This window comes from Dermacentor albipictus, chromosome 3 (assembly GCF_038994185.2).
Source record: "Dermacentor albipictus isolate Rhodes 1998 colony chromosome 3, USDA_Dalb.pri_finalv2, whole genome shotgun sequence".
Taxonomy (NCBI): domain Eukaryota; kingdom Metazoa; phylum Arthropoda; class Arachnida; order Ixodida; family Ixodidae; genus Dermacentor; species Dermacentor albipictus.
In genome coordinates, this window is record NC_091823.1 from 54,567,885 (window position 1) to 54,638,358 (window position 70,474).

The window sequence follows — 70,474 nt, forward strand, 5'->3', positions numbered from 1 at the left end:
GCAATCGCAGTGCCAGAGTTCACTTTCCGTTCAGTATGGATTACCAACTAGTAAAATCAGCCACCTTGCTAGAGCTCAACCTGTAGCAATTTTCTGTAGGACATACTACGTATCCTGTCCCCGAACAATAATCGCGTTTGTCTTTCGGGGCACTTTATTATGCGCTCCGTTTCCGATACTTTCAGGTCACCAACGGCACGAGCTTCTCAGCATGACACAGCGTTCTTGACAGGAATGTATCGGGCGTACAGCGTTCAAGAAAGAAAGTGCGTGCAAGGCAGATAACGATTGCTGTTTGGAAACGACGTAAGTTCCGAAAGGTGTAAATGAAAGGCGTAAATGTTTAGAATGACACATTTTTTTCTTTAAAGATTGCGAGGAAAAATGAGTATTGCGATTACTGCTGCCTTGTTAGTGCTTAAAATTTCGCATCAATATTTCATTTCCTGGTCCTGATTAATCAGCATAACAGCTGGCACAGTTACTTGGCACTGTCGCAAGAAAAAATATCACAAAAGGAACGAAAAAGAAACATTCTAAATTCCGTTGTCTGCGGCCCTGACCATAACTTGTGTGTAAAATATGGCCACTATGACGTAATCTGGCTGCTTCCAGCGTCCGCGGTATGGCAGAATTTGACCTTCATGATTGGCTTCCTTTACATGCTGGGGCGCGCAGTGTGGACTTTAAGAGGACGTCAGCGAAAGGAAAATTCCATTTTGTTTTTACAAACTAAGCAAATCACAGAGGAAACTGCATATATCGAACGTTCAGGACCAGAAAATGCAATTTTTCTGCGAAATATCGGCAGAATTAAAGTAGCGCGAAGCGCCAACTCTTCTTTTAATGTTTACAACATAAAGCGCAGGTCACCTCAGTATATGTCATAATTTTGTTCCTGCAGTGATTGACAAAAGTACTAATAAAGCGGTGCTTGAGATTACGGGAAAGTAAATCCAAATATGCTCTAAACATATCTTTTCTCAGCAAACGACGTCCTTGAACTAAGGAATCATTGGCGATGACCCAAGTCTTCCGGGTCCCGCTTCATTGTTAAGAGCAAGACATCGAAAAACAACGGAACCGGAGAACCGGCTTAGAAATAACACCTTTATGACGCTCACTACCCCAGCGGCAGCCATTCAAACCGTACAATTTGCACAGGTTGTCACGGCACGTGTGCCAACTTACGTACTGGCTTATTGTGGTGATTCACTCCGGTCACATGGCAAGTGGCATTACAAGAAGTGCTCGTACGTGGGGTCAGCGTATTCGGCTAAACGTCGCCTATACGAGCTACTACATGCACAAACTGCGGTTTACGTGCTCTTCACAGTGTAATGTGTGCGAGGACTTAAGTCAAATCACGTTTTATATGTCTACACGCGCTATGCAGTCTCATGAGCTATATACTATCAAATCTTCATAAATTTACGCGGGAGCTCTATAGCGTCGAACCGTGTACTTGGACCTTCGAGAAGTTACTGGTACGCGCCTTGGACGCAACGGAACCATTCTTAGAATATAACTTGAAGCAGCGCTAAGGAACGAGTACAAGAACAAGAAAACAACCACGACAGGGCGGGCGCTAAAACCTGCTGAAATGTAGCAATAGTGTGGAATTAGAAAACAAAACCTTGTTTTTTTTCTTAATTTCATTTTGCCTGTTGCCCTATCGAGAAGTCCGAATACAACTGGAGTATGTTCCTTATTTTGTTATTTTGTCGCATCTACGTACAATGTATTCTTGCGCGCTGGCTTGCACGTAAGTAAATAGGGAATTTTCCAATGACATGGCGGCACAGCCACCGCCGATCCAAAGTGGCAGCCTGGTACGCAGCACAGCAGCCGTTTCAGCCTTCAGGAACCTACTGTCGGAGTGCACGAAGTACGCAGACATGTAAAGAAACGACCACGTAGGAATGAGCATGTTTTTACATGTCTTACATGCGTCTCTTTAGCCGCAAGAAAGTATGATCCAGCTATAATGACCCTGTTGACATTTGCTTACCCAACCCCATTGCATCTATAGTAGGCCAGTTAGGCACCGACATTTCAATAAAGCTTTACCAGGATCATTCGCTTGAACCAGAACCAAAGAATGGGAAATAATTATTTAGTGCCGCGATAAATAAATGCAAAAATAAGCCACTCACGCGTCTCCTTCTTTTCTGGCGAACGGCGCCCTTGACTATAGAACTAGCTGGGGCGACTCATGAGTTTAAGTTTTTCTTTTTTTAGCGTTTAAAAATAACCCGTTCCAGCGGCCAAACATCGCAGCCGGGGAAGCGCTGAGTGTGCTAGCGCCATCCTGGCAAGAGTCGTTTGCGGGCTACTCGCTCGTCCCTGGGAAAACAAGAGAAAGCCGCTGACAGCAACACTGGGTGTGTCGTTTCACGCGCAATCCTCTCGGTAGCAAACCACGTTACATGCAGAACAGTTGCAATTTGGTGCGTATTATTAGAGGACGTTTCCAGTATCGCTTATACGATGTGTCTATGGTTTTGTTTCACGTAGACACTTCGTTTTGAGGAGGACATTATAGTCACCTGTAATCTTAGCTATAAGTTAGCTAAAGCTAGCCGTAACTATTGCTATACAATTATGGTTAAGGACATAATGGCAGGACGAGCGCAGTCCCGTCAATGTGTCCTTGTGCGGTTGTTTTTTTTTTCTCACGCAAACAATCACGCTAACACAAATGCGCCAACTAGCCAGGCAAGCTGTTCTTGTCGACATTGAAAAGTGTACTGCTTTACTAGCCGGTACAGGTGAATATGAAAGTGAGCCTCGGTTGAGTAGCTGGCAGAGGGTGAGACATACCTGCTCTTCCTTTCTCTCTCACAGTTGTATATCTTTCAGTGGCAATTGTTTTTGTTTAAGCGCTATGCTTCTGCGTGTACAAGATTGACGGTTTACGCAGAAGCGATCGTTTGCTGTGAAGAATCTAGAAACTTACGGTTATTTCATATACCATGTTTCCCCACGTAGCTTGTGCCAAAATTTAGAAATATGAAAGTGCCACGTAGATGAACAGAAACCAGTTAACGTTGTTTGCCGTCGCATGGAGATAGTGAGAATATTTATTTTGTATTTCACCTAATTACATAACTAGTTATTATTAATTAATCAACTTCTCAAATATTACAATCGGAGCAAAAGTGTCAATGTGAAAATTGTACACCATACTGAAGAATTTACAATCCAGCTTTCTGTTCCTAAACACGTGCGACAGGAAAGTTTTTGTTTCCAAGCCTGGAAGAAAGCCCTCGAAACATGATATGTCGCCTGGTACTTTTCGCGGACATTATTTTGGTTTTGTTCAGCTTGGCTCCTATCCCCTATGACCCCAATCTTTCTCTCTTACGATTTCTCCCTCTCCCTCACCCGTACAGCGCTGTGGAGGTGCCCTCGCAAGACAGGCAGTAACGGCGCAGTACTTTTCTATTCCCATTTTTCACTAAAGCAACTCACACAGACAGCTACGTGGCACTTGCATATTTTGTAATTTTGGCTTAAGTTACGTGGAATACATGGCATAGAAAGACCTCGTGGTCATTCAGTACGTCTCAAGCCAAAAGGCGGCCAGCGATGAATGGGCGCCATTCTTCGAGAAAGTGACGTGGGCAACAGAGGCCACCGTTGTGTGGCTGTTGCGAAAGTGTTTATTTGCTTTCTCTGAAGCAGGCGCGAAGGTGTTTATGTGCAGAGAGCAAAAGGGCCACTGACCCGCGGAAAACTCTGAGAGGATGAGAAACGCCCGAGTCAAAAGCTGCTGTCAACCAGGTTGCGCAACGAACGCTATAGCGACGACTGAGACGTGAGAGACCAGCACTCTTTTTTTAAAAAGACAAGCAACTTTGGCCTGGATTTCTCGGTGGGTTTTTGGAGAGGTCTATGAAGATACGCCCCCACTGGTGGACAATTGAATCAAAAAAGAATATTTACGCAGCCGAAACCTACGTAGGGCTCCTACTCGGCTGTGTAGCAAGCAACTGAAGCGCATCAGTTGTCGTACACCTAAACAAAACTCGGGGGAAAAACGGGCAATGCTGGTCTCTTTATTGTTTTATTTTCTATTGGCGATCCTCTCGCTTACATTTTGTAACCTCTGTCTTTTCAGCTTTTCTTCGCAAATGTACGAATTTCTCGGCACTATTAATACCTGCAATGCTGAAGCACTTTCGCTTGCATCTCACTCCAGGCTTTTGTCAGAATCGGCAAATGAGAATCTGTTAATGCACGCTCTGAAATCCTTCTAAATTCAAATAGCTCTACTTTCTTTATTTGTCTCTTAGGATTACTATTACTATATTATTACTATTTATTATTATGCGCTCGATGGGAGAAATTCTGCACAGTATGACTGCAACTGTGCAAGATGTGAGCGGTACTTGAGCTGCACGAATTGGAATATCCTTGGTTTTTCAGCAGCTTTTAGATTAATATCCTAAAGCATTCACAGTTCCTAATGTCCTGAAGCAGTCAGTGCCTGCTCTTTCTTTTTGATGTGGAAATGCTTTTTCGCGCTTAAACACTTTCAGACGCATTTCAAGAGGCATGCGAATCAAGGATTGTTCGCAAGTGTAAAAATACTCCTAACCCCGTATAGATTTTTGTTCGCAGCTATAACGGGCTTCTAGTCATGGGTTTCACATTGAATCTTAAACACAGTGAAACACCGGCGGTTCTTCCTAGCAGGTCGCTCATCGGTATTGGCGTGAGGGAGGCAGCGATTTTCTACAGCAAAAGGAGTAATAAATACAATTATTCAACATTTCCGCGATTTAGCTTGATAAAGTCGACATCGCTGTAAACGAGTCAAAATATACTTGTAATGTCGTCTTCCTGAACTGCCACAAAAAAGAGACGTAGCGAGATAAAAGCAATGGTATTAGAGAGAGAGAGAGAGAGAGAGAGAGAGAGAGAGAGAGAGAGAGAGAGGGAGAGAGAGGAGAGGGAAAAGAAAAAAGAAAGAAAAGAAAAGACGAGCTTTGGGTATAAGCGCTGTTGGGCGAATTCAAATCGAGAAGCTTTAATGCCATGTATAAGAGAGTGCACTTAAAGCTTAACTTTTGACGGCTTATTTTCTTCAAAACATCAGCGCCGACGTTTTAGGTTCAGACGCTTCAGCTCGTGCTTACTGTATTTAAGTGGAAAGATGGGCGGGTTGGTACACGGGGTGAAAGCACATGGGACGAGCGCTCGTCCTATGTTTTTTCACCCCGTGCTGTTAATACCATCATGCTTACTGTTGAAGCTACGTCACAAACCGCGACTGTTGGGAAAATACGTTGCAAAGCTTCACGGAAACGCGTTTCGAGAGAGACATGAGCCCACGCGTTAGGTTGGTTGAAGCTCAGCGCATCTTCCTTTTACGGCGTTGTTTTGACGAATAGATACCATCGCGTGGGTCCCGTAACAGCGGGATTTGCTTGTACAGTTTAGCTTTGCAGTCGACCGACTCCCTATAGTCGAGTGAGAGAATGCATTGCACTGACAGAGCGCGCGACAGCGAGTGACGCACGCGAGTGCCGCGCCATGGCGCAACCGTCGCTTCCACTTTGGCCGGCAACCTCTGAACGGATGTGGATGCGTCCGCATCCACAGCGCAGCCGGTGTTCGCATCTAAATATACACGCGTCTGGCACACTCACCGTCTGCGACTGAACGCCAAAGTCGGTCACTCGCTGAAAAAAAAAAAAGAAAGCTGCCGGTAGTTCTCACGACAACAAGAGTGTCGGCAAGTCATACACGGTATTGAGGTGGCATTTACGGGCATAAGGTATATCAAAACATTCCTTACTAAGCCTGACTGTATGTGCGGGCGCGCATGCTCGCACGGGCACGAGCTGAGAAACTGAACTGGGATACAGGAGCCAAATCAACGAGGAAGCTCGAGAGCCGCGTGCCAGGTGTGAGTTTCAGCGTGGTTCAGATAAGCTGAACATACGTGGAGGTGAACAGCGCAGTATCATCTGAGCCTGTGTAAACAATTGCGCCCGGGTGGTCTTCTTTTTAGGTAACGAAGAAGATAGAAAACGAAGCAATGGTAAATGGAAGAAGTTCCATTGAGGAACAGCGCGGGCATCGAAGAAATCCGCTAGAATAACGACGAAGCGGCTGCTTTCATTCTGGCTGTGGGCGAAGAGTCAACAAACCTGAATTCCACCGAGGCAAGTCGCGAAGCTCAATGGAAGACAGTGAAGCCTTGAGTCAATAAACCCGAACCCATCTCTTACTATTGCCGTTTTCTTTCTTTCTTTCTTTGGTTGCAGTCGCGCCACGCTCACTAAAAAAGTACACACCAGACTTTGTTTGTAAGCCCTGTATTCTGTTTGTGTTTCCTAGTTTTATTGCGATAGCAACATATGTGAACCTCTTACACTTTGTAGGTAAACCCCGACGAAAAATGTGGGACGTTCCCGAAGTCGTGCAGTCTAAAGTTTTGAGCCGATGCTGAATGCAATGCAGCCCGACACAGCGTCCTAAAGCGCTACCTGTCACGAAGGAATGATGTCAGAGGCTGACACGTGACGCATGGACCAGATGTCTGTCTCAAAGATCGGCCTGGCACGAAAAAAGCAAGCGTGCGATCTTGGCCTAATGGTTATAGTACTCGGTAACTGTGCTGGAAGACAGAGATTCGATCCCACCATCAGTCACGCGTCTATTTGTAGCGACCCGGCGCGGTGGCTTAACGGCTTTGGTGTTGGGCTGCCAAGCGTGAGGTCGCGAGATGCAATCCCTGCCGCGGCGGCCGCGTTTCGATGGGGGCGATATGCGAGAACGACCGTGTCCCGTGCATTGGCGTCACGTTAAAGATCCCAGGGTGGTCAAAATTGATCCCGAGTGTACCACTATACGGCGTACCTCGTAATCAAAATTGTGGTTTTAGGACGTAAGACCTCAGAATTAAATTTGAGTACGTAGCATTGCAGACAGACTTCACCCACGTTGGAGGTATCTAACAAAAATCTCGAGGTGTGTTGATAGTACGTGATGGCGTCACAGTGTGCACGAAGTTGTAAAATAGATATGAAATGCATAGACGTCACTTAGATAAATGAGAATGCATGTGCAACACCCCCTTGACGCAGGCGCGTGCAATTGTTGAGACGTCACAATAATGACATTCTAAATATGCTATCGCGTACTTAGAGAGCAGCTGGTGCTAAATTCTATGCGAGCCTTTTTTGTTACTGTATTCGAGGATTCAATGCTAGTTAAGGATATGAGGATTCAGCGTACTGTACTTATTTGTCGTAGAAGATGACGTAACGTTCGTAAGATCATAGAAAGGCCTCAAATTATATTGTTTAGGAAAGAAAAACTCGTCAGAGTTTCCATGTATGATGATTGCCTTAAAGAGAAGCTAATAGCTTTCTATAAGCGTTTGGCTGCCCGCTTACATTGACAATAATCGTCGATAAAAAGACATTTCTAACAGTTGGGCTGGCCCATTGTAGTGCGCAATTTATGCGCCAATTCTTGTCCAATTCGCCAGAATGAGTACGTGCCACTCTAACAAAAGGGACGTACAATGCTTAAGTGTATTTAGATATATGTATACCCATCTCATAACCATTCTTCCCTCGACAATTAAGCATCATACATCGCCTTCATACCCGTCACATCGCGGTGTCGACCTCTCACACTATGCATCCGCCTAATATGGTGTTCGCTTTTCTGCCTAGCCGTGCGAGCAGGGCACTGCGTAAACATAAACATCCTTCGAGAATAAAGTAGTGCCCTATAAGGCGCAACACGAACACGTTTGTTCGCCACGGAGTAAAACAAAACAGTCGTCGCGCAATTGCCGCCACACTTTATCGTTGTCACCGTCGTTGTGGGCCCCGCTGTAAGATTCGCGGAAATCCAAACAATCTTTAATAACCGGCTACCCACAAAGATGCTTCCCCTAACATTCATTCCCACAATGTGCGGGACACGCAGCATTTTTCTTTTCAGAACTGTACTGCGCCGAAAACTCGTTCGGTTTACTTAACTTGCAATGGGTCAGCAGTTCCAGCGAAACACTGCAGTCGTACTGTTATAAGTGTATAACTGGTTAGCTTTGACGTGGAAGGCATCAGGTGGCGCATCGGCCGACTAACGTTTGAGTGTACGGATTCCCCTGGGCGGCTCCTTGAGGTGCCGTCACGATCGCTCGTGCCTTCAGCCGTTCATCGTGTGCGTCACGCCTACCGACCAGGGAGAACCGTGCCGTTCAAACACGCAGGGCGCCGGTCGTGCTCGAACAAGACGTCCTTCGGCGCTTCGGGCGGCAAATGCCTCCATTGCGTTGCGAACCGTAATGAAGTGAGGCCAGTCTGCACTCACTGGAGCAGCGCCTCCTATAGATGGCAGAGGGCGCGGCCCCGCTCATTGTGACGGCCATGTAAATACACCCGTACTACCATGCACAATCCTTCCTTATGGGATAAAAAACAAGGAAGGAAAAAGATAGCAACAACTCTGAGCAGATGTACACGACTTTGTGGAATCGATAAAAGACCTGCAGTGATGCCGTCTGTCCTACGTTTTCTTCCCAATGACGTTACAAAATTCCGAAGAGGGCCACGCCACTGCGCACCTTCTCTGGATACTATTTTGCTTGCGCGGCACGCGCTGTTCACGTGGTCTGCCAGTGAGCCGCTGCAGGGGGACGCTGAATGCACCCCCAGTGCAACAGCTTGACGAATTAGTAAATCCCACCTGTATTCTTTTTTTTTGTAAATTCAAGCACATATTCTTTAGGTTACCTGTGACAGCTAGACAACGTTGTTCCACCTTTTGAGTTACGTTTGTGCATGAGGTGGGAATTACCTGCTTGACAAGTCGCAATCTCCGGGTAACTAGCTAAAATGATTCCGCAGTTAGCTTTTGGTGCAAATAATTCTTTCGGTAACCCAGGCACTCCCGCGGTTAACAGGTGCGATGTCCGATGTGTAGGCGGATCCACTGCTGCTGCAAGAATGGTTCATAGACTGAAATAGATTATATAATCCCATGTGACCTTCGTGATCGGCGTGACTTGTGATGCGTACCGCACTGGTGGGGAATACTTTATCTGGCGTAGCCCAGGATAGAGAGTCGACCAAAAAAACTTGGTTTGAAACTTTTCCACAGCATATGGCACAGTCGGCATACCAAAGGGAGATATCTATTATGCAACCCCATTACCGGTCACTACGTTTTGACCACTCGCTAAGCGTCCGAGAACCTGCCAGCAGGTCAGATTTGCTCAAGATGTCTTCCAAAAAACTATTCGTGATTGGAATAGATTGCCTTCCGGTATCGTCAGTGTTCTGTATAGTGTTGTTTTCTTTGTGCCATTGGAGTGAGTGTAGTTCTTTCTCTTATTCGACTACCTTGGAGCCCATGTTTCACTCAGTGTTGTTTTTGCAGCACATAACTGATTCTGACTTTTGGACATTGTTTATATGTAATCTAACAGAAGTTTTGCTAATATTATTAAGTCGAAACCCTCAAGTGGTTCGTTGTACCCCCGATAGCGTGGAAAACGTGGAGTGTGGCACTGCTCGCGCGTTTGACGTCGTCGTCTTCCACACCACAGCTGGCTCCACGCGCGAGCAGTGGCACGAGCGCATCTCTGCTCGAGGCGAGCTCATATGACTTTCTGTACCGCAGGCCACGTTATATATATAGTTAATTAAGGTGTAGGTAATTAAAGTAGCGTAAGTTAACGTACTCGTACTCACGACCTTTGGTGGGAGAAAACAAGTAATAAGAAAGAGGGACGCATTCGAGGAAGAATGTCAAGTAATTTAGTGAATGTCTCTTGAGCATGCCGGATTTCGCCTTCATCTTTGTTACCGTAGGCTAAAGTGACTTTAAATTTTTTATCATTATTGTTCTCCTTATTGCTTTCGTAGCCCATGATATTTTATTTATGTTGCTAAACCTTGTTTATATGTATCGGGAAAGAAGCTCCGCTGGTATTATCAAAGTTTTACGAACGAATGAACGCACATTACAAAAATGTACGCTGTTACGTCTCAACATGGCCAGAGGCGTTAACAGACGTTTGCCACGAGGCAACCACCACCCATCCATCAGCACCTGCCGAGAAGTCAACGCAGCGTTGACACCGACTGCTGACAGGTCCACAAAACGCACCCACGTCAACCACCACCTGACAGTCTGAACTAATGATGCAGAGAGCCAACGTCAAATGCTACCGAAGAACGGCGCCGACCTTGGATTCCCAGGTTGCTATCCTATCTCATATTCCATACAATCGGCGGTAGGAGTACTGCTACGGCAGGAGTGCATCGGAGTTGGGAGTGCTGCGGAACGATACAATATCATGAGCGTGGTATCGTCACCGATTCGAAGGTTGTGATTGGCCGCGATGCACTTCTCACATTCCCAAGTCGACTCGCCTTGGGAAGACCACGGCATTAAAAGCGGAGACTTTTCGTGCAGTAGGGCCGACGCTCCTGTTGTGAAGTCGGACGTTTGACTTGCTCCTGCATGGAGTGGGCTTCCATAACTGGAGCCGTGTAACTACCGTCAAATGAAGCCTTTTCCCAACAACTGGACCTATTCGTCGATGGGCTTAGTGGGTTCCTTGCCCTAACACTACCAAGAGCCGCAACAACGCTGTGCTAAAGGATCAAATGAAAATGTAAAAAATCAAACGAACACAAGCGACAAGCGGGAGTCCTTCATTAACGCGATAAAAAGTTTCGACTACACTTCTCTGGCGGAAAAGACAACTACCTCGTTACGTGCAAATTTCTCCAATTTTTTCCTCTTGAGAGCTAGCGCTTTGAGACGCTGTGGTAGACTGCACCTCCGTCTCCGGGATCGGCCCCCACCCCCGAGTAGCTTCCTCGCAGCAGCTAACGCTACGTAGAAGATGCATGCCATCGTACCACCTTCGTAATCGGCCCATGTCGAACAGGTTTGAAAGGTTCTTCTCCGGCGTACAAATTCCATCGTCGTTTTAACATAAGCCCCATGACAGAGAAATATGCACAAATTATTGTGTATGCCACAGTGGCAGGTGACTTCAGAGTCCGTGTTCCCATGATACGGACGTTCAGTAGCACCTCTGTAGCATACAACAATCGGCATGTCGTAAAGAGTCGTCACCGTCATCGTCGTCTTTCTGTTGTAGTCACACATAAGCTGGCGTTACACACACAAGCTGGCGTTATACAACTGTTTGCCTTACACGAACACGTTGGTCCACCTGCTAACGGTTTGTGGAGTCCCAAGCAGTGCTGGAAAGCAAATGGCTCGAATGCGATCCTAAAGTTAAAGAACACCAAGTGGTCAAAATTAATCCGTACCTAAGCCACTGTACGGAGCACACTCGTCGCTCGTCGAAATCTGAACCTAACTGTCATATGTATTATCGTAAGTCCCACAGTAATCGCGGGGGCTCGTGTTCTTTAGACAATGCATACGCGTGATCAAATGTATGTGGACCACACGCCCACCGAGAAAGTAACAACTACAAAACTTAATTTATTCGTAATTTATAGAAGCACGAGCTGAAATTGACGATGCACTGGGAAGTTCGTAATTTCAATTTCGGACTGCAATGCGCGATTTCAAATTACATTCATGGACGAAGAAGATAAACGGCTTGATCGCGGAATCGCTGGTCCGTATACCTATTGCTCAGGGGAATTCACACTGTTAACTTATGTGCGCAATCTGATTACGCAAGACTTTTTAGCTGCAGAATCGGCGACAACAGTTAAGAATTTTACTGGTCGAGTCTTGGCCGTGGCAACCGCATTTCGGTTGCGGCGAAAAGCATGAACGCTGGTGGGCCGTGCATTGGATGTACAGTCGCGAGCAAAAGCTTGCGGACCAAAGGTGCCGCGATGTTTTTTTTTTTTCACAGCATGCGTATTCCAGCTGAAATAAAGAACGCACGCCTACGTGTGCTTGACTGAACAATATTATGTGTTAAGCCAATTTCAGGCCGCGGAGCTGTGCTTGAAGATACAGTAAAAGCTCGTTAATTCGAACCGCAAGGGGAAGCCGCTTCAGTTCGAATTAACGAAAGTTCGAACTAACGAAAGTGAAGGAGAGCAACAGTATACTGCGATTTGGAAGCAGTAGAGCATGTCAGAAATTTGGTGTGTCAGAAAGTGATGGCGTGTGCCGCGGGCACACGCCATCCTCAAGTCGAAGCTCTGGGTCCGACTGTGCCACACCACCGATGTCCACCGAAACGAACTTTAGCCGAAGCTTAACACTATCACAATGATTCGCGACGGCCGATACCTCCTAAGCTGAAAACAGAAGTACAGAACAGAAAACAACCGATGAAAACTGCCGAGACAAAGACGCTGAACATGTGAAGGTGGCGAATGCCCTGATTCGTTGGTTCTTGATTGCAAGCGCAGCTGCGACGTACTTGATTCGCTGTGTTTTGGCGCTTGCCGTGCCCTCTCCGCACAACATTAGCAGCTGTACAAGATTTGCAAAGCCTCCGAGATTCGCAACGGGCAAGAAGTCTTGGAGGTTACGTAGAACGGAGAGGCGGCAGCCGCCACTGCCTTATGGCTGACCCCGCGTAGGTTAGATTTTTTTCCGATTTTGCCTTCTCTCGCCGTTCTCTCCGTTTCGGAGGCAATACAGCCTTGTGTGTAGGCAGTAGGCGCTTTTCTCTGGCCGTGTGCCAGGTGAGCGTAGTTCGAATTATCCGTGAGGGAACCTTCTCGCGTTCGAATTAACGGACTTTTTTATACATAGACTTCTGTAGAGCTTGGCCGGACCAAATCGTACAGTTCGAATTATCCATAAATTCGAATTATTGAAGTTCGAATTAACGAGCTTTCACTGTATTTCAATTTTTGGCTGATGCTGTGGTCTCCAAACTTTTGCTCGCCACTGTACGTTAAAGGAACCCTGAAACGATTTTGACGATTTTCTACAAACGTACTGAGTCGTTAGAGTAGTTCCTTCTGATCATTAATTGACGCATCTAAGCTCTCTGCGTAAAGCGTGTAATTTATTATAAGGTTTTAAAGATGCACATCGCTGCCGATTGCAGCACACTGCGCGGCGGAATTTTACGCCGCCCCTACACATATGACGCAAATCGTCGATATGATGTCAGGGGGCGAGCTATCCGATTGGCTGACCAGGGCGCGTGATCGATAATTTTTCCAGCTTTATGGTAAACAAATGATGTTCGTAATAGTTGGAATGTTAATTAATTTGTTTTTATAAAAAGGAAGTAACATAAAGGGAATGCAAAAGAACAATTTTTCAATACACTTAGGCACTTCCGGCACACAGCAAGTGTCGTCTGCTTCTGTTACAACGAGCTGCGTCTTTGACGATTGCTCTGCCGTCAGTGTCGGTCTGTCTTTTCGCGAGCGCTATGATTTGATTTTGTTGCGTTGTGGACTGCAAACGTAGCGACTGGAAATATGTCAAGCTGCGATATCGCGTCCCTCTGCAAGCCAGTAAATGAGCTGACTGGCTGCAGCGCATCGGACTGATGCTATCCGATAGGCGCCAGGATTTTCGCAATTGCGACCGTAACTTTACACCGGAAGATTACTAACGCAATAGCGTTTCGCGAGTCCGGTTTAGGGTAAACGCAAGCGCAAGGGGACAGGGCCTGGCCGTGTCCCCATGCGTATCGTCTCATGGGATAAACAGAAGCGAAAATTTGAATGGTCTGCACGGTGCAGCCACCTGGTGGCATAGAGCTCAACCAGACACAGTAGCAGTAACAAAATGTATTCTTCTTTGCTGCTGGTGTAAATTTTTCGCAGGAGTGTAATCGTTAACACGTTGTTCGTTAACGTTTAAAATATATTACACTTGGTTAGAGCAATATTGGCTCTTTCTTTGGCTGGTTAACCTCTGCGCCAACGGGTGGCTGGACCGTGGAGACCGGTCAGGCAGCTCACGTACGTCTACGCTTAAGTTCCTATTATCAGCTTGAGCTTATGAATCCACCGTTCCGTCGAAGCGTTCAGCTAGTGTGTGGTTACCGGAATACCAGACACGTTCGGCGCTGCGACAGAAAGCTCGCAACGCACGCTGCTTTGATAGCTCTCGATTGGGGTCGAAGGCCAAGCGGCTAGCGGAGAGGTTTCGCGCGGGTGGGGGCTGGCTCCAAAACAACCGGAAGTGGACGATGTGACATCGCATCACGAAGCAGAACCAGCGAAGGCGGAGCTTAGCCCCGATCGCTCGGCGAACGAGTTGAGGAGGAAAAGTACGCCTAGGGAGGAGAGTAACTTGTAATCGCTAGTGGCTCCATTAATACGTAACGCTTCACTTAAATTGTGGTGCGAATGTTCTACTTAAACTGTACCCTACGCGTCTACAAAATTTGTCCGAACCGTTTCAGGGGCCCTTTAAGACGACGCCAGGGGGTCAAAATTAACAAGAACGAAATCCACTACGGCATGCCGCGTAATCATATTTTGGTTTCGGCACGTAAAAGCTTAGAATTTTCATTTAAACAGAGTCGGGCACAGTATAAGCGTGTCTCGCGCCGAGCGATGACTGGATAGCGGTGACAATCCGATGAAAAGCGGTCACAGAAAAATTAAGTGTACGCGTGACAATTTAACATGGTGAGCAGTGTGCCCCATATTTTTGCAAAGCTTGATTGAGAAGCGAGTATTATGTTTTTTTTTTCATACGGCTATCTTTTCAGTCTACTTCTGATGTCCACGGCGAGCTCATTAGCGCGGTTAATGATTGTGTGGGACTCGTCGGTTTGCTCTACATCTTTGTCGCTTCTCCTGTCTCCCATGAAATCAGCGACATTTTTTATTTCTTATGGCTCCCACAATAACAACATCTGTTTTTACTTTCGCCCAGAAATCATGTAAACGATGTCTTGGCCCTTCTGTGTCACCTCCCTCCCCCCCTCTGCGCACACACACACACACACACACACACACACACACACACACACGCACACGCACACGCACACGCACACACACACACACACACACACACACACACACACACACACACACACACACACACACAGGCACCTAAAATCTCATCACCCGAGTTTTGCCACCCACATCATTTGAGGTTTCTTTTGACTAGCCTCGACCTTTTCACTTACAACTTTATTGGGGCTAATGATTTGGGAATTTACAGCAAGGAACACACGAGACGAAGAAAGAGACATCAGGAAGCGGTGGCTAATAGCTTAGTACATCATTGTTGGCTCGAACGTGCACATACTTTAATTGCTACTTTCGCTTTATTTATGCAAATTCTGACAATAGGAGGACAAGCTCATTAGGAGCACTAGCGGCGGCTGCCTCATCCGCCTTATCTCAGTTTAACATTGTTTTAAATTTACAGTGTAAACACCATGCACATACACACTATATTTAAATCTACACACACGACAAAGTGTATTATATTTTTTTATAGAGAAGGAGGTAGCCGATGAAATATTATGTTTAAAGGTATCGATAGCCTATGCCAAGAGAATGAATATATTGCTGTATGTTCACCTCTCTTCAAACTGCTTTGCCTGCTTTTTTCGACCCTGAAAGAAACCTGCACACTTCAGTGACTCCTTCGGCAGAGTCTTTTATCAACGGCGTGTGAAATGCACATGAATGATATGTGTCCCAGTAATCTTTCTCTTTTCCGTGAGCAATGCTAACGACTCATGAAATAAACGGAACTTTTATAATAAATTACAACATTTATTAGAGACGGAAACATGGTCACTTGCACGCACAGATCATAAATATATGCAGGGGGTCCCAATTAAGTATAATGCACCCAGATTAAAATGAAAAGAGCAATCGCGTTAGTCGAAGAACACCTAGTGCATATTTTTTCCGGTACAGTAAAGTATCTTCCAGTAATTTTTTCATTACTGAGATTTAATTAGTTAATTGGGATTAATTATTCAGCTCGAGACGTACTACTGTAATTATCAAAGTGTCGATGAGGCATTTGTAGGCAAAGCCAAGGAACATCTAACTGCGGTATTTTCAGTGACGTACTAATTGCGTACTATTCATTTTCCGACTGATGAATAAACCCCGCGAAATATGAAAAATACCACGTGACTGCGCTCCCACCCGCATCACAAAGTAGCGCCCTTAAACAGTCTCCCTTTGAGTTAGCGAGAACGAACTCAAGGAAATAAAGAAAAACATCGTGATGGAGCTAGTGTTTATCTGCCGCGCCCCGGCCGAAGTAACACGCCGCGTTTGCTGTTAGTTGGAAACGAGCTATGATAGCTGTTGTCTTAGCGTAGACGAAGTGCACGGATGGTTATGTTCTTTTTTTTTTGCCGCAACACCTATCACCGCAAAAGCGAATCGACAACATCAGTGCAAAGGTTTAAAGATGGGTTTTGTTTCGTCCCAGTTGCCATGTCTTTCTCTAGTGAGCAGAAGGAAAACATGATCCTTGCCTTGGGATCTGCAAATGGCAGCAAGAGGAAGGCCGCAAATATATGTTAGTCATGGAAGTGTGGCGGTAGACCAAACGCATCGACTATCATCAGAAATTATGAAAACCTGAGACAAACCGGCAGCTTCCAAAAACAGTGGTGGAGGGCTCCGTCTTTTGGGTCCTAGCCTACGCAGAGATGTTGTAGCATTTATGGCCTGAAACCCTCATGCTAGCGTGCGGGACGTGGCCGCACAGGTACCAATTTTCAAGTCATCAGTTGGGAGGTTTCTAGGCGACTCTGCCTTTCACTTGTACCACCTTAACCTGCACTAATGCTTGGAAGATAGGGACCTGCAGAATCGTCTAGATTTCTCGAATTGGGTCCTCACAAAAGCCGATGAGTCACCGGACTTTTTGAGCAACATCATGTGCACAGATGCAGCCAATCTTTGTAGAAATGGCTAGGTAAGTTTGCATAATGCACACTATTGGAGGAACTCCAGCCCGCACTGGATAAAACGCACTCGGCACCAGTACCAGTGGTAGTTGAATGTTGAAATCCCATCTTCTTCGATCACACACTGACACTGGACAGCGCTACGTGGACGAAATCCTGGAAGGAGTGGTGGATGAGTTTTTCAGCGAAGTCCCACTGTCACGTCTTTCACTTTTGTGGTATCAGCTAGATGGGGCGCGAGCACACAGCAGCACCCGAGCACAAAAGTGGCTGGATGCGACTTTTCATGCGCAATAGATTGGATGGGACGGGCCTGTAAGTTGGCCGACTAGGTCACCTGACCTCCCTCCACTCGATTTCTTTAGGATTATGTGAAAGATCGTGCTTACATAATTGAGACGGACGTCAAAGGAGCTCAAGGCGAGGATAACAGATGTATATGACGTAGAATTCCATCGTCGGTCACCAGGAAAGCCAAAGAAGATGTGATCACGCGAACTGAGTACTGCGTAGTGGCAGAGGGACACTAATTCGAACACTTCCTCTAGGCAGCAGCTGCTGTTCAAGGGCGCTTACAAATTCATAGACAATAAGGGTGCACTGAAACCGGATGGCTTGAAATGCGTAAGCATTCACATTCTTAGCCAACGGAAAAATCATCACTATAGGTCCGTACCGTAAGACGATCGCTTTCAACATAGCGCCCGCAGCAGCGAGCGAATTCACTTTACGTGCTGTCTCACCCTTCAACGCAAACTAAGCGGCCAGAACACGGCGCCCACGGAGCTCTCAGCATATGCCTAACTCTGCCGCTTTCGCAGATAGCCTCCAAGATTCGGGCCGCGCCAGACGTAGCCGCCGCCGGAGCACGGTTGATCACAGTTCGTAATGGTCCGGTGTACCTAATAAATGTTGCATCCATTTCCTTAATTTGCAACATCTTCCTGCTCATTTCATCCCACATCCACATCGGCTGCGGCCATCTATAACACCAGTGAACGTTGCTTCTACTCGCCCCTTCTACGTCGTCTCGTGCAGCTGGCCTCACTTAAAAGTTAGGTGTCGCAACCGCGCTCCTCCGTTTCAAGGTTCTTTCGCGGTCGTTCCTCTTTATTCTATGGTCGTTCTCGCAATTGTACGAAACGCACCAGCTTACACACTACCAAGAAACACCAGGCCAGTACTAGGAAATGCTTACGCATCATTCAGGTAAATCCCAGAGAAGATTCTGCGCGAATTAATTTTTTTTCCGGACGTCCCAATTGCGAATTCCGCTCGTTTATAAGTGGTACATTTTACTTCCTTGAACGAATCGGTTTTGGCCTTTCTCTACAAGTGAGTCACTTACCGGTCTGGTTTTATCGCTCTTATTTTTTGTCACAGACCTCCTTTTACAGCACGTGCACACTCTAACGCAAAATAAAACCTTCACTTTTATTTTTGTTCGGTTCGAAGCAAGTTTCTGGCACGAAATATAGCTTCGTGCGCAATCTCGATGCGGTATGAGCAGAGCCAAGATGTCGAAACATTCTATGCCTGTTCCACTGTTTTTCGCGTTTCGTGCGAGGTCACAGCGGCGCTTCGGCCGCGTTATCAACGGGCTTCCTTTATCAATGTGATAAGTCGGCCTTGAGATATGGAAAATGAGTGTGACGCAGAAGGGAGAGGAAGGAATAGCTGTGAAGCCGAGAAACATGCTGTTGGTGCTTCTTTAGCGTTACCTAGGTGATGCGCTGTCTCTTCGTATTTGCGACAGGTGAAACCATTGCATTCAATCAGCCTATTTGAGGGTGTGGCTTTATGATGCGGGTGGGAGCGCAGTCACGGGGTATTTTCCATTTTTTTTGTGGGGTTTCTTTACCAGTCGGAAAAAATTGTGCGCAATGAATATGTCGCTGAAAAACACCGCATGCAGTTCGATGTCATTTCCAACAAATGCCTCACTGACAGTTTGATAATTACGACAGTACTTTTCGAGTTAGATAATCACTTACAATAACCTAATGAAATGTCATTAACGAAAAATTTACTGGCGGCTTCTCCACTGCACTGGAATCAATATGCACTCGTTTTCTTCGAGTAACGCGATTGCTTTTTATGCGAAGCATATTACGAGAGCTCAACCCAGCTCCTCAGGCGCGGCGGTGTCGCCATGAAATCACGTGACACCGTGACGTCACGACAGAGGAGAAGTGGCTTTGGCTCAACTCTTGCAAGACGGGCTGGGTGGGAATCGAACCAGGGTCTCCGGAGTGTGGGACGGAGACGCTACCACTGAGCCACGAGTACGATGCTTCAAAGCGGTACAAAAGCGCCTCTAGTGAATGCGGTGTTGCCTTAGAAACGAGCTGTTTCTAAGGCGTGCGTCTCTTGCTCAGGCGCACATTTCGTTGCCGCGCCGAACGCTGCTTTGCTCGACGCTCACCGCGTCCAATGCGGGGCGCGTAGTCGCTGCCCTGTAGCCCATTGTCTTACACCCCTTGGCGGGTCGACGGGAACGCTGTCGCATTCCACTCTTGAAGGCGAAGCAGTAATGCATGAGTTGTTTCTTCGTCTAGCCGAACCAAATATAGCCAAGCAACAGCAGTTCACCAGGCTAAACAGTGGTTCAACAACTAAAATAAAGGCTAGTATGCTTCGCATCCTGGGCTTAACCTTACCTAAGCCACAGCCATTTTTTTATATTTCCCTCAGTAACCGAAACGAGGCCAAGTCGGATTCACTCTGAATCAGAATCAACCGCAGTTATGCGCACCAGCGCTTATACTCGGACTCTCAGAAGAAAGAGATGCTGCAGTTTTTCCGGAAAGGTGAAGCAGTATGAGTGATAACAAAGTATAAAACAAACAATTTCACGAAGGAAATTTGCCCCGCCGAGAGGACTCGGGCTGTGAAATTGAACTGCCTCCTGCCTCCTACTATGAAGTTTTTTTACATGCCCCTATAAGGCCATCACTATAAGGCCATCACTATAAGGCCATCACAATCCGACAATTGTTCGAGGTCACACCAAGTTTCTTCAAGTACAACTGCTATTCAAGGTCTCTCTCTCTCTCCCCCTCTCACACACACACACACACACACACACACACACACACACACACACACACACACGCACGCACGCACGCACGCACGCACGCACGCACGCGCGCACACACACACACACACACACACACACACACACACACACACACACACACACACACACACACACACACACACACACACACAATTTTTGTTATTTCTCAAGGGACCTAAACGTTACCTTAATCTGAGATATTTCCCTCAATTTGACAGCCATGCATGGATGGGTGAACGGATATTTAGAACGTCCCCTTTGGAACGAGGTGATGGGTTACGCCACCAAGCTCTTGCTATTATACTGCTTCATGTTCTACATAGGTTAAAAAAGAAAAAGAAAAGAAACCCCAAGATGTATTCCCATAACTAAATTTTCTGGTCCCCTGTTGTGAACTTTGTTTTTGTACGTCTCCGTTTTTTGTCGTTTCTTCGCTTCTGATCGTTTGTCGTGTCCCTACTATAAGAGGTGTACTAGCGCCATCTGCAGAGATGGATGAGATTTCACAAAACGAAGTTAGCGTCACCTGACAAGCGTCACACCAACTATATCACGGGTGTCTGGACTCTGAGATCTGCAGCTATTTCGCCCATCGAAAGCCGTCAGCCTGTGCAGCTCAAAAGACCGGATGGGACGTATTTGTGGACTATGTGAAAGCCTCACCTTACATCGGGGTCAACGATCGCGATGTTTCAGCGTAATCAAATGAAAGTATTGATGCTTGAACGCAGCGGCGGTGCAGGTCCAGAGTACTATGATTGACGAGAGATGGCGACGCTTTCCAAAAGCTCGCCGAGTGCGGGATTTTCGAAAGCGTTCCGACGTTGTGCAGCAGTTCTGGGGAATCTGCTGAGCCGCCGCACGGACGCTGCGAATGAACCTTGCGTAAAAACTGTAATGTTGCTTTGTCTGCTGTAGGCAGATGTACCATTTCAACATGGCTGGATATGCCAGGCGTTAGCGGCTCTGATATAAACAGAGAATACTGTGTCTTCATTCCACAGGCTGCAGGATACTATAGGGCAAAACAACAACAACAACAACAACAACAACAACAACAACAACAACAACAACAACAACAACAACAACAACAACAACAACAACAACAACAACAACAACAACAACAACAACAACAACAACAACCACTACTCCTCCTCCTTTGGTGCCCTGCCAACGAGTTAATAAAAAATAGGACGCCTTGAGCCACAGACAGCTTTAAAACCAATAAGCGGTTATATTAAGCGCTATTCACGCTACAAAGGTGACTCCTGGGTCGAGATGTACCATAAACAAGGAAACGTCTAGGACGGACAAATCTAGCCAAGAGGGATCCATGAAATGACAGGTTCCCTTAGCGACCCAGCAGTAAACTCGCCATACGGATCGCAAACCGATGGAGCGGCCGGCGCGAGGGAGCCGTCATCACGGCTCCAGCCTAGACCTGTCGAGCATAAAAGTTCATGAACGAGGCACACCATTGCTTGTGCCAGTAGCGTTCCACGCGGCTGCCGTTGCTGCTGAGTATGACGACCTCCGAGTTTAAGACGGATCGCAATGGCCACTCGCCCACGCCCTTCACGGGACCGGGCTTCCTGCAACGAAACAGCGGCGTGCAGAGTTACCATTCACGTTCAAGACAGGCTAAAGAAGCGTGATGGGCTGGAGCGCGTTTGTCTTGTTTCTTTCTTATTTTTTTATTCTGTGTGGGACAGCGTCACCGTTTGATACCATGCGCACAAGCTGGCGTCTTTTTAGTAACGCACTGCGCCGCTGTTTGGTAACGTACCTATCCTTCGATGTTGCTAGTTCCGGCCTTACCCTCCAGGAATCAGTGCATGGAAGTTTTTCACCAAGGTGGCGGTAGCACGCGCGCTCTTCGTGTTCAAGATTTTATTGGTGCGAAATCATTATATGGCTCATGACATCATAAACCACGAACATTGCCTGGAGGTAAATTACATGTATCAGTTGGAGGTTCAACACCTCCAATAGAGGTTGAGATTGCTCTAGTTTACGTGAAAATATCCTTGATGGTACTGTCAAAAGTCCTTTTTTTACGTTGAAAATATGTTATATAAATAAATGTCTCTGCTGGATATTCGATACATTGGTTTAACGCAGAGTTCCCTCAGGATACTGGAAAACACAGGATAAAATGGTCATATAACGCTTTTGAGCAGTTACTAATTTCTTTTTTACAGAGGCTGTATTTGATCCACACCCATTGAACTTCGCAAAAAAATTCGGCATAATGTTTCTCTCATGTTAATTAAATTTGTGATCTCGGTGGCATTTGTACTTATGCCCGGGGCAGCGGGCTAAATTTTAAGGCTTTCGTGAAACGCCTTCATAACGTTACGGAGCACTTCCATACGGAAAATATTGCAAAGGTTATAATTAACCCACACACTTTGAACTTTGTCTACATGTTACCCATAACGTGCCCCTCATTGTCGCCAAATATAAACAAGATGCCTTGCATGATTCACCAAGGACACCTGAAAAACCAAGTACGAACCTAGTATAACGCATGAGAATAATAAAAAAAAGATTCTTCGGTAATTATTTACAACGCTTCTATGTAAGGAGTGTGGAAGCGTCGTCATACATTACACTTATGGTTCGCCTTATTTTTGATGAATTTGAAGTTCGTGTCTTGTACAGCTGTCTTAGGATTTTGGGAAACACTGCGGATAAATGAAGTATGACACTCTGGAAGCTGCAAATAAGTGACTTTCTTCAAAGACAGTAAGTAACGTACACAGATTGAAGATTTCCAGATCGTCGCTCACGACATGCTTCCTACTTAAACGATATATAAACGAGCCTTGCAAAGTTCCTCGAGGAGACCAGTAAAAAGCAACTACATATCTCGTATAACGCATAAATATTGAGGGAAGACGAGTAATCAGGTATTATATCAAAACACATAACTAATCTACAGACTTAAAACTTTCGGTACTTATCACCCATGGAGTGCCCGCTATTTGCTCTAAATATGAAATATCTTCCGGTTTTTTTTTTGGTTATACCGAGGTAAGCGGGGAATCTTTGTAGGGGTTCCATATGACGCCTCTAAACGGGCCGAAAACGATGATTTATCAATTTAACTTCTAATTGACGTGCACACTTCAAAGTTTGCCTACACATTGCCCCAACATTCAGCACATTTTTTAAAGTGTAAAATACGAGCGGGATCTAGATCTTTCAAAAAACAGTAATGACTGGCCTATAACGTTTTGGGCGCTTCTACTCGCATTAACAGCTTTGCTGTAAGACGTTCGCATGCATACTTACATTAGGTCGCACGTTAAACAGCGTTAGACAATCGAAATTAATTCTCCCCTCATAACCTGATTGTTGCTTCGGGGCATTAAACCCCATGATTCGACTTGGATTATTTTAATGACTTGTTTGCTTGACTGACTCACTCATTCAGTCGTTGAATTATGGAGTTTAATGCCCCAAAGCCGCAGCTGCGAAGTCCGAGACGCCGCGATGGAGGGCTCAGAAATAAAGTCGACTATACAATTTCTTTTTTGCCGTGTACCTAAAGATATACACTTGAGTGTTACTATGACTCGCTTTTTTTTTAGTACCATCCCAACTGGAATGCAGCTGCAGCGGCACGCAATGGACCAAGAACTTCTAGCTCATCCCAAGAACGTCATAGCCACTGGGACATCGTGGAGAGTATGTAGTGACGCGAGTGGTGGGACGTTTCAGCAGTGGTTGGCCAAGGACTAAAGACGGACAGGGACTCCCCATGGCACTCACCCGGTCCCGGCGAACGCGGCGACGTTGTCCATAAGCTCCTCAGCGAGGCGCCGCTGCGCGGCCGTTATGCCAGCTTCGTCCAGCACAGACCCCGAAACGAAGTAGAGGTCGTCGCCGTACGAGGAGTGGTTGCGGACGCGGTCTTTCACCGCGCTCCAATGTTCGTCCAACACGAAGAAGCGCACCTCGGCTCCGGAGTGGGAGGCACTGTTGGCGTACTGCGTCAGCATGCAGTGGTGGATCACCTGTCACGCAGACGTTTCCCGAAAAGTTTTCATTTCTCCACTTCAACGCTAGTAGGCAGACATACTTTAATTATATACACATCGGGGTATGACCATATGGAGGAGCGGCTGCTTCCGAGATCCCACAAGAGTCTGCGAATACTAGCTGTTTGAACTACGTCACAAATGGGGCACCATTCTGAACAGCGACAGGCTCGTAGCTTGCTTGAACCTGATCAGCGAAACGTTTCCCAATCCACGGCAACGTTCAAACGCATACGACATGCATGGGAGCAGCATTTCGGGCAAGTTGGTAATCCATTACTCAAGTTTTATTGCGCAACAAAAAAGACACGGACGTAGGAGAAGAAGAACACACACCAAGCGCAAACTTTCCGCTAAATTTATTGTGTCACTGAGTAGGTTTATACATGTGAAGCAGTACAGACTGCGCATGCGCTTACATGAAGAAAACGAACTGCGCATTCGTGTAACATAGTTATGAGTCATGTAGTGCCGCCACCGAGAAACTTAGTTCTTTTTCTGTGAAAGCCAGTGAAGGGAAACTAACTTCTCACCCAATTTTGCAATCATCTGAGCTTCAGCTATTTCACGGATGAGCTGCGTCCTGCCACGGGACACTATCGTGCAATTGTCCTCGACCGGTAGGTTCTTGGCAATTCATTGTCCCGATCATGGTTGCAAACGTATCGAGCCACTGCACTTGCTGCCCGCGCTGTCAAGCAGCTTCGCCATGCCCTGCTTCTGAAATGGCATAACGCTGAAGATTTCGACGACTATCGCGATACCTTGACCTCCATTTAGTTGGTTCTATTTTCAATTCAACCGCGCCCTCACGATGCAATCTTATTGTAAAAAGCGAAATTATTTTGAGTATGGCTACATTGACTGTAATATTACGCTACCAGATATTCAAAATATAAAGTAAATGTAACCATGGGCACGTGAAACGTAAGCATGTGTTGCGCGGAAAGTTCATTCAATATGTTTTTGAAAGATCCAATGCGATTTAAATTTGCTGCGCGCGAGACTTCTATAGCACTTGCAGCCAGATAGCGTCACCGATTCACACGAAGACTGGAATCTTGCCTTACGTCTGAATGTCATTTGAATTTCATGGCTTAATAGTGGTTCGTACTAATAACTCAGCTTTATCCTTAATGCACTTGACAATGTCATTAGACATCATTAAAATTTTTGTTTCATGTAATTATACAATCATATTTGCCGAATCCATGCATGGACGCTGTATAGGGAACTTTTTCGCTAAACTCTATGGAGGCCTTCACGCAGCAACTATGTGGGCTCTCCGTCCCTGCGAGGTAACGCCACTTGCAGGTGACAAGTTGAGAAAAGCACGCACTATATGTGCACTTCAACACTTTCAGTGTGCGAACCTACAAAAAGCACAACGTAGCTTACGTTAAGCGCACAGAAAAGCGTGACTACGTTTCCTTGTGCACAGACGGTCTTCGCATCGAGCTTGCAAGCTTCCCGCTCCGCCGCCAGCTGGTTTAGACAGCAAAGTAGCTTGCATCGTTTTTGACTTCGATGTACAGAAATGCGAGACCTCAGACGTGCGAGACGCCTAGCGCTCTCTCTCGGTGGGCGTCCGCTCGGCGCGGCATAACTGAATGGTCACCACAGTTAAAAATTAGAATCTTTCTAAAAACTCACTTATCAATAATGATTTGATTGATATTTGAAAAAGGCCGACTCAGGACGATCTTGTGAGAGTTTGAGAACTGGGGTAACAACGCTCTAAATTCCTGTGCAGTTTAAATATTTTGATGCGGTCCCACCAAAACAATCAAGCTGCTCAAGAACCTAGATCGTTATTACCCCAGTGTCATTTCAAACTTCCCAGATTATTTCTAAATTGGTCTTTTTTGACTATCAATCAAAACACAATTGATGTCTGCGTTTTTTTTTTTTCGGGACAGATTCGATACGCCCACCTAGAAAGGGTGCTAGGCACCTCGCGTGCCCCATGCCCCACCTTATTGGGCATAATAGTTTTTCTCATAGAATATCTGCGCACATTGGCTTGCCTTCGTGCTTATTTCGAGGCCCTTGGCAAACTTCTCTTCTTCAGACAAGTCGCTCCCGATGGAGGCCATGATCCAGTCGAATAAGTCGCTCCCGGTTCGCATGTAGCGGAGAAAGCGCTCGACCACCACGCGGAACGTGGACCCAGTCAGTTGCTGGGACACCACCCAAGCGCGAAACAGGTTGTCGTTCTCATGCAGGTTAGTACCCATCAGCAGTTGCATGTTGCTGAACGTGCTTCTGTCCCGAGGCAGCTGCAGAGGCTCTAGACCGAACGGCTCCATGGTCACGTCCAACGTCGGCAGGCTGAAGTTCTCACCCAGCGTCTTCAACAAGTGCGAACCGTTCAAGTGCGAGAGGCAATGCACGATGTCTGCGCAAGAAAAACAATAAATTAATAAAGCAGACACCACAGTAAGTAAGTTTTCACCTAAGCCACGATGGCGCAACAGAAGAAAATGCGCTATCCTTCGCATAGATGGGCCCATTGAGTGACCCATCCTTATCGCGAGAACTTAAAGGTAACTTGTACTGACTGATATGTGTATATATATATAGAAGGTTGTATTCAATAGATTGTTTAAACAATGCGGTTATTCCGTCGGTTATATAAACATCGAAAATTTAAACAAGGCGTTTTCTAGAATTGGGGAGCAGAACAAACAAACAAACAAACAAACAAACAAACAAACAAACAAACAAACAAACAAACAAACAAACAAACAAACAAACAAACAAACAAACAAACAAACAAACAAACAAACAAACAAGCAAACAAACAAACAAACAAACAAACAAACAAATTGCACGTGATAGAAATTCTGAAGCGATCAAATGTGGCACATTTCACTTGACAGTGGACATGCAGCTGCCTTGTACATAGCTTTTCCAAGGTTCACTTAAAAAAAAAAAAGACATTTTGGTGTCTTATGTGTCAAAAGCACAATCTCATTACGAGAACGTGGTAGTGGGGGACTCCGGATGAATGTTTACCACCTTAGGTTCGTCAACGTGTACCCGACTAAGTACGCGTTGAAATTATGAAACCAAGGCGCGTTGAAATGTACGCGTTGAAAATGTGAAATTATAATACTAAGCCACACCTGGGAAATGACCAACATGGCAGACCATTTCACGGCACGGCACTGTCAACTGAGAATCTTGTTAGACGGAAACCAAGGTCGAAACACACAGCCGTCAAACTCATTAGGTGTTCTTGGTATTAGTTTTAGGAGGGCAGCTTTGCTGTTGTTATGAAAATCAAGTTCATGTCATTTCCTTTTCATCACTTGTTCATGTTATTAACTCAAGACAGGCTGCAGAAGGCCACATCATCGATGCTTTTTAATATCCAAAGGAAACACTTCCCTTTTCGAAGGACGGTGTAGTGAAAAAACTCCCAAGCACCTTTACCATCCGGACGCCTTTAACGAGCACCGGCATCCAGCTACATGAACACTTTATCTTTCTGTAACTCATCGGTATAGGCTCGGCCCCCCCAAAGAATGAATGGGACCCACAGGCACATGTGGGCCTGGCGAGGCAGGGTATCCGCACTTATTCGTGGCGCCTACTCTGCCTTCCAAGCACGTGATAGGCACCTGTGAGTGTTTCCATTGATGCTTGTCAATCTGGAACATTTAGTTGACTGTAAATAGCGTGCCGGTGCTTTTCTCCCATATATTTCGCGATAGTGTTTTAATTCTTCCTACTCTACAGTCGGCGTCACCCTTGTGTAGAACGCGGGCACGGAGCTCCGTAGCCAACCTGCGACGTCTAACGGTAGTGTCTCAACCAGAGATTAGATGCACCTCCCGCGCGTGCCCAGAGACTTCTTATCTCAAGTCTAGCAGCTACCATTAGACGTCGCTGGCTGCCTCCAAACCGGCCCGGTGGCCGCCATTCCCGCACTTTACGCAAAGGTGAGGTGAGACTCAGTCTGTTACAGAAGAGCACGCTACCTGGCACGGGCAATGACGGACACTCGTGGACCGCGCAGCAATTCGCCTGGAGGCCCACTGCGCGTGCCCTGAGGAGCCCTGTCTCCTTGCTGCTGTCCACGAGGTTAAACAGACTCTGAGAGAGGAGGATAGCTCGCCGGCATTTCAGCAGGCGGAACCTGGTCAACAGCGCGCTGATAATGATTGATCCCGACGAGTGGCCCAGGGGCACCACGCCACCGGGGTCCCCACCGAAGGCTCCAATGTGCGTCCTGGTCCATTGCCAAGCGAGCAGCACGTCCCTCACGCCCATGTTGGACGTGCTGTTGTGATCGCGGCTGAGGAAGCCGAAGACGCCCACCCGGTAGTTGGGCACCACCACTATGACCCGGCCACGCGACGCCAGTTGGTGCCAGTCGAACATGCCGTTCCAGTTGAGCGTGTACAAGCGCCACCCGGTGACGAAGAAGAGCACGGGAAGCGCCTCGCCGCCGCTTCTCCTGATCGAGCAACCGCTGGGCGTGTAGACGTTTAGGCTCAAACACTCTTCCGACACGTTCGACGGCTGGTGTTGACCCAAAGGGAACTCGAGAGGCTGCAGACACGCTGAGCAAAAGAAAAGATACCAGTGTAACACGAGCTATTGGAATGTGGTTACGGCTTTTTGTGTGATGCATGCAGATAGCTTTGAATCGCGATGTACCGCTAAAAGCGGAAAAGTGACAAGGTGCGCCGCCTTCATGGCACACTTTCCCAAAGCCTTTCCACGCTCTTGACCTTTACAGCAGTCGGTACACACGACCACTAGCATCTCTGCATGAAAGGCTAGTTCACGTATGCTAAACATTAAACCGTTCATAAATATTTAAACTCGTTCGCTTGCGTCGTGTAATGCCTCCCACTAAGTGGGTGTAGGCTCAGGCCACGATTGGCTGGCACTTCAACGGAGGAATGCATTGGTGAGAACATCGAAAAAAAGAATGAAAAGGACACCTAAGAGCAGCTTGTAATGTCAGCATTTTTGTTGTATTCCGCTCACTATGAGATTAAGGGTGATAAGCAGACGGCAGTGATTTCACGATTAGGTAGTCGTACGGGAATATCAGTGCGAGCTTCAAGCTGTATTTTAAGGACACCATAGCTCTGTCAGTGCTTCTATAATTAATGCAAATGCGTCGTCACAGTAGTGAATGAATTTTAACACATGTACTTGTTTATTTTTTTGGGGTGACCGCTTTTCACCGTCTATGAAGTGTTATGGCTCAGAGCGGGACGCGCCCTCATGTATCGGAAGTTTCTTGAGTGTTATCGATGATTCTATGTGCTGTCTATTTTGTTACCAGAGCTTGTGTAATCTGATTGCATGTGCGCCGCGCATTGTGTAGAACTTGTGTAGACGCGCGGGCACCAGCGATTACTCTGAACCTTCGATGATTAATGTATAAAAGCCGATGTGCTTGACCGGCAGATCCAATTTAAGTCTCCCCTTCATCAAGCAGCAACAGCTCAGAAGTCTTTTCCGACGATACCAAGACTGCTTTTTGACGTCATTGTGAATTCGACAAACGCCAGCTGCAAAGCACCGCATAATAACCGAAGAATGAGCTCGAACACTACGCCAGAGCCCTTACCAAATTTCCACGTGAGAACGTGTAACTATAAAGCAACAAGCCCACTAAATGCTGCATGACATCATCCAGCCGTCGAAAAGCCCGTGGAAATCACCTGTAGTCTTGGTGAAGGAAAAGGACGGAACCTTACGTTTCTGCGTTGATTATCTTCAACTGAACAAGATCACGAAGAAAGACGTATATATGCCCCCTTCCCACGAATAGATGACGCACTGGATCGGCTCTGCAATGCTAAATGCTTCTTGTCGATGTGTCTCAAGACTGGCTACTGGCAAATGGAAGTCAACGAGGGAGATCGCGAAAAGACCGCCTTCGTCACACCAGACGGCCTCTATGAGTTCAAGGTATTGCCATTCGGTCTGTGCTCGCCGCCTGCAACGTTCCAGCGCATCATGGACACGGTGTTTGCAGGATTTAAGTGGCAGACCTGTCTTGTTTACTTAGATGACGTCGTCGTCTTCGCCGGAAATTTCGACGATCACCTTAGACGGCTTGCGACAGTACTGCAAGTCATCAGGGCTCACTTTGAAGCAGGAAACGTGCCACTTTGCTTACGATGAGCTGCTGTTCTTGGACCATGTCATCAGCAAATCTGGAGTCTACCCCGACTCACAGAAGACAGCTGCCATCTTAAACTTCCCGCAGCCCACCGACAAGAAGGCAGTGCGTAGATTCGTTGGCATGTGTGCCTACTACAGGCGCTTTGTCAAGGACGTTTCACGCATCGCTGAACCGCTGACACATGTAACTAAATGCGATGTCAAGTTCAAGTGGGAAACGCCGCAGGCCGACACTTATTCAGTTACTCAAGCGACGCATGCAGTCGCCACCGGTACTTGCGCACTTCGACGAGGACGCCGATACAGAAATCTACACTGACGCCAGTAGCCTAGGCCTCGGCGCCGTCCTAGTCCAGAGGAAAGATTGGCTTGAACGGGTGATAGCTTACGCTAGCGGGTTGCTGTCAAAAGCGGACGGCAATTACGCTACAATTGAAAAGCAATGCCTCGGCATCATTTGGGCTACAACAAAATTCCACCCTTATCTATATGGCAGGCCCTTTAAAGTAGTCAGCGACCATTACGCGTTGTGTTGGCTAACGAATTTAAAGGATCCTTCAGGACGGTTGGCGCGATGGAGCCTCAGAGTGCAAGAATATGACATCACTTTAATTTATAAGTCCGGATGAAAACACTCTGATGCGAATTGACTATCACGCACCACCATTGATCCGCCGCCGCAAGATGACGATGACGACGACGCCTTCCTTAGAATAATGAGTGCGGTAGACGTCGCTGAACAGCAACGAGGAAACTCGGAGCTAAAAAGCCTTGTCGACTATTTGGAAGGGAACACCGACGTTGTTCCTAGGGCATTTAAGTGAGGATTGTCTTCGTTCTCGTTTCAAAACAACCTACTCGTAAAGAAGAATTCTCACCAGTCCACGCCAACTACCTTCTTGTTGTTCACTCAGCGCTGTGTCCAGAAGTACTGCACACGCTACATGACGATCCGACCACTGCGCACCTCGGATTCTCCCGGATGCTGTCGAGGATACAGGAAAGGTATTACTGGCCGCGCCTGACCGCCGACGTCTTCCGTTACGACAAGACATGCCAAGACTGTCACCGACGCAAGACACCACCGTTGAGGCCAGTGGGACAACTACAGCTGATCGAGCCTCCTTGCTAACCATATCAGCAGATCGGGATGGATTTGCTGGGACCCTTTGCGACGTCAACATTCGGAAATAAGTGAATCATCATGGCGACGGATTACCTCACCTGCTTCGCTGAAACGTACGAAAGCTCTGCGCAAATGTAGCGCGGCCGAAGTGGCGAAATTCTTTGTCGAAAACATTCCGCTGCGACATGGTGCCCCAGAAGTCCTCATCACAGACAGGGGAACGGCCTTCACAACAAAGCTCACCCAAGCCATTCTGCAATACAGCCAGACAAGCCACAGGAGGACAACTGCCTACCGCCCACAGAAGAATGGTCTTACAGAGCGCCTGAACAAGACCCTCGCTGACATGCTAGCAATGTACGTCGATATCGAGCACAAGACGTGTGGGTGATCCTGCCGTACGTAACCTTCGCTTATAATATGGCAGTCGAAGAAACAACTCAAATGACACCGTTCAAGCTGGTGTACGAGAGGAACCCGACGACGACTCACGACGCCATGCTGCCGCACGTCAGCGACGAAGAGAATGTCGACGTCGCCACCTACCTCCAGCACGCCGAAGAAGCCGGACAGCTCGCCCGCCTGCGCATCAAGAATCAGTAGAGGACCGACAGCCGGCGTTACAATCTTCGACGACGATATGTACAATACGAGCCTGGCGACCATGTTTGGGTTTGGACCCCGATACGACGACGAGGACTAAGTGAGAAGCTTTTACGCCGCTATTTCGGACCTTGCAAGATCATCCGATGCATTGGCACAACCGACTATGAGTTCCACATCAAATACGAGACAGCATTTAGCTATAACAGCGGCGCTACTCACGACCTGAAATAGTCCATGTTGTGCGGCTTAAGTCGTCCTACCAGCGCTAACGAACTTTGGGTCTTAGGATAGCTGAACTTTGTACTTTCTTTTTTGGACTTTGTTACTTTGGACCTTTGTTGTTTTTTTACTTTTGTTTAATAAGTGTCCTTTTGTTTTTCGCTCTCCAGTTATGTTTGTAGCATCGGGGCGATGCATTTAGAGAGAGGGACATTGACAAGTGCACTTATTTATCTTTATCGGGTGACCACTTTTCACCGTCTAACAAATGTTATTGCTCGCGGAGGACGCGCCCGCTTGTATCGAAAGTTTATCGAATGTTATCGATGGTTCTATCTGCTGTATGTTTTCACCGAAGCTTGCGTAATCTCACTCCATGTGCGACGCGAATTATGTAGAGCTTTCTGGAAGACACGCGGGGCCCAGCGATTACTTTGGAACTTTCGATGACTCATGTATAAAAGCCGACGCGCTCAACGGCAGATCAGATTTTCGACGATCGCCGACTTTGTTCGCCGCTCTCGTTGTTCATTGAGTGTAGTAGGTTTCTGAGCGCAATGGTTCGCCTAATAAGACGCTAGTTTCGACATTCGCAGTTTTGCTACTGCGTTCTTGACCGTCACTACCACGTGACAGTATTAACCGATAGGCCTGCATCAAACCTGACGCCACATGTGCCATGTCGAAACCCTTACCCGGGCCCTTATGGGCAGCGGGGAACGGCGTGGGAACAAGCCGGTGAACGGTCGACGGAAGATCGAAGAGACGATTCCCCGAAACGTTGGCGGCGTACGGTATGCCCAAGAAGACGCGTGCGCCGCTACCGTCGGCCGTCTCGACACGCATCCCTCGGATAGTTCCCAGAGTGGTCTCAATCAGCAGGTCGAGCTCCGAGTCATGGCAAGGCGTCGTCGTCGTCTTATGCACCGTGCCCACTACTATGCTGACGAGCACAGCGGCGCCTACAACGAGTGCGAGGACAGTCAGCACGGCCACTGCCACGAGTTTCACCTTGGTCCTGTTGGCCGTCTGCGCCCAAGACTGCCGCACCCACAGTGCCTGCGTACTGGAAGGACTGCAGGCGTCCAAGTTTGCAGATGCCAGTGCGGCCTCTGCTGCTACTGCGGTGGTCGGCTGCCAATCACGAGGTGTATCCGAGTCCCCTTCGGGAGCGTCCGGTACGACCATTGCCGGAGCCGCGCTGTGCTCGTCAGCGCCGCGTTGTTTCTGAGACGAGCCGCTCGCTTCCAGGCCGGCTCCCTGAGCGCCTTCAGCGGCTGTCGCACCTTCTTGAGTGGGCGCCACCATCAGGCACTCCTTGCTGCCAGCGGGCGGGGCATTGAATTGTGTCGATGATGCTCCCATCCCCTTGGCGACAGCGTCTGGTTGGCGCTTCACCACGCCTATTATGCGAACGGATGATGGTGGAGTGGACGGTCCCTGTTGCCGAGATCGGGTTCCTGTGGGAGGAGAACCCCGTGGAGACCGAGATACTAAAGGGGAGGAACCTTGCGACGAACTCGGGCCCTGGTGACGCGTGAGACGACCTCCGTGCACCTTGCCTTCAGTGTGAGCTGGTTGCCTGGACCAAACGAACAAACACGAAATGTAGTGACGATTGCGACGCGCATAGGTTGGAAAGTTTCTACCGGATGTGTTAAATGAATAAGCTACTGCCAGTTCATGATGTAATGAGACCCTAATGTAAGCTATTCCTGAGAGAAAAGAAGCAAAGCAATGACTTCTTGACAGGCCTAAATAATCCTTCACCAGGCAGATTGGTAAGACATCTTAATGCTAAAGAAAACACTTTCGGTCACCTAAACAGAAAAAATGCGGCTTCTTTTAACTATCAAAGAACGTGTACAACGTGATAAAAGATAAGAGAACTTACGAACACCGAAGTTGCTTGCGAACACTGAAGAACAGCAAGATGGCGTAAAAAGGACATACCTTCAAAAAAGCGCTGTCTTCTTTTGTTTTATTTAATTGTTTCCCAAGAATGACTCATACCCACTACGGAGGATTGACCAAGAAGTGACTGGTTTTAAAGCTGATTTTTATTAAGATTACAGCTAAAATAATATAATATCCGAGTACGAGTGAGAGGCAGAAAAATAATGTAGCAATGAGATGAAAGGCATAATGAATTTTGAGATTAAATATTTTAGGGTAAGGAAATAAAATGAAAGAATCAATAGACAATTCCTTTGTATTGCGGATAGCACGTGCTAGTTCACGGAGTGCATATTCTTTTGGGATTTCACTGACGACGAAGTTCTCCAATGTCAGTGGCTGCCACTCAATGCTGCATGGCAAGCAGTGAACGATGGGAATCAATTCCACGAGAAATCTTGACGCCAGTGTATTAATTCTCATTGCGGTCGAAACGTAAAAAAAAACAGCGAGATTGTCTTTTGACACATGAGGCACTAATTGCTGGAGCAGGTGTTAGTAACAAGCGCGCGATTCCATCACTGCCCTCCAACCGCTTGCGTTAGTTTTCCACCAACTACTTCCCCGAGTCCCGAAGATACGCATGCTAGGCATGCATATAACAGCCAATGGGTCAAACATAGAAGCTATTCGAAAAATTGAAGGCAAGGTTACAGCGGCTACCCGCCTGATCAAACGCATTACAAACAAGCACACGGGCATGAAGGAGGACAGTGTTATGCCCCTCATACACTCTTCCGCAATCAGTCGCATCACTTATGTGGCTGCCTTCCACAACTGGAATGTCACCGAAAGGGAGAAAATCAACACCCTTATACGCAAGACTTACAAGATCGCCCTTGGCCTACCGGAGACCACAAGCGCTGCTCGTCTGCTACAGCTAGGGGTTTACAACACGCTTGAGGAAATCGTGGATGCGCAAAGAACCTCTCAACTCGAACGCATGTCTCTGACAGCCACGGGCCGCTACATCCTGCAGAAACTCGGCTTCAACTACCACGTCCAACACGGTCTGAAACAGGTAATTCCACTTGACCTCAGCGACGCGCTGATTGTCGCCCATATCCCTCGAAATATGCACCCCGAATTTAATCGGGGCCGACGCCAGGCCCGTGCCAAGGCACTGCTGCGCTCCTTGGGTGGAAAGAGGACTACGCGCTTTGTAGACGCCGCAGAATACATACGAGAACACCGGTTCACGGCGGCAGTCGTAGACGTTAGCTCCCGGCTTATGCACGCGTGTAGTGTTGCAACGGAATACCCCGAAACAGCGGAAGAGGTAGCGATTGCGCTTGCGCTTACCGACCCCCTCTGTGAGGTAGTTTTTAGCGACTCACAATCCGCAGTTCACAACTACGCGCGGGGGAGCATTTCCTCCGAAGCTCTCCAGATTCTAAGGAAAGCTGGTCTACAGCACTTCGATAACACCGCGATCATGTGGTTCCCAGCTCACGTCGCCACCCCCACCGATGAGGGCCCCCCTAACTTGAACGAGGTATACCACATCGCTCTGCGCGAGAACTGAGCCGCCGCGCAGAATCGGAGACCGCTTCTTCGAGTTCGGAACTCTTGGCTCAAAATACGCGAGAACGCCTGGTCAGGTACAATAACATCACCAAGCACTACCAGCTAGGCAAGCGGTTGCTGCCCCCACCTCACCCCATGCTGAAACGTCGCCAGCCAGCCATCTGGCGACAATTGCAAACACAAACATTCCCCAGTCCGGTGCGATTGCAGCACATTTTCCCCGCGCAATACCCGACTGCTCTTTGCAAATTATGTCAGGAAACTAGAGCGATGCTGTCACACATGTAGGAGTGCCGTGTTACATCAGCTACAATGGCAGTAGCTCCAATCCGAACGATTTTCTTGCTAGATGCTTAAATCTTCATCTAGTTTTACTTTTCATTTGATCTAGTAGTGTTTCCTTTTTGAGTGGACTAATTACATTCCTAATTCATCCGATTCCTGGCAAATGCCCCATAGTTTGTGTGAGCCACTAATACAAAAAATTACGCACAATTGTGCGTTAAGTACCTAAGTCTTCATTGGGGAGAACTTGTGCCGAGAAAAGCCAGCAACACTCAATTAACAGTGATAGCAGCGAGCATGGTCGTTGGTCATCGAATCTGAACTCACGGTTTAAGTCTGTCTGTTATTTATACCATGTATCGCAGTACACTATAATAATCAGTTCTGCTCAGTTACATTCAAGAATGCATAGAACAACATTCGCGACGCTCGCGCATTCCGAGTAGACAAGGCTCATACTGAAATATTAGCACGCACAATCGACAAGGACACAATAAAGGGGAGACACGAGCGCTTACTCCCAACTGTTTATTTTAGGAAAGATACAGAACATAAATTACTCGATTCCCCACACAGAGCTGTTAAAAAATGTTGAAATGTATATTTGCGAAGATAATGATGATTTCAAGTTTAGAAATGACAGCGTAGTACCCGTGGAAAGCTTTATGGAAGTACAATTCTTTTATCTTAGCTCTACTTTTGTCGGTTGGAATGAAGCAATGTATGTGCACAAATCAGGTAAATGTATAGGTTCCAAGGTAGCACCAATACTATGCGACATTTTTCCAGCTCGTGTAGGCCAAATTATTCACAGTGCTTTAGGAAGCTTGGCAAAAATTTTTCGGTTTGTTGATGATTTTTTGGTTATTTTCGATGGGAATGAACATGACTGTAATGTGGGTTATGTACTAAAAGAATTCCGGCCTAGGCCTTAAGTTTACCCATGAGATTGCCAAAGAAAACGAACTCCAGTTTCTAGATTTGTCTCTGCGATTGCTACCCGACCACACATGCTGGATGTACAGCCCTAGATCAGGAAAGCCCATATTACAGTACAAATGAGAACATTTGAAGATTGTAAAAAGCGTAAGTGCGGTGTCTTGCCTTCGGGCTGCTTTAGAGAAATCTTCTTGCCACCGAATGAAAGAAACCTTTGCCAATCAGGTAACAAGACTAGCTGCAGTGAGATTCCCGGAACACATTATAGTCAGATCGGCAGAAGAGATAATAAAAATAGTAAAAAGTGTACAGCTCACAGATTCAAGGAACAGGCTTAGCACAAAGAAAAAGTGCCTTGCGGTTGTACATTACGTCCATTATTTTTCCCATGGGCTAAAGAATGTTGCCAGCCAGTATGGCGTTGAAGTGGTTTTCAGCGCTCCAAACAAGGTGCAAAAACTATGCCAAGCTATTTCAAATAAGTTTGACAATAGGGTAAAAGAACGCAGCTGCGGTCTTAAAGGGACACTAAAGGAAAACAATAAATCAGTTTAGACTAATAAAGCATTGTTTGAGAAACCTGCAGGCAGTCATTTCAAGAAAATAGTTTGAATATTAGATGAGAAAATGAAGGTCCAAGTATCAGTATTTGAATTTCGCGCCGCAACGCCAGCGCCGGTACGTCAGCGTGACGTCAGGGATTCCAAAGTTTGTTTTCGCATTTGGGCCGCGTTGGCTGAATAAAGGTTCCCGAAACTTGGCATGTTTATTATTTGGTTCCTTTAGAACACAATGCAGTGAATCTGTACCACTATATATAATTAGTAGGCCCTAGAAGATGCCATCAAAATCCAAGACGTCACAGCCCCCAGGTGCGGGAACTCAAGTAGGCGTCGCCACCCGCATTTCGTTCTTGCGCTTTTTCTGGCTTACCAAATGTCTTATCGTTGTAAGAGTGGTGTTTTTGGTGTTGTAGAACGGTGATTTGCTAATGCAGAAGAAATCACTTTTCACTTTAGTGTCCCTTTAAAGAAGTACAGAAATAATCACAAAATGCAGAATAGGTGCTGTGTACCGGCTTTCGTTAGCCTGTGGCAACACGTACATAGGACAAACCGGTCGGTGCATAAACACCCGTCTGAAAGAACATGAACATTCCCTCTGGGCCATGTTGACAAAGTAGCTATTTCGCTTTACTGCTGAGGTCACGAGGTCGCGCGTTCGGCTACCAGTCACGGTGCTATAGTTTCATGGGAGTGAAATGCAAAAGAATAAGAAAGAAAAGCTCGTGTGCTTACATTTAGGCCACGTTAAAACGATCACAGGTAGTCAAAATTAATTCTGAGCCCTCCACTACAGTGTGCCTACCGTGGAATTTCGCCACGTTAGGCCCCACAATTTCATTTGTTTGCGCTTGTCGTGTGGGTAAGCGACGAGGCTGCCGGTTTGTAAGCTAAAAGCTGCCTTCACTTTTCACGAAAGCGTTTGGGGGAAAAATCCAACTACAACCTCAACGACTCTTAAGCAACTCTTTGTTAAAACTCGCGTTATCACTAGGCATTCCTGTATGTTGTATTGCTGATCTTCTTGTTCAGCCGTATGTGGTTGATAATTCCCACAGAACACATTCGGATCCTATTCTTCAGCAGAACTTCTCTCAATAGAATAGCCGATAATGTGCGCACGTGCGCACATTACACGTGCGCGTGCCGGTGCGCGAGAGCTCGCACCCACACGCCTTGTGGTAATGGCGGTTTGGACCCACAAAACGCGCGCCAGCGCGCGCCTACCTTGTTCGATATTTTCGCCTTGGTAGACATCGTTCCATATTTTTGTGAGGCCGCCAGAGCACCTATAGTTATCCGCAGGAGGTATTGGGGCTCGCGCCGCGCATCAATGCGTGCGATCTGTCCTACACCATCTGCGCATGCGTGAGGTGCGTGGGCGCGAGCTTTCGCTCGCTGGCATGCGTGTGTGCAGTTTGGCCTTTAATGCGCATGCGCAGGGGTCACGACTAGGAGCGTTTCGAAACTCAATTACAGCAGAGGGAGCGCTTATCCTTTACCTTGCAATGAGAAAAGTAGGTACCCAAACATCTTACGCAACGAACTGCATAGAATTCGTCTTTGGGAGATGGGGCTGATGATTGCAACGGTCTTTCCAGCACCGCCAGACTAAAAGCGCTCCTTTTGTCCCAAGCATCCGTAGTACAAACTCTGAGCTCCAACTCGCTCAAGCAATAGAATAAGAAACACACTGATGTGACATGCAATGAAAGTAACCTGACACGCACTGTGACAGACCGTTCTCGGGTGCCGGTGGCAAGCAGTTCATCGTTATGTTCTCCAGAGAGAACGCAGCGGGATAAAATTTACCCTTGTCTAAGCTACCACTGGTAGCGTACGGCGACAATGCAACGCAGTTAAGACGCTCGCTTGCTTTTACGCACTGCGAGCGAGAGGACTGCAGACACAGATTGCTCCTTCATCTCAGTCTGTGCTCTCTGGTTCAGAAACCGGAGGCTGACGCTCGGAATAAAGGCGGAGGCAGCAATTTGTACGAAATGGAAATGGCTTCCACTGCAGGGATTTTAAACCAACGCCCGAACGATGAATTAAGCATTGCTCTGTCCCGCGCCTAAGAGAGACGATATCGTTTTACCGCTGACAAGCTCCTCATTTATACTCTTCCAGCAGCCATCCTTTCACATACCGTGAAATGGAAGTAAGCGCTCCGCGCCTGCTTTCTACTTAGCATTTTGCAAGGCATTGATTTCTGTCACGCCCCTCTGTCTCCTTTTACTTATCTTTATGTGTTTTGTCATGTACAGCTGCTCCAACCATTCGCACGTAACAGGCTCGCGCCTCTGTGCTCAGTCAAGAAGCAAATACCGTCCTGTGCCTTTCTGCGCACCCGCGCTGTATTTAGAACATCAAATCAACTTAGCCCCACCTCGTAAATGGTTAACTAATCCTAGCTATAACACACACACACACACACACAAACACACACACACACACACACACACACACACACACGCACACACACACACACACACACACACACACACACGCACGCACGCACGCACACGCACGCGCACGCATGCACACACACACACACACACGCACGCACGCACGCACACGCACACACACACACACACACACACACGCACACGCACGCACACACACACGAACGCACGCGAGCACGCACACACGAACGCACGCGAGCACGCACACACGAACGCACGCGAGCACGCACAAACAGCATTGCTCATCATCATCATCACCATCATCAGCCTGGTTACGCCCACTGCAGGGCAAAGGCCTCTCCCATATTTCTCCAACAACCCCGGTCATGTACTAATTGTGGCCATGCCGTCCCTGCAAACTTCTTAATCTCATCCGCCCACCTAACTTTCTGTCGCCCCCTGCTACGCTTCCCTTCCCTTGGAATCCAGTCCGTAACCCTTAATGACCATCGGTTATCTTCCCTCCTCATTACATGTCCTGCTCATGCCCATTTCTTTTTCTTGATTTCAACTAAGATGTCATTAACTCGCGTTTGTTCCCTCACCCAATCTGCTCTTTTCTTATCCCTTAACGTTACACCTATCATTCTTCTTTCCATAGCTCGTTACGTCGTCCTCAATTTGAGTAGAACCCTTTTCGTAAGCCTCCAGGTTTCTGCCCCGTAGGTGAGTACTGGTAAGACACAGCTATTATAGACTTTTCTCTTGAGGGATAATGGCAACCTGGTGTTCATAATCTGAGAATACCTGCCAAACGCACCCCAGCCCATTCTTATTCTTCTGATTATTTCCGTCTCATGATCCGGGTCTGCCGTCACTACCTGCCCTAAGTAGATGTATTCCCTTACCACTTCCAGTGCCTCGCTACCTATTGTAAATTGCTGTTCTCTTCCGAGACTGTTAAACATTACTTTAGTTTTCTGCAGATTAATTTTTAGACCCACTCTTCTGCTTTGCCTCTCCAGGTCATTGAGCATGCATTGCAATTGGTCCCCTGAGTTACTAAGCAAGGCAATATCATCAGCGAATCGCAAGTTACTAAGGTATTCTCCATTAACGTTTATCCCCAATTCTTCCCAATCCAGGTCTCTGAATACCTCCTGTAAACATGCTGTGAATAGCATTGGAGAGATCGTATCTCCCTGCCTGACGCCTTTCTTTATTGGGATTTTGTTGCTTTCTTTGTGGAGGACTACGGTGGCTGTGGAGCCGCTATAGATATCTTCCAGTATTTTTACATACGGCTCATCTACACCCTGGTTCCGTAATGCCTCCATGACTGCTGAGGTTTCGACAGAATCAAACGCTTTCTCGTAATCAATGAAAGCTGTATATAAGGGTTGGTTATATTCCGCACATTTCTCTATCACCTGATTGATAGTGTGAATATGATCTATTGTTGAGTAGCCTTTACGGAATCCTGCCCGGTCCTTTGCTTGACAGAAGTCTAAGGTGTTCTTGATTCTATTTGCGATTACCTTAGTAAATAGTTTGTAGGCAACGGACAGTAAGCTGATCGGTCTATAATTTTTCAAGTCTTTGGCGTCCCCTTTCTTGTGGATTAGGATTATGTTAGCGTTTTTCCAAGATTCCGGTACGCTCGATGTCATGAGGCATTGCTCAAATCAGCATTAACCGCAGAGTCATTTACTGTGGCGACACATCCTGAGCCTATCGCCGATGCTTTCGCCAAAGTGTGTTATGATTTTGTGCGTATTCTTGCATCACAGGTGGCTGTTCACGCCCGTGCATCCCACACCTCATTTGCTCCTGGTGTCCCTGACCTTTTTTCTGTGGTTCAATTGTTTCACCGTGCCTCGATCACATCGGAAGCCGCCAGTTATTGTCTGCGCCGTTTTTTTCGTGAAGGATCCTCACTCGTCCTCAACTTCATGATTTACTTGCAGGCAGTGTCGCGAAAGCTGTGTGGACCGCGGCTGCATTCACTATGCGCTCCTTCTTTCAGAGTCAACTTAAGCTTTTATAGAAGTGAGCACCGCCTATGCATTACCCGCTGTTGCTGCGTGACGCTACTCGATGCTGTCGTCAGTATCGCCGATAGCGTGTCCGCACTTTTCTTGTGAAAAAGCGAGTCCCTTGTGCATCGTGGTCATTCGCACTCCTCTGGGGCTGAAGCTTTTACTTTCATTGCCTGTGCGCGAAGGTTTGCCGGTTTTATGCCAGGCCTCGTGTGAGCTCTGTTTACTACAGTGAAGCTGTATATGGATAGGGTTCCATGCATTTATGTTCTCCGTGAACAAAAACTATCATCGTCAATGGCTCATATCCCCGTAAGCATTCATACTCCCGCAAGCAAGCAAAAGATGCAGTAGCTCATAGCCGCGTACAGCAGAGGCTACAAGCACTCAGCAAAGTGAAGCGAACAGTGCTTGAATTCTATCTAATCACGCATACGACATACAGAACAGCATGTCAAAAACTGTCATCATCAATGGCTCATACTCCCGTAAGCAAGCAAAAAATGCAATCAGTCGTAGCCCCGTAAGGTTCATGGCTACTCACTTAGTGTGAATTAGCTGCGATGACACTACCCCTGTTGTCGTTGTAGGTGATTTCAATGAGGAAATGTCGCTACCGAAAAGGGAGCGGTTTAGGCGTTCCGTGTTGCACACCGATGCCACACCAATCCGGCCCAATAGACTGCCCAGCGGCGTACGTGCATCGATTTGACATTATCAAATAATGTGATTGCAGTTGCGAATGAAATAATTACCACCGATCAAGAGAATAAATGAGGGTGCGTACCTTTCGTCCCGATGACCACACATCATGACAAGAAATGAGTTCGTACCAGTGTTCAAAATTGTGTGTCACCTTCGTGTCGTCTGCTAAACAGCTTCACTGGTCAACCACCTTCACAGAGTGCAATGAATGGCTCATGATTTTTGTTGGAGAAATAGCCGCTTTCCGTTGATGCAACACATGCAGAAATGGACAAGCGTCGATGCGACGTTAAAAAAGTTTAAGGCTAAGAGGAGTGCGAGTATACTTAAGGAAGGAAATTCAGCTTATAGGCAAACAGAGCCTCGTCCCGTTCTCTTTCCTTGATCAGAATGGGCCTTTGTTATATATGAACTATGGCTCATTGTGGATTTCTTTTTTTAAAATTTTCTTGCGTTACAATAGAAATATTATTTTCATAAAGGAACCTATTTTACGTGCACTACATTTGATCGGCGCAAAGCTTTGTGCCTTGTATAGATAACAAAAAGTGTCATTAAAATAATAAAACATTCGAGAGACCTTCTTACCAGTTAGCCATTGCTCTAGGAAAATACTGCGTTGTGATTTCTCGTTTGTGCTAACAGTGCCTATGGCGGTAAGGACATTCGCGTAATTTCAGTATGTAAGCATAAACCTTTATTCATCCCCTAGGACTGAAACATGAGCTGTCACAACTTAAAGTTAACCCCAATTCTCAATTTGTACTTCACGCGTCAATTTCGAAGTACTCACTGCAGTCAGAATATGAGGAATCCCAGTATCTTAATATTTCAAAGTTGTTAGGCTGTTAAGAGTTAACCTAACATGATACTGATTATTACGCATTGTTTTTTTGCATAATGTTGCACTTTTCTACACATCTTGCCTTCTGCAGTTAATTACTGCACCTGCTTATTTATGCTTCCTATATTTTTCTATATAGTTTCTGCCGTTTACGTCGTTATTGCACCCGAAAACGTGTTAAATTTGAAACGAAGTGTGTCTATAATTATCCTACGAGCCAGGGCAGTTCGACGAAGTGTCTCCACTAATTACAAGTCACCTAACGTAAGGGCTAATCATACAAACCCGAGAATAAAAAAAAATGTCGGTTACTACAAACATCACGGGGGTTGCTTTAGACGCCAGGGTGGAGACATCGTAAGCATTCGTTCACTATGTTTACTCTTTTACTAATATCACAACTTGCATTTTTTCATCACATTTCACAGAATTTTCTGTGCCTGACACGTATCAACAGAACCGAGCAAATTTATAACGAGACGGCAGAGGGCAAACCTACAGAAATACGGCGTTTCTTTGTCTCCAAAATGTTCTTGGCGAGAAATTCAGTTAAGCCACTTGTTTTTTTGCGTACGACGGGATGATTGTGTGCTTTAATGGGTAACAGAAGTTGAGAGTCCTTGAGAGTTCTTGAGAGTCCTGCGAAAACATTTTGTTTGCCTTTTTTCTTATGTTTTGTTGTTGCCATTTAGGAACGAAAGCAAACAATGGCAATGCGTCCATTCAGTTCTGATGTAAGACTATAACTTGATGATACAGCGGATCACGTTGAAGGGAATCACAAACAAGTTTAAACAAATCCCATTGCCCACTTCGAAACGAGTAGGGTTTTTGTTCTGTCATACAAACTGACTATGCTTTTCAGAAAGAAACAATTGACCTTTACTCGAGCATGTTCAGCGATATGTAGAGAACAACGCTTGCCACTCAAACTTTGGCTCTAAAAGGGAACGAATGAACGAATGTAACTTTATTTGAGACGGCTGTTCATCCGTGCCGTCAGCCGCCTCGAGGTCATGTGATTACGTAGCAGCTCCGGAAGCGGGGAGTGCGGTGGCCTCCTCGGCTTGCCTTATTATGCAGTGCACGAGGAGAAGCCAAATCGCAGATTGGAAGGGTTCACGTGGAGTGGTCCAACTCTTGCAACAGAAGTGAACAGACAGGCTCAGGGAAGAGGTGCGGAGGCACCAAGGGGAGGAATGGGAACGGGGGCAAGTTCAGATGGTGCGGAAAGAGTCTCCGCGCAGTACGGTAACGCGATATCACTGAAGAAGCTGTGCGGACAGGCTGTCGAAAAAAACCTTTCTGTCGTGCAGTTACGTGGACTCTTGCACCTAAAACCACGGACACATGTAGGAGCCTCCACGTGTCATACCTGGACACAGACGCACAAGAAACATATTTTTGAATTTTGTCTCTAATTCCAACAAGTTGGGCGAGGCAGGGAAGAAAAGCTGCAAGTGCAGCTTGAAAAACCACATCTTGAATCGAGGAACACGTTCAGGCTGCCTGGGGCCTCCGGACGTCTCATGCGGTTTCAATTGTGAATATATTACGGCAGCCTTCATAAACTTAGACGTTGCTTCGGCTGCACGGTATAGGATCGCACAGGCCAAGCTGATATAAGCATAACACTCTCAAAACTGCTTCGGAATATTCCTTTCTGAAATCGAGTGTGAGCCGCTGAATGCTTCGCTCACAATACCGCAAGTATACGCAACTAATCATCACGCGTGGCATTCATATACTTATATAATAAAGTGCGTTAACATAAAAGACTCAAACTACTTAAGGTGAGTTATTCTTGCATAAATGTTTGTGGAGTTTACAAAAAATATGACGAACACCTCAAGATTTGTTGCCCAACCACCGCATTCAAGCCCGCAATTCTGCTATTCCCCCGAAAATTCCAATAAATAATGTGGCCTACATGCTTACACAGACAAAACGGAAATTAGGCAATTTCTTTTCTAGCTTAAAAATAACGAGCATTGCAATATCTGTTCTGTACAAAAAAAAAGAATAAATGTCTGGCCTTATTCGACGAGTTTGCCATGTTTATTCAGCCTGACCGACAATCCTATCAATCATCAATAAGCTGAAATAAGATGACTTCGCGCATGTAGAGGAGCCGAATGGATGTCAAACGTAAAAATGAGTGCCGTACGCGATAAGAGAAGAGGAGGCATTTATTTCTCATTTGACGATTTTTTTGTATGTTCACGGTGCCGAACCTCCTAAGGCGGGGTATTCGATTTCGCATTGACGTTGCAGCGGCTCGCTGAATGCGAGATAAAAGGCAAGCCTAGACTGTTGGTCCGCCACCTCACGTGGAACCACATTATCGTAGAACCGAACAAAAACTATAAAAAGAGTCCACGACAAACTTTTTCACCTTCTGCTTGCCATATCCTGTGAAAGCCACAGTAGCCGAACTTTGCTCACTTCAACCACACGTTGTTCGGTCAAAGAAAAGTAGGCTAGCTATAGGTCATGCATTTTGCTCCACATGTTTGTAAGTGTTTGGTCCGTCGCGCTGCCAAAACTTTTCGGTCGATGAGAAAATGATTGCGCAAACACTATGGGAGACGGCAGTGCTGACCGCTTGTACCTGTGCAATATGAATAACTATTTGCAAGAAACAGGAGAAAAAGCTGATCACTCCATTTTATTTTTTTGTTGAGTACGGCCATCCATCATAACAAGAAACACGAACTGAGGAATACATAATCGCTGTATTTCGTCTGTGCGTGACTGCGCTCATCAATCTTGACAGACAACAGGATCATGTGACTGAAATTTACGGGCGATATAAAACATTGTCTTGCAGCTATTCCCATATAAATGAAGCTTGCAATAGTTTATTTTGACGAGATTACATTCTGCAATACAGCCTTCTAGATGAGAGAAGATAGGAGACAGGGGAGTCTGAACGCGTTAGAAGTAGTTTGTTTCTTTTACCTTGAAAAGTACAAAAACGCAGGAAGAGCATTTCTACCATTTCAAGGCTTCGCAGGCTGCTCAACTATGCATATTACCTCACTCGCAAAGGAAAAGTGTTCTTTCGAAGACTTTTCGTGAGTGCGGCTGACACACCATGAATCCGTGCGAAGAGGAGTAATGACTAACAATGACAAACATAAATGTTTTTCCTGATTGCTTCACTGCAGAACAGATGTGTAATGCAGCAAAGCCAAAAAACCGCATTGCAGTGAAGGCACGTGAGAAATTTCGTAAATGTAAACGACGTGACAGGACTGCGACGAGGCCATTTCAAGCACCAAACCAACATCCAGTCTGCGGCCGTCCAAAGGCCTGTGAAACAGCGGATAGGCTTGGCCTCCCGATTCCGACATGGGAGCAGCCAGCGGCGAGCCGGGGTGGGTCCGTCCGTCCGTCCGTCTATAAACAACGTGTGGCATTATTTAGTATACTCAGGTGGCGACTCGACAATGGAGACACCAAAGATGGAACCTGGACTACTCCGTGGTTCGCAGGCTTGCCTCCGCCTCCGTCGGCCGGGGGTGTTGAGGATCGATTGTTGCACGTCCAGCCACCATCCAGCCTCGGTGGCCACAACCCCACGCACCGTCCTGGCTTCAGCATTGATCTCTTCGCTGCCCCGTGGACCAGAGTAACAGTGTGGGATTGTTGCTATGGCATTCAGATCAGCGTTTTCTATCGCGAATAAGACTGGACACAAGAAGACACATAGAATGCACACGGTGCTAACTTCCACTAACTTCCTTACGTTCGTATTCACGCAGTCTGTCATTTACACACGTGCCTGATTTCCCGACGTAACACTTACCGAAACACGTTCGAGGGATGCGATAGATAATTGCAGTTTTGCATTACGGAAACTTGTTCCTGCGTTTTACTTGACAGCGCTCACCACTCTGTTTCTTCTCCGCTCTTTCTATTCTGCAAAGGCTGATTAGTTTATTATGTGCCGAGAAAACCACATCTGTGTTACCGCGGCGTGCAATTTTCTTTAGGCTGTGCGATAACCGGTGAATATGTGATAGAACTGCTGGTTTATTTTTGTCACGGTTACTACATTCTGCTCACGATCGGTGGTTGCTGTTATTTTGCACTTGCTTTAGCAGCCCTTCTGCAACTGATGATGCGGCTTACGCAACTGACGCGATGCAGACTATCCCACTAGAGTTCTTGCATTAGTTGCAGAAGGGCTATTAAAGCAAGTGCAAAAAAACAAAACAAACAGGAACCATCGTTCGTGAGCATAAAGAAAGTAGTAAACGTGACGAAAAGAAGCCAGCAGTTATACGATATATTCACCGGTTATCGCATAGTGCAACGAAAATTGCACGCTTCAGTAACACAGACGGGGTTTTCTCTGCACATAATCAACTAATCAACCTGTGCAGAAAAACAAGAGAGGAGAAGAAACAAAGTGATGGGCGCTGTCAAGTAAAACGCAGGAACAAGTTTGCATAATGCAAAACTGCAATTATTTATTGCATCATTCTGACGTGTGGAAAGCGTTACGTCGAGCAGTCAAGCAGATGTGTAAACGACAGATTGCGTGAACACGAAAATAAGATCGGCAAGGTGACGTCAGATAATTTTCTCACCCTTCATTGCAAACAGCATCAGTGCTCCCCTCTCTTTCACTCAACTGTCATTACTGGTAAAAGTGGGAACAGAAGCTGAACACATTGCTGGTCTCGGGGAGGCATGCATGTATCGGTGAGCGGTCGTTAGCTTCGTCCGTTAAGGAACTGAAGTTTTTGCGCATGCTATGAGCTATCACTAAGAATTTTGTTGTACTGATTTGTGTGACACGTACACGTGATGGTGATTCATCTGACTTAGTATGCAAGTACAATCTGGTTTCCTATAATAAAACAATGTTGGAAGTTAGCGCCATGTGCGTTTTATGCGTCTCTTTTTGTCCAGTTTTATTCGCGCTCAATAACTCAGATAAAAAAAAAAACCATGGATACCCCGGAGATCCTGCGTCGCCCGCATATCATAATGTCACGTGATACAGTAACACCTCTTGAAGCTGCACATTCTGTCTGGCGCCAGTGCGGGAGGTCAGATGCGTAATTTTTATGCACATGGTTGAGGTAGTTCTTTGACTTCATCTGCGCCGTGTGGATCTTCGCCACAACTGGACACTAGACCAGGGGGCGGACACTCCGTATACATCCCATTGGCCGTTTTTGAGCAGACGCTCTTTCGACGCTAGCGCCAAGGTCCCCTTCAGTTACGGCCCTAATCAAGGGGCGACGCATTAGGCAAAATGGCGGCGCACATGATTGTTTACGTTGCCATGGCAACAGCAACAGCAGCCGCGCGGCGCCTCCTCTCCCAAACGTTTTTCTTTCCTTTTTGTTTTTATTATGCCGACCCGCTCCACTCTCTCTCTTTCCCCCATGTCGCGCGCGCCGCTCACTTTTTTTTGTTTTTACCCGTAAGCGGCGCGTTTTTTCTTTTTTATAGCCCGCTTGTTACCGCGCGTGGTGCGCCGTGGGCTATGCATTGGCACGCACGCAGTCTTGCCCATACTTATATTATACCAGCATGTGGCGGGACATAAAAAAAATTCTACTTCCAACACAACAGATGTTTAGCCTCGCTTTATTGACTTCGTTTCCGAAAAGAGATTTTTCTTACAACGTGGTGTGATACACGCTCCGAAAATGAGCAAAAGTGAGAGGTGCATGACATATACAAGAGTACTAAAGACAAAAGTTCACAGATGGTGAAATAACAAAAGAAAGCGTGCAGTGAAAGCGCTAGAAAACGCGAAGGCCATTCCATGTACACACATATAAAAACAACATTTTTATATAACGTCCTCAAGACCTAAATGTAGATGAGCTCCTGATATGTGCACTAAGATATTGCACAAAATTGGACGACGTGTATGACGTAGTCATGACAACTATAAAAAGGGAAAACTCACTAGTAATGGCAAAAACAAGGACACGCAAAACACCTGAAAGATAGAATAAAATGCTAACATTGTTTGATTGAGAGCCATACCAAAAGAAAGCTCACTTATAGATCTGCACGAAAATATATAAAATGCTTGACATGTTCATTACTACTGAACAAATTGAAAAAAAACATGGCAGAAAAAAATAACATCGTACTAAAAACTGAAACAAACATTATCACATTATTTCGCACTTGGTCACAACTTGAGTAAAGGTGGCAAGGGAACAGGAGATAGTCGGCTTTTGCAGCAGCACATAGAAAACATTCGCAGAAAGGCGTATTCCTCAATCAAAGACCAGGTAAAACAAGCCAACACGACCCTTCTTTCTACCCGAATGCAATGCTTAGCAGTAAAATTACGTCACTTAAGGCACTAAGTCGTACCTACTGGGCTGTCCCTTGTATAATAAACATGAACTGCAAAAATCTGCATGTAGGACACTTGCAATGCTCATGCTTTCCAGAGGAAAAAAAAAAGCGTATCATGCCTACACATGAAGGTTGTTCACGCGGTTTTCCCATCGGGGGCTACTGAGATAGTACACAAACACTAACAGTAATTTTTCAGCTGTTAGTTGGTTTGTAGAACGTGATACACAGAAAAAGCACTGAGGGCGGTATGGAAAGCTGGGCAAGTTACTGAAGTTGCAGAATGAGACTTGGCACAGAAAAACACAAGTCACAGACCAGGTGACAATGAGGAGGAACATCTATTTGTCAGCTTTCTCTACCGGGAAGAGGCAAGTGTAGCACAATCAAGGCGCAACGACGTCCGGAGCCTCATGGAGTACACAAATGGACAGGGCTGTGTTCGTGTACATTCGCCTTCTGATGTCCTTGGGTCTGAGCGCTCACCTGTTGTCTTTGGGCACCCGGAAGAACCTTGCAGGGCTTGTTTTTGAGGTATTTGTGCACCACTGCACGATGCACGAGCGGTACGAGTCGTGAAACGGGTGAAACATCGCGGAGCACAAGCACACAGCTACCGAGGAACACAGAACTGACTAAACTAGCCACGTCGGTAAACGCACAGCAGCGCACGTATCTCGATGACAGTAGATAACAAAAATAAAGCGTTACGTAGCGGACTAAGCAGCAGCCGGGCCGGCGGGGATGGCACGGCGGCGCGGCGCGTAGACAGTCGAAGGTGAGGGAGTTGAGAGTGTATTACGAGAGAGGGCGTAGGGAGAGGAGCCTAGCGGGGGGAAGGGCTTGGCCACCTGGATCGGCGCGCGTGCGCGCGATGATCTACGAGGCCATGCAAGGAAAACGGATTTTTGCGTCGCCCTGTACACAGATGGCGCCAATTTCCTGCGCCACCGGAACCGAGGAGTGTCCCCCCCCTGACTAGACCTCCCGAACATTATTTTTAGAGAACATTTTGGATCGTTTTTTACCTGAATCGGGAACACAGCGTTTCACAATAATGTGTAATGCATTTTAACGCGATAATGTTAAGGGCGCCGTGTCGCAGAAAATCCGGCATCTCGCGTCCGGCGTCCGACGTCGTTTCAGTACACAGAATTTCGAACCACGCATACTTAACCACGCAAGTCCTCCATGTGGCGCAAGAAAGTTACTGAAATAATTAAATTTCTTAAGGAAAAATACGTCGAAAAATCGTAAAGCACGTCTTACACACACCCTGCAGACATGGTAGCGTCGGATTGTAAATTGAATATACGAGAAAAGATAATTCCGTTACGCGAAAACTCAAATACAAACCCCTTTTAACGCGAAAGCGTTTCCAGCTGCCGTTTGAGGTCTGTCTCAGTAGGAGCGGCGCGGCGTCGTTGGTTCCTTGCACACCATCAAAAAATCCATCAGCCCTTCCACTCTGTGAAGCAGGACGAGCAGCGAAGCTATGGTGTGTTTTACCTCAATGAATGCCATATATACATACACAGGTATTATTATTATTATTATTATTATTATTATTATTATTATTATTATTATTATTATTATTATTATTGAAGGGCACAGACAAAGAATACATCTGCCGACTGTGGAGTGATTTATTCTTATTATTTTATGAAGTAGTGACGTGTGCAAGTTGCAACTTCACTGGGAACTACATAATTATTAAAAGCATATGAAACTCGGCGTAATGTTAGAGTCATCCTAGCGGCTAATTACCGTATAATTTGTTTCGGGATAGTTCCGATAAAACAAGAGTTTCAGCCGTTTTCAGTAACCATACTTCCACCGTACACGGCCATGCATTGACAGCAGACCGGAATTCTCTAACGTCTGCAACGTCACTGTGAACTAAGTAATTACGACGAGTAAATGAAACTAGGCGTAATGATAGAGTCGCCTTAGCGGCCAATTTCAGCATTATTTATTTTCCAGATACCTACATTAGATTTAGAGCTACAGGGAATTCGCGAGAAACTGGTGACGTAAACGGGGAGGGGGGGAGGGGAGCAGCTGGCGTCTAAGGGCTCATTCACACCGGCGACTGACAGTGGTCGCGCGACCAAGTTGGTCGCAAAGCAACCAGTCGCAAATGGTCGCAAACGGCCGCTTTTCTTGAAAAGCGACCACTTTGGGCCAGTCGCTCTCTGCGCGATTTTTCAGTCGCGTGACCGTGGTCGCAAAACTGATAAACCAATCAGCGGCGTACCGGAAGTGATCTTTCGTGTGTCTACATCTGGCCTCCTCCGGCGTCGCGTTCAAATTCCGCGTAGATTCCGAGAGTTCTCGCTGAGAACGATAATCTCCGGGATTGCGACTCGCGGGTCGCGCTCAGCCGGGCTTGCCGGTGTGAACATCAGTCGCCTTCGATCGCTTTTTGATTGCGAGTCGCAAATGGTCGCGCGACCTCCTTAAGTCGCCGGTGTGAATGAGCCCTAAAGCTACTTTCTCACTTGCGGAAATAAGCGCGCGCAAGGCGGCGCGCTTATTTCGGCAGCGCTTCTGGGGTCGTCTTCTCGTCACGTGTCCCGTGTGTACGTTTTGCGCTGTTAACACCAGGATGGAAAACCAACAAGCCCAGGCTGCTAGTCTAGAGGATTCTTGCCGCGAAAGCGCCTTTCGCGGCGCGCGCTTGTTTCCGGAAGTGAGGACGTGCCTTAACACGGGCGCCAGAGGAGAAGGCTCGTGTTTTGAGTCGACACACAGAAAAGATCCAGAGGGAGGTAGCCCTTAACAGCTTCGCTGTAAAAAAGATCCACAAGGCTCGCCTTCGTGCAGAGCGTTAGTCGCCAGCGTTTCCCGGTAAACATTACGGATCGTGTTCCGCTCTTAAATACGAAGCTTAAGCGTCGTCAAAATTTTAATGGCGGTGGGCGAACAAATTTTCAAGCTCCTGCTTCACTGAACATGATTTTAATCTGATCGAATCCCATCTCAAATGCTATAAGGAGTCGGAAACAGTTCCGACCTTTCGAAGAATATATCGTATTCCAACAAGCGACTGCGCGAAGAGGTGGCTAGAACGATATCACCAAGTGTACTTAGCTGCTTTGTGGCGATGTTTAGCATTGTAATACTAGGCTTTTGCAGGGTCCCCAAGTACTCCCTCAGCCCATCAAAATAAAGTAGTTACGTTCTGTCCAAACCAGAGATACCTCTGCAACAGCCCACTTTTTCGGCATTAGAAGAAGGCTAGGCATAACGTTAAGAGACAGAAGGAGAACAGTTTGGATCAGAGAGTAAACGGGTATAGCCGACATATGAAGCCGACATAAATGAAGCTGGGCAGGTCATGTAATGCGCAGGTTAGATAACCATTGGGCAATTAGCTTTACAGAATGGGTACCACGGGAAGCTAAGCGCTGTCGAGGACGGTAGAAGACTAGGTGGGGCGATGAAGCGAGGCAATTCGCGGACGCTAGTTGGAATCCGTTGGCGCAGGACAGGGGTAATCGGAGATCGCAGGGAGAGGCCTTCGTCCTGCAGTGGAAATAAAATAGGCTGCTGCTGCTGATGATTACGACGACGACATTGCTAGTTATACTTTGCTACAAGCGTAGTCCAAGGGAACATGGACATGAAAAGCTTTTCTTTCCTCTCTTTTTTTTTTTCAGAAGGAACACGTCGCGCAAGTGCAAAGCCGTGTCCCGCATGCGAACAGTGAATGTTCCGGTCGTCAGTGGGTCTCACGCCGGAAACAAGGACGACAAAAAAATTGGTGCACAGCACACCTGCCGTTGACGACAAGTTTTGCGCCTTAGAACGGCCGGAGAGCGATCGTTTCGGAAAGTGGAAAAGAAGAATGAATGTATGTCGCCCTATTTTGCAAGTGGCCAAATTTTCGATGGCAATAACACTGTACTTACGACACCCGTAATGTGAGCTTTCCAAACTTTCCATAGTTCAGTGATATCAAAAGTCTGGCGTCTGGCCCAAAACGCGCGTATTTGTTCCATTACCGCCATGCGGGTAGAACTATGAAAAAAGCAATGCTTTTTTTTATTGGTCCCTACAATAAAATTCACTCTCAATCGCTAGTGGCTTTCTTTTTTGTTCTCATGGTTCTCAAAAACAGCGCACTCTCAGAAAGAAGCCTAACCGTCGAGGCAGCGCTGATACGAAAACCAGTACAGGTAGCGCGGCCACAAGCCTACCGTAAGTTTGTAAAGGTTACTCTGGGTTAACCTAACTTTATTGTACAATTATCGCAAAATACCAGCGTAACTCAATAGGCAGAATTTTCAAAAATAATGTTTGAAAAAACGAGCTGAGTTCCAGGAACTTCTCATTAACATCATTAAGCGGGTACTCCCTTCTAATAACATGTTCATTCACGGCACTTATTCGGCATTTAGTGCTGCGGTATAGTAGAGTTCTTGTGAGGAAGAAAATACTGATATAACGCAGCACTGAATGCCGAATAAGTGCCGGAAGTGCGTATATTAAGGCGTGAGCCTTTAGTAGCTCGTGAGCGTCCGTACGCAGTCTGTGGTGGACGCAGGAAACAGTGGCATGTGAGTGGGCGCGTGGGAGAGCGCGGACATTGGCGTGGGGGTGCGCGCACGGAGGCGACAAACCTTGCAGCCATATGGCTGTGACTGCATCCCATAGTCGCGGCCACGGCGACGTCCGTTCGCAGAACAGTTCAGAGAACAGCAACTGAGGCAATCATAGATAGCCTATCGCAGTTTATCTCAGCAAAGTGCCCTTAGATCTTTTATTAGAAGTGCCATCTAGACGTTGATACGACAACTTGTTGAAATTTGGCAGATAGTCTGATATATATATATATATATATATATATATATATATATATATATATATATATATATATGCTACCTATTGGGTTTGGTGTATTGTAGTGAAGTTCGATAGATTTCTGGAGAAGCAATGTCGAAATTTCGTGAGCATGAGGAGCAATCAGAATACATTTACACAAGGGAACGACAAGCAATTTACAAAAAAAGCAAACAGCCGTCATCCCCCGAGCCACGACGCAGCCAGTAGTCGTAAGACGTGCGATTGTGGACGTCGTAGTGCGAATGACTGGCAGTTGTGGCAGTTGTGGTTAAGTCGCCGTAGCGGCTGCGGCCGGTGGGCACAGTTATCACGCAGTATCCATAATCTAGTGTGTTGAGGATTAGTGATGTTTTTTTAGTAGCAGCTATAGCTCTGCACATGCTCTGCCGCCAAGAGACGGGGCAGCTACCGGCGAAATACAAGTTGAACATAGGTTGCACTAGGGTATCCACCAGGATTGATCTTATTTTTTTTGTGTGTGTGTGTAGAAGAGGGGGGGGGGGATTCTGAACGATTAGTAGCGTGGCGCAATTCACAATGCCAAAGCAAGGATCCCTGAAGACGTATACTGGGAAATAAAATAAAATAATGGAAACGTTTAGTTATTAGTGAGGTCTACAGTAAGACCACAAATATCGCAGCAACGAAAGTTACAGTAATGGAGCCAACGAGGGAGCGAGCGAGAAAACGATGCGTGTAGGCGAAACAAAGGAATGCAAGAGGACAGAAGAAGAATTATGCAGTCTCAAAAGTACAGGGCGGGCCAGGTCGTTTGATAAGTCCGACTTGCCACGAAAAGTTTTCCAAATAAGGGAACTACCTTTTACGTGTTATCAGGTTCTCAATCTCCCGATGACACCTTTTTGCCTTTAAAGCAGTTTCGCCTTTAAAGCAGTTGTGGAGAGAACTGAATCTGAGTCATATGAATGGCAGAAATTTTCTTGCGAAATGTGGACGTGTGCGCGTGACACAATTTGTCGCGATAGACTTCTCTACAGTAAGAGTGTTAATGGGGAGAAGCCTGCTTGTACATCCTTATTACTTTTGTAGTACGATAGAAATTATAGGAACACTTGAGACGAAGTTTCGCCGTCGCCGTCACCGTGATGTTTAAAGTCCGAGTGTGATAATATCGTATGCGCGCCTGGGTGATGCTCTGTGTGCGAGGGAAAGCGCGTGGCGGTAAGCCGAGAAAGGTGGTGGCAAAATGCGCGACGCATTACCGCACGCGCAACGGGGAAGGAGAGGTAAGGGGAGGTAAGCGCATGGTAGCGTGACCAAGTGCCCACTAGTGGGAGGGGGGCAGGTGAGTAGGCGTCTTCTCACCTAGCCCGTCTGTGGCTGTGCTGGCTGTCCACACGGCAAAGCGCATACGAGGCCTGTACGCCCTACCTTGGTTGATAATGCGGTGGATGCAAAGCCTGGGCGAGCCGAGATGGCTGGTGGCTTCATGTGCACTGTCTTCCTATGCGCTTAGTGTTGGAGGTCCCGTAACCTCAAGTTTCGGAGATACGTTGAAGTGAGAAGAAGCAGGAAACATTGGCTAACCTTTAAACGCGCTCTTCATCACGCTAACGTTGTCGCGATCATCGAGTGAGGTCAGTTCATGTTCTCCAGTGCGCTCCTGACGCATGCTTGTTGATTTAATTATTAGGCGAATGTTTTCTGAAATTTACACGGCCGATAAGCTAAGAACCATAGTTGGTGCAGTTGTATAATACTTTGCGATCGCTATAGATGCTTCGCTTTCTGTGCGAAACTAGGACTTTATTTTAATACGCGATGTGCCAATTATTTCGCGTCTTAAAATGATGTTTAACCTATTTAGGCCCTGAGTGCACGTTGTCACGGATTTTTTTCTATACTCTTAGATGATGATAATTTAGCTACCAGAGAACCACGTAACCACATTTTATCGTGGTTCGGATCTTTGGTAGTAAGCACGGAAATGTCCAGTATATTGGACGTTGGGCCTTAGAGCAGTCTTTATCTCCCATACGAAAACAGAGGTTGGTATTTGTGGGTGGAGTCCCCAAAGCAACCAAGTAGTCCAAATATGCTTTGTTTTCATTGTTTTACAAAATACCATTGAATATACATTCACGCTTGAAATTTTACCCTCTATAGGGGGATGAATTGCGTCCGTGGAGTGCACCTTTACAGTGCATTGTGGCTCCTTCGTGATCCATTAGACGCAGAAAAGCGTTTGCTTTTATAGTGTAGTTTTTAATTTATGCAGCGAGGAGCATTTGGCGTATCAGTCAATTGCGGTAATTGGCAAATGTCCTTAGATCTGGCTGCAAGAGACGGCAGTGGAGCACGCTTTGCGGCATCGCTAAAGGGGATCTATTCCCTGTAAAGAAAATATAACAACACAAGGCTGCTAACGCAGCGAACGAAACCATCCGTAACCTCTTTTCAGTGTAACGACAAGAAATTGCTTTCTTTATTATTCTTTCAAGGTTTTGTTCTGGTTGAGGATAGATGTCCAATATACTGGACATCAGAAAATACACAAACCGTATAAGAAGACTATTTCATTCATCGCTGAGATATTAGTTGCTGCATATTCTTCCAATAATGACGAAATACGTAATAACAGATTGTCCTTTACATCAGCACGTGTAAATTACTATACTTCTGCGATGGGCAGAAGCATAGCAATAAGAATACGCTATTTTGAAAGCTCCTGTTGTGGCCTGAAAGTAACACACCCTCCAGAGGGCAGCACAGGTCCCGGAACAAACTAAAAAGGGCTTTTAGTCGGGTCAGCGGTGTTTCTCTGGCTCCTGCGTCCAGCTTTCTAATGCCCGATATATTGTACAAATGGTTCGTTGTTGGAAGTGAGGTGCCGTAGATGATATAACTTTGAGTGAAACTATAGGAACATGAAGTTACGCAAAAAAAAGCTGAAATTTCTTGTAGCTTAGGCACATAAGCTAATTGACAGTAAAGATGAATTTCAATTTGTTGATTTTAAAGCAAAGTATCGGTCTGCGAATAAAATACTTGTCTACTCGGAATGTGCGTCCCCGTGCGCGGTATCTCGCAAGTTCAGAGAATAAACAACGTAAGTGTCGCCAAGCGGCCTGAAACATATGTCCCCTCAATTCTGAAAGAACCTGCAACAAAAGAAAATGAAAAACAAAAATCAATATACAAAATAAAACCTCATTGGAATATTGGGTACGATACACAAATGAAGTAAATCTATAGTGTTCCGTGCTCTGCTCGTTTCGCGCGCTCATTAAAGCTCCGTCCTAACGCTGAGTCCTTCCGGCATGTTTACCAGATTCTGTCGATGCGCACAGGTTACGCTAAACGGTGACTGCCCGCTGATCGCTTTGCCAGTATGTGCCTAATGGACACCGATAAAAGTGGACTCCCTCCGGCGCTCAAATCGAATCGGCGAAGAGGACAGTCACCATGGCGAAACTGGGCGGAAGTACGTTTCACCTGACTGTTAAAAGGGTGCCTCGATGCGCGCACTCCCCGGTTTGGGCGAGGACAACTGCGTCGCCGGCTACGATGACCGACATTCACAGGCCCACCGCTGTCGGCTAGAGACGCGGTGGACCTGGCGCGCCGGATATGTTGATTGTGCAGCGTGCCTTCATTTCCGATATCTTGAAAGAAAGCCACTCCGCGGTCCATGAATACTTTGTTTAGCGCAAAACAACAGACATAAGAAAGACGACAGGACAATGCGCCTTATCCTGTCGTCTTTCTTATGTCTGTTGTTTTGCGCTAAACAAAGTATTCATGAATTCGCGCCAACTAGCCCGCCAACCTATTGTGCCCACTCTGCTGTATTTTGCCTTGACGTAGCCATACAGAAAAGGGGACAGGGAGTACAAGGGAACACACGACGGTGGTTGTTTGACAGTGAGGTTAAAAGCAGTGTATAAGGAACAACAACAACAACAACAACAACAACAACAACAACAACAACAACAACAACAACAACAACAACAACAACAACAACAACAACAACAACAACAACAACAACAACAACAACAACAACAACAACAACAACAACAACAACAACAACAACAACAACAACAACAATTTCAGCAGAATAAAGTAGCCCGTGAGGGCACCAAATACGAAAGGGAAAAGCATTTTCTGCTGCAAATGCTATTGATGCCGTGCTTCGGTCATGGCTCTGCGAATGGCCGCTGGAAGAGACAAGTGCCTCCGCATCACATAAGCGTTCTAGATTCAGATGGAGTCTCACTGTTTAGTGCGCTGAATTTGGAAACGGCTGCCCATACGTCAAGCACTATTTATATGTTGTAATCAGCAACTGAATAGTAATACTTATCTCGTACTCCGTGACTGGCCAGCCTGCTTTGTTTCCATAAAACCAGGTCCGGCTCCACAGGGTCGCCATTGAATGGCGCTTTCTGCAGTAGCACGGACACCGGCATAAATAATGTGTTTTTACACATGTTTTTACGCACAGCACGTGCTTAGACCGGGTACTGTAATTCTTGCATCAATGTTTTAAAATTAAAAAACGCGGGCAGGCGTGTATCTTTCCCATTTGATAAGAAGGGGTAAATATCGCTGAACGGCTGCAGCTAAGCAGCTCGAACATGCGTGTGCTTTTTCTCCCATCAGTCACTGCCAAGAAGGCTCACGTCTCGCATCGTCAGAGTCATTACGGATTTCAAACGCGCAACCGAAATTAACACGTTGTTGCACAGATTTCTCAACACCCATGACATCGCAGGACAACGTTCATTTCTCATGGTTTTACCTGCCGCGTGCTAGACGTGTTTCAATACATCTATTTTGCTCAATCTCATTCTTCTGCTTTCCATAAATGAGAAATAACTAACCAGCTCCAAAAGACGCAGAAGTACAACGAGAAACACACAGAGCTCAACGCTCGCTTTCAACTGAATCGTTATTATGCTCTATACTTTAGTTTTCTAGTTTTCTGTCTTCGTTCATGGGATCTAATCTCCTGAAGGGTAAGTATGGAGTATATTATCCTGAAATAAGCTGGTGCAGCCCAGCCGATTCTGTCCGGCTGATTTTTTCTGACACTGTCCACTCTATATTGTTTAGACACCTCAAGCTTACTTCAAGCACTACGCGTGGCGCCTGTTCAGCGACCTCATAGAACACTTCAGCCGCGCTGAGTACAGATATCTTTCTGTGCATCAAATGTCCAACTTCTTATCAAGAGCCGCACGTGAACCTTTTCTTTCGGTGGATTTGGCTTTTTTTACGCACAAAAACAGCCAGAAAAAGTTCACGACAACTTAATCAGTAACGGAAGCACGTAGACTCTGTTTCGCAGAAAGCTTTCTTTATGCCTCAATCATACATACAGAACAGGTATTTACAAATGAGGGCAATAGGCGAGTTGACAATATAGTGCTTACTCGTTGAAAACATTTACTTCAGGCCTAAGCGTCTGAAAAAGCAGTCGCATTTCTTTATTTTTTTCCTGTAAGTCATTTAGCATTCAATAACCCCATCCCAGGCATAAGCTGTATATGCGCCGTTTATAGAAGCTCAGCCATTGGTTACGCAGTCAGATGTCCTCAGTGAATCGAAAGACAGTGGTCACCTGCTCTCTGAAAAGGAATCCGCTTGGCTTTAGCTTCAGCAGTCGTCGAGTTCTATTCGAAGTGGCTGTCTTCGAGGTGCCTCTGCTGCCCAATTGGACAGTGTTAAATGTAGTGTTATAATAGCAAGCAAACAGAAAACCACTGACGACAATGTCGAAACATAGCAGTGCATGCACTGCCGACCAGAATAAGGGCGGGTTTGCTTGCGTACGTGAGAATCACAGCCTTTACAGTAAAGTTCATTACGCATTTCGTCTGCACCTGTAATTTTTACATTGAATTGTTATCACTTCTTCACAAATAGTTTCAATCGTTCACTGCATTTATAATTCAAGGCGACAAAAGCTAAAAAAAGGTAGAGAATTACTATATCTGCAAAAAACACCGTAACACTAAGCAGAAACAGTCGTGTTGTGCTGCTTATATCAGATGTTTGTCTTTTCCATTTTTCGTGCGCCTAAGTTTTGTTACTTACCGTCTGCTACCAAATATTATTAGTTCCAGGACCCGATATTATGCACTGGAAACACCGATGCCCTCTGAGTACAATATAATAGGGACACATTATGCGTGGTTTCCGGCTCAATAGCAAGCGCATCAGACGGGAAACGGCATGCTGGCTTACATGAAGTAACTCATCTCCAGGTCAAGCCCCTGATGGTGCCAGAACACAACTGACCCGAATCATACATTTTTCCTACAGAATGCTTCACATCACAGACGCGCAACGACATGGGTATCGCAAGGAATTCGGCATTAGTGTGACATAGCATCTCTTAACTTTTCCGACCCACACAAGAATTTTGAGTTTCTAAAAAGAAATCGTCATTCAACTATTTCAAGAATGTTTGCTGCTCTGTGAAAGGCATACCCTAGGCATATACTGCGAAGTGAACGCTTGAACAAAGCACTTCTCCCCACTCCCCGCAGGCACCTCAGAAAGGAGCGGGCAAAATAAAATGGCTGCGGCGCGTCCAGCGAGGTCGGCGCGGCGGCATCACCCCTTTCAAAGAGTTAAGCGTGGGCGCGCGCACAGTGGCACCCTACTGGTTGATGCTTAGAACCAAAACTATAGCGTCGGGAGGTGGGAGGAGTGAACAAGAACGGATGCGAAACACGCATTGCATGAACTTGTGAAACTGCAGTTGCAGCTCATGGTAAGCGCAGCTTATTGTTTTGTGTGTTCGCGTTTCACTGACGCGAAACACACGGACAACATCATTTCCCCGTGACCAGACAAGAAGATGCTATATTTAACTTCTTTAATTCAGAGTTCTTGGCCCCTGATACATTCAGTGCAGCTTGTCGAAGAACGACACCATTCGTAAAGAAACCTGCCACAAAACAGAAATCGAAGCAATAACGACACAAGATGAAACAACCGATACCAAGGACAAATTACGAGAGGCTTCCGAGTTTGTAGAAATTGCCCTCAGCTTAGTGCGCTTTTGACTAAAAGGAATATTTTACGTTAATGACAGCGAAAATTAGAGCGCCTGTTTCCCGATCGATGGCAATGCGATCGGTGTATTCTGTGGGCGGCTTTTATCTTTTATCTTTTACTGCCACCGCGGCCAGCAACTCCAATTCCTGAGAAGCAAGCCCAGTTTACTGAACTTTTAATTTCCGCAGCAGTATTAACTGCCACTGAGTCTGTGCTCAGAGGAAGAGAAAGATTATAGCGTATAAGTTACAGGAAACTCCAGGCGCTCTGTGCGTGAGTGGAGTCCTCAGCCTAGGATTCGTTCGCCACAGCTGCCCTGCGCGCTCTCCGGCTCAGATCGAGCTGACTCCACGAGTCGACGCTGGGAAGCAAGGCTCCCTTCCCAATGTGCAACGGTTACGGTTGAAGCCTGTAGAATATTGGCACACCTATGGGGCGTGGTAATGGGATGGCTGGTGCATCACCGTCGAGACATGTGGGAGGACATAATATGGAGTATATAGCATGGTATAGTCTCAGATAAGGGAACGTGTTTGTTGGCAACTGACGCCACGAGAGAAATTCCGAAACAAATGTCACTTAGCGGCGAAGTGTTCTGTCATATCAGATTTCAGCTTGCCGTCAGAATTCATATTTTAGCACATTTTTACATTCTACAACGCTGTCTCTCTGACGCATTTTATTCAGCATAAAGAAGGGACGACAGAAACATATAAATCTCGTAAACAATTTTTCTTTGCAGCACCCTTGTGCTGAACCCTTCTCTAATCAGTACGTACTCTGCCCTCATTATTACGAAAGTGAACACATGTAGAGAACGGCTGCCTTAGCACCTGCGGCATTTGCAGTGGGTGACTGTTCATCGCCCGTAAACCTATTTTTGTGTCAACCATGTCAGCACCCTGTCATCTTAATTATGGCGAAAGCTATGCACACGAAAAAAAAGTCGTAAAAGTGTTCACACAAACCCGAAGGTCACGTGCTGTTTGATCATTCAAAGTAGTCTGAAACTCCGAACCGCGATAGAAAGCAGCGTGTTTCTACTCTGCTCGGTGTCCTCTGCAGGTAGCGTTTGCCTTGACACAATCTATATTTACTCTACCGGGAGTTTGTGTGCCAAAAGAAAGCCTACACATGGTCGACTCTGCATCTAGAAATGTAAGTGGAGCCGGCGCACGGTGCTTTTCTTTAGGGCTTGTATTTTACGAGTGAAAAAAAAAACCCTGCTGTTGGATTTTTTAGCTGGTACAGTGGTGACTACATTGTTTTGATTCAGAAATATCTAGTGTACGTACTGAAAGTGTGATAGGCAATTTATATGCATGTTTGCCCCTAGAACAAAGGTCAGTATTACAGGCAGCGGCCTACTGCGAGAGAGAAACAGGCGGACTGGAAATATCTTACTCAGTATGACAAACGCGACAGTGAGGTGCTGAAACGGGTTTAAAACAGCTGGCTAAAAAAAGGCCGTCGGTATGACGACGCCGATATCATCATGATTCATATTTTCGAACATCTGAACGTCGATTATGCAACGTTGTTTTCATTTCCCGCTTGAAGCATTCTGATTATTTTTTCGCAGCCTTCTAATTACAAAAGGTACCAACATCGCCACCACAGTTGCAGCCACGTTTATTCCTTTTTTTTTACAAATCCCTCGGCTCCCTATGAGTACTGGTCAGAAAGTAGAGAACGCTGCCTCCCACGCCAACGTGGATTATTGCCTTCCAGATGGCCAAAGGAATCCCGACAGTCGGAATCCACTCCGTTACCTTAACGTTCATGTTTCTGACGCATTTAATTTAGTTGTGTGTTCTTTTCAGTACATCTTGCCTGCTTCGTTCAACTTCTGTAGTATTCTCACTCAACACGCGGATATCTATGCCTTTGCGCATAAGCACGAAGTGAACTTTCTCTTTTTTTATAGTAACGCGGTATTCATAAGCGTGTTTCAGCAAGCTCTCCATTTTGTCATAGAAAATAGAAGACATCAATGAACAGCATTTCAGTTAACCCGGGGACTACGACCACATGAAAAAGGGAGGCTCCGGTACGGCTAGTCTCCCAGCCCTCCGCCTCCCTTGACCCCAGCAAGGACTCTGAATAAAGTTTTCTCTCTCCTGTCACATTCGTCACTGAATAGTGCCACAATGTCACGATGCCCTTTAACAGTTGATGACTTCTGGAGAAGCGATAATTCTAAAAAGGTTTTATTGGAAAAGGCCAGTATTGAGCTTTGATCATATGAGAAAGTTGTACGGGCTCCAAGAACAGCCGCGCCTGTGAAGTAGAATCTTGCGACGACTCTAAGAGTCCTGTAGTGAATGTTGTCAATGCGCCATTTTCATTCCAAAACCACCAAGGCATGCTCCCACAAGATGCGACTGAGTGCTCCTTTAACAGATCACTCAAGCAAAAAATGAGCTCTTTTCTTTCATTCCTTTCCGTTTTTTTTTCGCAGATAAGGCGTTACTCAGTGGGATTATTCCGTAGTGGCTACCTAATGTGCAACCCCTGCAAGTCTTTATTTCTGTTCCTCTTTTTTTCTATGTTCGTTTCTTAGTTTTTGCCTCGTTTTTTCACCATTCCGTGCGTGTACTCTGTTGTCGGTATTCACATATAAAATTTTCAACATATTTTCGTTGGTATCATTGCTTGGTGCGTCTAGTTCATTTTATAGAAACTGTCTTGTTTTGCACTTCGTCATGAAGTCATGTACAATAAATTTGCTTGAACCAGCTACCCGCTAAAAATAAACTTCCACAGAAAAGCTCTACAGGCAGCAGACCAATTAGGGTTTTCGTCATAACATGGAAGGATGTTTCTCGAAAGGAATCACTTCTCCCAATTCCTTCACCAGTATTATGTGAGTAGCAGGTGTCCTATGTTGCACTTCTCACGTTATAACTTGGGTGGGCGAATCCTTGCAACAGTCAGTACTACCATTCTGGAGATTAAAGCGACGAAAACGCATCCCAAACATAAACACAAATATAGCAAGTATAGAAAACTCTGTGTAGGAATGCTATAATCATGAACGCCTACGTATTTCCTCAAAAGAAAACCGCAACGCTATAAACAAAACAAGCCTCACACTATGCCACACCGTAAATGATCAATTCCAAGATGTTCCCAGTCGCTGATCACACAGAAAGACAACATAAACGATAAATGGAGGAATGAAAGGGGGCAAGCAATGCAGCGTCACGCCATCTGATAAAGTGTGGCGTACATTGAAGCAGTTCCTTTCCGGACAACGGTGCTGTTGATTTTCTACTGCGGGGAACTTCTATTCGCAAACGTAACGATGGAAGAAAGGAGGAGAATGGATAAAATTAGAAAAAAAAGCTGTTTTTCTCGGCGCTTGAAGTCATCTTCATCGGAAATAGGAAAAAGCTGTGTTCGAAGCAGCAAAACTTCTCGATACCAAAAGCACGACATGCTTACACGCACACATGAAGGAACATACAGAACAACACAACGCAAATACAACTTTTTCAGCGATCCTCATCGTTCTAACCTTTTTGAATTCCTTCCCGATTTTTATTAAGCTTCAGCGTTGGTCTTAGAAGCCGGTGGGATCTTTTCACAAATTCCTATCCACACTGGGTGAATATCCGTTACTTTTTTGCGGCTGCGACACCACACCCATAACTGGACCTAGTCATACCGACAGAAGTTGTAAACGTCAATGTATGTAGCACACAAGCTGTCATTTCCAGATTTAATTTTTTCTGTCATAGCTGTGCACATAAGCACGCATACCCTGCACCCGACTTCAAGGTGGGTATGCTGTCCCTGCTCGTTACCTTTTTTTGTTTATTTTGCGAACGTTCAGCCATTTTGCTAACGTCTCAGCTCTAGGCTTAATTTTTTCCAAAGTCAACTAAAGTGTTGCGAAAGCCATCACTTAAAAAAGAAAGGAACATTGCTGGCCTCACTTTTCTTTGCGTCATTGAGCATTGCAAATGCAATCGTTTCTTCGCTTTAGCCTCATGTCATCTTTCAATATACAAATCAAATATTTCTATGTGGCTCTCACGACAAGGATTCACTTTTCTTTATTTCTTTGCATGTTGTACGTCTGGCCTGCAATATTTATGCATTTTCAAACAATAAAAAAATGAGTTCGCCGAAATCGCATTCGTTAGGTTCTTTTTATTTTGCCAGACATATTCTTTGTAGGTCCTTTATTCTAGACGTCAGCATTTAAATTATGATCAAGCTTGTTTGGCTTCATCTCAGTTACACTCGGCTCACATATTCAAGTACACGAAGCATTTATTATGCACGATTAATATTGCCAACATCGAGGTGGAATAGACATCGATTTTTATTAGGCAGACGAGAGCGGTCTGCCACTGAAGCTTGTGCCAGGGAGTAATGGTTGCGAAACATCATGTAAAACCGCGCTAACGATTCCATCACCGTTTTCGATAACGGCATCCCATGCCACACCCACCGTATATAAAAGGCGAAAGCACGTTATATAGTCATGCGGGTATCATTACGCTGAAGCCGCCCCCAAATAGTTACTTCGCACACGACCAGACTGTAATAGTCACTGGTTGTAGTATAAGTAACTTTGTTTTTATTTGGAGGCAGTGGAAGAGGCAGATTAAGAGATGTCGAAATATATCTACTTTATTTATCACTTGGTCCTGAGAAGCAAGATTTATTTTGAGAATACGGGGTTTATGGCTGTCTACGCAAGATATTTCGTAAGAGTGAACGTTTGAGATATAAGGTGCGTGCACTGCTTAATATATTACCATCACGGAACGATTTATGTCGCAGCTTTGTTTCTGTCACACTGAAGTGGAAATGAAGAGGACTCGAAGTTTTGATTCTAGCAGTCGTTAATCCATTAGCGCACGCTGTTTATGTACGCGAACACTGTATTTATAGGGCTATATCTGCTCGATATACGCATGATTACCCCACGTTTGTTACATTGAAATATTCGAGGTGCCTACGGTTTTGTTGGATAAGGCACGTGGTCTTTAGGACATTGTTAAAGATAAAGGGGCCCTGAAACTCATTTTGAACACAGTAAGAATTAAAACGCTGCCAGTCTATAGAGGAGTATCCTGTGAACATGTGAGCCAATTATTATTGCACTGCCTGCAGCAGAGAATGGACGGTTTGCAAAAATACCGTTACGCATGCACGAACACGGCTGTCACGAGTGCCCTCTACATGGTCAGATACGATAAGCAGACGAACAACCAACGCAGCCCTAGCGCGCCTAGAGACGCCAATTTGTGGTGATTTTGATCGCGGTATTTTCGTGAAAGGGACGGCCAGTTACGTTGCGTATTGTGCACAGATTGCTTCACTAGCATACGGAGCACGAGTTTATTTCGGTTTCCGTCGGAGAAGAGCTATCCGGCGAGGAAAGCCGCACGGATAAGCGATGGCCGGAGATGCCATCACAGCACGCAACACAACTTGGCCGCTCCTCGCAGAGCCGGTTCTCATAGCACTACTTGCGGCTACTGAATTGTCATATGCCAGCGCCGCGAGGTTATTAGCTTATTATTATTAGGTTAGCTTCGAGACACCCTTACACGCAGCCACATTTTGCCGGAATGTGGAAAGCTCAAGATGGACGAGGACGGACAGCGGTTGCGCAAGAGCAGTGGTGTCACTCAGTTAATTGTCGCTGACTTGTAATTATAATAAATATTATAAAGTGATGTCGAAAGTGTGCCTCATGACAATCAGCATCCAGTACTACGCCACTGAAGTGATCGACACGCACAATCCGAGGGCAGTTGGTGTCGCCGACGGGCAGCGCGCAGCGACCACTGTGCGAAGGAGTTCGTCTGGTTTGCTCTTTTTTGCCGACGGTGTACAGGTGTCCAAATGTATTTTTGATTTAGCCTCTTAATATTCACGCATGCGTTAAAGAGTTCGCAAAGAACTGTGCGTTCAAATGCTAGCAGAAGTTTCTTCGTAACCGGCGACACCCACGGCTAGCGAGCAATGCCTACCGTCTTCATCGGTGGCAGTTAGTGTTAAGTCGAGCGAACGACGTGCCCGTTTGAGACTTTCCCGTATTTACCGTACGCGAAAAAGGACCGTCGTAATAGGACAAACAGTTCCGCGAAACTTTGCTTTCTTGCTCATGGGCCACATTCGTACGGTAAACTCTCCTGAGCGAAGCATCACGCTCGGCGCACTGACTTTGTCGGCTGCCGTCGATCGCTCGAGCCGGTAGGCCCGGTTGTTGAAGCAGCAGCCAACGACGCTTGCAATGAAAACTCAGCGAGTCATAAAGTGTCTATTTTTGTGAGGATTTTACCCTCTGGACAATCACTTCGCGGTTAAATGAACACACAGTTGGTTCTCTCTATCTTCTCTGCACTCGGCGAAACATCGGCAGCGTGTTTCTACGACGTGCAGTCCGCTCTTTGTTGAAGGAGTGCATGTGGCTCGCTTCAGTCCCCTGCTGGCAGCAGCTGCCTCCGAGTTTAAGATATATTTAACGTAATCTTCCTTACGTGCCGAGCCTCGATGAGCCTGGCGAATAGTGGCAGTTATAGAAAGCAGACATTGCCACTCGCGATCAGTTTGAATGGCACGCTTCGACAAGTCGGAGGTCCACGACATGTACGACAGCTGGAACGGAGTGATGGCGTCTTCAATTATTTTTGCCGCAGTGAACACACGTGGTTGCTGCGGCAGAGGCTATGCAGAAACCGAGAAACGAAACTCGCTTCCTAACCGCATACTCTCGCATGCAGAGCGCTGCAGCTTTGCCTGTTGTGCTCCAGATGGCGCTCACTATATTCCAAATCATCCATTGTGTGCATTGTGTGTGTGTTCCCTCTTCGTCCACCGTCGTTGTCGCGCCTTCACTTCAGATTATGCTAACCAACACTCCCAAGTATCCAACCATTGACAATGTCGCGCCAAAAACAGTAAACAAAAATCGCTTGCCATCTCCTTTGTAATATCGTCTGCAGCTACGAAGCAAGTGGGAGCTTCCACAGTAGCGGTTATACCTTTTTTGTTATATACTTATTATTCATGCCAGAACGCGATGCACGATGTACAAAAGAAAAAAGAAATATCTGCTTACAATACCCAAACGATGCGAGGGGCTGGTTGCAACTAACTTCGAGGTTTTCCTGTTTGTCCTATAATTTCTCTACTAACGAAAGCCGACAGGTGCGGCCACCTTTCACCTATCGTTAGCATCACTTTCCCTCTGTTCTTTTCATGCTTATAGCCTCCTCACACCCAACGAAATCCTAGGGACACAATACATTTTAAGGTTGGTTTTTACTGCTAGTCGGTCTCTTACAAACTTGAAAGAAACTACTGCCGGGTTATTTTTATTACAGTCCTTTGAAGTAGAGTTCTTTGAAGCATCACAGGACTCTGCTACTATGTTCAGATGGTACGGGAACATGCTCACGTCCGCAACGTTGCATGTCAGGACTTTCATGTGCGCGGATAAAAAGTTAATTTCACCAGTTTGTTGCGATAAAAGCGTCTTTTGTTTGCTTAAACATAAAGATAAAGCTTTAACGTCGCATGGCGGTTCCTCACGTTTCCTTTCTGTCTTGGATTGCCGCGTCATCCGGTGGCATTCGAAATGTACTGCGCATTCATTTTTCGTCGTCCGTGCCGCTGCAGTGCTACGTCTCGCTCAAAGCGTCAGTCTTCTTGAACGTCAATGGCGATATAGTACCTCCTCTTTCTCCCTGTGATCTTTGTTTTCCCCTTTCCCATTCCCCCGGTGTAGGGTAGCCAACCGGACGTTATTCTGGTTAACCTCCCTGCCTTCTACTTTTCTCTTCCCTCCTCCTCCCTCCCACTCGTTTGATATTTAGTGTCCCCTGCTTGTAAAGTTCATTATACACCAGAGTATTTTAGCTTATCATTTCTCTCTTAATATTGGAAAGTATGAAAGCTGTTGTCCACGGGGCTGAAAACTGGGTCTGAGGAGGATGTATATTAGGCGTCAACTGCCGATAAACGTACGTTCCAAATCCCCCTATTTCGTGAGGACTGCGCTTATACCAAGCAGTGCGCGCTAGCTAGCTACGAGGCAACATGGTTCTAGAGGCATTCTCCACTTTTCAACTTCTTCCGGTTTAGTGCTATCTAATTTTCTTAGTGCTATTATAATTTCGCATGCTGAAAGAGACAGCGACAGGAACTTTAGGCGCGTGTGGTTCTACTGCGCAAGAGAGAATACAAAAAAAATATCTCTCGAAATGTCTTCAGCATGTGTGCCAATGTTGTGGTCGCGTAGCCTGCTATTTATGTTCTCGCAAGCTTCACGCTTCGACGCATATGATTTGCGTTCATGAACATCCGCGTAAAAGTGTATAAGCTTGCCATCGGTGGACCACGGCGAAGAATAATAATATTTGGGGTTTTACGTGCCAAAACCACTTTCTGATTATGAGGCATGCCGTAGTGGAGGACTCCGGAAATTTTGACCCCCTGGGGTTCTTTAACGTGCACCTAAATCTAAGTACACGGGTGTTTTCGCATTTCGCCCCCATCGAAATGCGGCCGCCGTGGCCGGGATTCGATCCCGCGACCTCGTGCCCAGCAGCCCAACACCATAGCCACTGAGCAACTACGGCGGCCAGCCAGCCTTTGCCGGCCAGCCAGCCTTTGGCGAAAGGTAAAAAACACAATAGTAAGAGTAGTGTTTACGAAATGCCCTTTTGGGGATATTAAAAATTAACTTTCTGTTCGTTTCACAGATATGAGCATAAGCGTTCACTTAAATGCATTCTATGGAAATGACAGCCAAAGACAGCGCGTCGTGAGTAAAGAAAAAAAAAAGGACATAACTCTATGAAGTCAGTTTCAACACTAAACAACGCTTTCATAGTGTGAGACTTGTCTCATTTCATTTATTTCGTACAACTACTCC

General features: G+C 46.3%; 1 protein-coding gene across 1 annotated transcript; it reads right to left on the reverse strand.

Moving 5' to 3' along the window:
- Nucleotides 1–21,171: 21,171 nt before the first annotated feature.
- On the reverse strand, nucleotides 21,172–34,048 carry LOC139057851 (carboxylesterase 3-like). Its single transcript, XM_070536610.1, has 6 exons — nucleotides 33,982–34,048; nucleotides 32,783–33,669; nucleotides 27,967–28,551; nucleotides 26,008–26,378; nucleotides 23,712–23,956; nucleotides 21,172–21,526 (listed from the first exon to the last, which is right to left on the reverse strand). Exons 2-6 carry the CDS (start codon nucleotides 33,450–33,452, stop codon nucleotides 21,370–21,372), a joined length of 2,028 nt encoding a protein of 675 aa, XP_070392711.1. The 5' UTR covers nucleotides 33,453–33,669; nucleotides 33,982–34,048; the 3' UTR covers nucleotides 21,172–21,369.
- Nucleotides 34,049–70,474: the final 36,426 nt, after the last annotated feature.

Coding starts and splice junctions, on each gene's coding strand:
- LOC139057851 (XM_070536610.1), bottom strand. CDS start 33,452: ATGGGAGCATCATCGACACAATTCAATGCCCCGCCCGCTGGCAGCAAG. Junction 28,552..32,782: donor CGCTGCCCATAAGGGCCCGG/GTAAGGGTTTCG, acceptor TCTTTTGCTCAG/CGTGTCTGCAGCCTCTCGAG. Junction 26,379..27,966: donor TCCGTCATTGCCCGTGCCAG/GTAGCGTGCTCT, acceptor TTTCTTGCGCAG/ACATCGTGCATTGCCTCTCG.